The sequence below is a fragment of the Furipterus horrens genome, unplaced genomic scaffold, assembly GCF_987537825.1.
Source record: "Furipterus horrens unplaced genomic scaffold, mFurHor1.1.pri manual_scaffold_1, whole genome shotgun sequence".
Classification (NCBI taxonomy): Eukaryota; Metazoa; Chordata; class Mammalia; order Chiroptera; family Furipteridae; genus Furipterus; species Furipterus horrens.
Window position 1 is genome coordinate 106,111,854 of NW_028327171.1, and position 72,089 is coordinate 106,183,942.

The 72,089-nt window shown below is 40.6% G+C and overlaps 1 protein-coding gene and 2 non-coding genes across 3 annotated transcripts; 2 read left to right on the forward strand and 1 right to left on the reverse strand.

Moving 5' to 3' along the window:
- Positions 1-26,430: 26,430 nt before the first annotated feature.
- On the reverse strand, positions 26,431-26,537 carry LOC150021638 (U6 spliceosomal RNA). Its single transcript, XR_016513438.1, has one exon. It is a non-coding gene; the product is annotated as a U6 spliceosomal RNA (small nuclear RNA).
- A 5,323-nt stretch (positions 26,538-31,860) lies between these two features.
- CSTA (cystatin A) lies at positions 31,861-47,664 on the forward strand. The gene is made up of 3 exons (XM_090265937.1): positions 31,861-31,991; positions 43,230-43,331; positions 47,434-47,664. Exons 1-3 carry the CDS (start codon positions 31,926-31,928, stop codon positions 47,560-47,562), a joined length of 297 nt encoding a protein of 98 aa, XP_090122063.1. The 5' UTR covers positions 31,861-31,925; the 3' UTR covers positions 47,563-47,664.
- Positions 47,665-58,246: 10,582 nt separating this feature from the next.
- Positions 58,247-58,382, forward strand: LOC150021640 (small nucleolar RNA SNORA48). Its single transcript, XR_016513755.1, has one exon. It is a non-coding gene; the product is annotated as a small nucleolar RNA SNORA48 (small nucleolar RNA).
- The last annotated feature ends 13,707 nt before the right edge of the window (positions 58,383-72,089 follow it).

Genomic DNA, 72,089 nt, shown 5'->3' on the forward strand with positions numbered 1-72,089 from the left:
GTAAATATATATGCACCCAATATAGGAGCACCCAAATCTGTAACAAAAATTTTGAAAGACTTCGGGAAGGATATAGGCAGCAACACAATGGACAGATATTCAAAACAAAGAAACACCAAGGATATTGATGCATTGAACAACACTCTAGATCAAATGGACTTAGTTGATATATATAGAACATTTCATCCCAAAGAAGCAAAATATACATTCAAGTGCACATGAAACATTCTCAAAGATAGACCACATGGTAGGACACACAAAAAAAGCCTCAACAAATTCAAGAAAACTGAAATTATGTCAAGCATCTTCTCATATCACAATGGCTTGAAACTGGAAATCAACCTCAAGGAAAAAACTCAAAAACATTCAAACTCATGGAGAATGAATAACATGCTACTAAGTAATGAATGGGTTAACAATCACATCAAGAAAGAAATCAGAAGTTTCTGGAAACAAATGATAATGAACACACAACAACTTAAAACTTATGGGATACACGAAAGCAGTCCTGAGCGTAAAGTTCATAGAAATAAAACTCTACCTAAAAAGGTTAGAAGAATCTCTAATAAAAAATCTAACCCTACAGCTACAAGAACAAGAGGAACAACAACAAACAAAACCCAGAGCGAATAGGAGGAAGAAAATCATTAAGATCAGAGCAGAGTTAAATGACATAAAAACTAAACAAACAATTCAAAAGATCAATAAAACCAGGGGATGGTTCTTTGAAAAGATAAATGAAATTGACAAGCCTTTAACCAGGCTCATCAAGAAAAAAAGAGAAAGGACCCAAGTAAATAAAATCCAAAGCTAAAAAGGAGAAATCACAACCGATACCACAGAAATACAAAGAATTGTACAAAATTACTATGGACAACTGTACCACAAGAAATTTGAAAACCTAGATGAAATGGACAAATTACTGGAAACATATAATCTTCCTAAACTGAATCAAGAAGAAGCAGAAAGCTTGAACATATCAATAACAACTAGTGAAATTGAAGCAGTAATCAAAAAACTCCCAGCACACAAAAGCCCTGGACCGGATGGCTTCACATGTGAATTTTACAAAACATTTAGGAAAGAACTAACTCCTATCATTCTCAAACTATTCCATAAAATCCAAGAAGAGGGAAGACTCCCAAACTCTTTCTATGAAGACATTATTACTCTAATTTCAAAATCAGGTCAAAACACAAGAAAGAAAGAAAACTACAGGCCAATATCACCGATGAACATACATGCTAAAATCCTCAACAAAATATTGGCAAACTGGATCCAGCAACACATTTGAAAGATCATACAGCACAATCAAGTAGAATTCATCCCAGGGATGCAAGGATAGTTTAATTTTTGCAAATTAATAAACATAATACACCACATAAACAAATGAAAGACAAAAACCAAATGATCATATCTGTAAATGCTGAAAAGCATTTGATAAAGTACAACACCCAATTATGATGAAAACAATCAGCAAAATGGGAATATAGAGAGTATACCTCAACATAATAGAGGCCATATATGAGAAACCTGAAGCCAACATCATATTCAATGGGCAAAATTGAAAGCATTCCCACTGAGGTCAGGAACAAGACAAGGATATCCACTCTCTCCACTCCTATTCAACATGGTCTTGGAATTTATAGCCTGAGCCATCAGACAAGAAAAAAAAATAAAAGGCATCCAAATTGGAAAAGAGAAAGTAAAACTGTATTTATTTGCAGATGACATGATAGTGTACATAGAAAACCCTATAGACTCCATGAAAAAGCTACTTGACCTAATAAGTGAATTTGACAAAATAGGGTACAAAGTCAATAGTCAGAAATTTAAAACATTTCTGTATAATAACAATAAAATATCAGAGAGAAACTAGGGGGAAAATCCCATTTAGTGTAGCAACAAGAAAAATAAAGTACCTAGAATAAACTTAACCATGAGGTAAAAGACCTGTACTCAGAAAACTACATAACACTGGAGAAAGGAATTAAGGAAGATACAAATAAATGGAAGCATATACCATGTTCATGGATGGAAAGGATCAACGTACTACCCAAAGGAATTTATAGATTCAATGCAATCCAAATGACATATTTCACAGACCTAGAACAAATACTTCAAAAATTTATATGAAACCAAAAAAGAACGCAAATAACCACAGCAATGTTGAGAAAGAAGAACACAGTAGGAGAAATCACAATACTTCATATCAAACTAGACTACAAAGCCACTGTAATCAGAACAGTCTGGTACTGCCATAAGAACAGACACATAGATCAATAGAACAAAATAGAGAGCCCAGAAATAAACCCAGGTCTATATGGTGAACTAATATTTGACAAGGAGTGAAGGAACATAAAATGGAGTGAAAAGAGCCTCTTCAACAAATAGTGCTAGAAGAACTGGACAGGGACATGCAAAAGAATGAAACTATACCACCAACTTACACCATACACCAGAATAAACTCAAGATGGATCAAAGACTTAAATGTAAGCTGTGGCACCATAAAAGTCCTAGAGGAAAACATAGGCAGGAAATTTACAGATATCCCATGTAGCAATATTTTCACTCATATATCTCCAAGGCAAGGGAGATAAAAAAAAAAAAAGGAATAAACAAATGGGACTAAATCAAACTGAAGAGTTTCTGATCAGCAAAAGAAAACATCAGCAAGATGAAAAGGGAATCAATCCTATGGGAAAACATACTTGCCAATGATACATCAGACAAGGGATTGATCTCCAAAATAGATAAAGAACTTATACAACTCAACACCAAGAAGACAGACAACCCAATTAAAAAATGGGCAAAGGACCTGAACAGACACTTCTCTGAAAAGGACATACAGAGGGTCCATAGACATATGAGAGTATGCTTAACATCACTAGCCATCAGAGAGAAGCAAATGAAAACCAGAATAAGCTACCACCTCACACCGGTCAGAATGGCCATCATCAATAAATCAACAAACAATGGCTGGCGAGGATGTGGAGAAAAACGAACCTAGTGCACTGTTGGGGGTAATGCAGACTGGTGCAGCCACTATGGAAAACAGTATGGAATTTCCTCAAAAAACTAAATATGGAACTGCCTTTTAATCGAACTATTCCATTGCTAGGTTCATACCCGAAGAATCCTGAAACACCAATTCAAAAAAACCTATGCACTCCTATATTCATAGCGGTGCTATTTACAATACCCAAGTGCTGGAAACAACCTAAATGCCCATCTGTAAAGGAGTGGATTAAAAAACTTTGGTGCATTTACACAATGGAGTACTAGGTAGCAGAAAGAAAGAAGGAACTCCTATCATTGCAACAACATGGATGGAACTAGAGAGAATTGTGCTTAGCGAAATAAGCCAGGTAATGAAAGAAAAATACCATATGATATCACCTAATACAGGAAACTAATAAACACAAATAAATGAGCAAAACTGAACCAGAGATCGACTTCTGGCCAAGACGGAGGTGTAGACAGACACGCTGGGTCTCCCTCCATAACTAAGAAGGAATACAACTACCTCAAAACTAGAGACAACCAGTAGTTTCAGAAAATCAAGCTGCATGGAAGTCCAGCAAACAAAGATATAAAGAAGATATACTCATCCACACAGAAGTCATTCTAAAATTAAGCACTATTGACTTCTGGCCAAGATGGAGGCCTAAAGTGACATGCTCTGTCTCCCTCCACAACTAAGAAGGACTACAACTACCGCAAAACCAGAAATAACCAGACGTTCCAGAAAATAAGCTACATGGAAGTCCAATGTATGAAGTTATAAAGAAGTGGTACTCGTTTGGATGGGTAAGAGGGGCGAATCCAGGGCAGAGAGGTGAAGATGTGCTGGCGGCAGCAGCTGCAGCGACAGAGACAGGATGGCGGTAAGCACAAACATTCATTTTTAAGGGGAGGCGAGAAGCGCCTGGGGAGCACCCCCGGCTGCAGACCAAATCCGTCGGCTTGCAATTCCAATGCCAGGGAAGGGAGACTCAGACTGTGAGGGCCAGAGGGCGTAAGGATGAAGGATGAGGCTCCCAGTCTCCCCGCGGACAGTGAACAGCAGAAATCCATCTTGGACCCCTGCCCCCACACAAAATGCCACATCGTAATTAAAAGGGTCACCAGTAGTGATGAGTGCAAAGGGCTCTGCCCCTGATAGTGTAGAAGGTGTGACAGCCCTGCCTAGGAAAGAAAGGTAAACACAAAACTGTCAGAATGGCACAGATAACCATAGAGATCACTGTGACACAGCTGACCAGACAGCAAATATCTAATCTAACGGATCAGCAGATAGGAAATATTTCTGAGGCACAGTTCAGAACTTTGGTTATACAAATGCTTACAGACTTAACTGCAGATCTTAAACAAGATGGGGAAGAAATTAAGGCTAGTCCTGTTGAAATGAACAAACACATATGAAAGTAGTGGTGAAGGCAAGAAAACCAGGGATCAAATCAACAAATCAGAACATAAGGAAGGAGCAAACAGTCAACCAATGCAGGAAGAGGAAACAAAAAGTGAGGAAAATGAAGAGAGGCTCAGAAACCTATGGGGCAGCTGTAAGTGAGCCAACATCTGAATCATAGGGTTTGCAGAAGGTGAAGAAGAACTAGAAATTGAAAAATTATGTGAAAAAATAATAAAGCAGAATTTCCCTAACTTAGGGAAGAAAATAGACTTACAGGTCCAGGAAACACAGGAAGTTCCTAAAAAACTGGAGAGTTCCAAAATAACTGGACCCAGGGAGAACCTCAGCAAGACACATATAATCAAAATGTCAAAAATTAAGGAAAAAGAGAATCTTTTTTTTAATATGTTTTATCGACTGTGCTGTTACCTTTGTCTCAATTTCTCTTTCCTCTGCTCCCATCCACCCAGTGACCCCCCCATCCTCCAGTTGTCCCCCCCCTTAGTCCATGCCCATTGGTTGTGCATATAGTTTTTCTCAACATCTTTCTGTTTACTCCACTCCCTCCTACTATGCTTCTTAATTCCTGTACCATCTCCCTCCCTTTCCCCCCTTCCCCCTCCCCGCTGACCTCCCCCCTATATGTTCTCCATACCTATAACTATTTTTCCATTCTTGTTGCCTACCTAGTTTGCCTTTATTTCGATTCCCTAGGTTCTGCCGTTGTTTGTTGTGATACAGTTTTCATTTTAATGTTTATAGTTTTGATCCTCCTTTTTCTAAACAAGTCTCTTTAACATCTCATGTAACAGTGGTTCAGATCTGCTGAACTTCTTCAGTTTTACTTTGTTCTGGAAGCACTGTCTCTGCCCTTCTATTCTGAGTGACAGCTTTGCTGGGTAGAGTAATCCTGGCTGTAGGTTTTTGATTTTCATTGCTTTGAATATTTCTTGCCAGTCCCTTCTTGCTTGCAGAATCTCCTTTGAGAAATCATCTGATAGTCTAATTGGGACCCATTTGTACATAACTCTCTTCTCTCTTGCTGCTTTTAAGATTTTCTCTTTATCTTTAATTTTTGACATTTTGATTATAATGTGTCTTGGTGTGATTCTCCCTGGGTCTAGTTTACTTGGAACTCTCTGCTTCCTGGACCTGTAAGTCTATTTCGTTCCCCAAGTTAGGGAAGTTCTGCTTCATTATTTTTCCACATAATTTTTCAATTTCTAGTTCTTCTTCTTCACCTTCTGGAAACCCTATAATTTGGATATTCACTCTCTTATAGTTGTCCCAGAGGTTTCTGAGCTTCTCAATTTCCTCACTTTTTGTTTCATCTTTCTGCGCTGGTTGACTGTTTGTTTCTTCCCTATGTTCCAATTTGTTGATTTGATCCCTGATTTCCTTGCCCTCACCACTTCTTTCATATGTGTTTTCGTTCATTTCAGCAGGATTAGCCTTCATTCCTTCCCTGTCTTGATTAAGTCCTGCTGTTATTTTCTGTAAGGTGTCTTATAACTATAGCTCTGAACTGAGCCTCAGAAAGACTATCTCTTCATCCATTAATTCATCTATTTGCTTTCTGATCAGCTGCATGATTGGGATCTCTATCATTATCTCTGCCATCCTGGCAGTTTTTTGCTTCCTGGGCGGGGCTGTCACAACTTCTATGCTATCAGGGGCAGATCCCCGTGCACTCGTCACTACCAGCCAACCCTTCTCACCACACTGTGGCACTTTGCATGGGAGAGGGGGTTGAAGATGGATTCCTTCCATTCTCTCTCCACTGAGAGACCAGGAGCTGCCTCCTCTGTCCCCACGCCCTCTGTCCTCACAGTCCGAGGCAAATGGGGTCTGCTTTCCCCAGCATTGGAATCACAAGCTGACAGGTCTGATCTGCAGCTGGGGATTGCACCTCAGGCGCTTCTCGCCTCCCCTTAAATACGGGCATCTGTGCATACCGCAGTCCCTCCACCCATTGCTGCGGCTGTTGCCGCCAGCACAGCTTGATCTCTCCGCCCCAACTTCACCCCTCCTACCCATCCAGATGAGCACAATTTGTTTATAACTTCATATGTTGGACTTCCATGTAGCTTTATTTTCTGGAACTCATGGTTATTTCTGGTTTTGCGGTAGTTGTAGTCCTTCTTAGTTGTGGAGGGAGACGGAGCATGTCAGTCTCGGCCTCCATCTTGGCCAGAAGTTAAAGAGAGAATCTTAAAAGCAGCAAATGAGAAGAAGAAAATTACATACAAAGGGGTCCCAATAAGACTATCAGCTGATTTCTTAAAAAAAAAAAAACTCTGCAGGCAAGGATGGACTGGCAAGAAATATTCAAAGTAATGAAAAGCAAAAACCTACAACCACGATTACTCTATCCAGTGAAGCTATCATTCAGGATAGAAGGGCAGAGAAAGTGCTTACACGACAAAGTGAAACTGAAGGAGTTCAGCAGATCCAAACCACTATTACATGAAATGTTAAAGGGATTTTTTTTAGGAAAAAGAGGATCAAAACTATGAACATTAAAATAAAAACTGTATCACAACAACCAACAACAGAAGCTAGGGAATCGAAACATAGGCATACTAAGTAGGCAATGAGAGTAGGAAAATAATTATAGGTATGAGGAAGGTTTTGGGTGGAGGTCAGCAGAGAAGGGGAAGAGGGTAAAGAGAGGGAGATGGTACAGGAATTAAGAAGTATAGTAAGAGGGAGTGGAGTAGACAGGAAGATGTTGAGAAGAACTATATGCACAACCAATGGACATGGACTAAAAGCAGGGGACAACTGGAGGAAGGCGGGTCACTGGGTGGAGGGGAACAAAGGGAAAAGAAATTGGGACAACAGTAACAGCATAATCAATAAAGCATATTAAAAAAAAATTGAACCCAAGATATGTAAACAAGGAGCAGACTAACAGTGACAAGGGAGGAGGGGGAAGGGAGAGACGTAGGGTAAGCAGGGGAATGGTCTAGTCAAGGAATATGTATAAATGACCCATGGACATGGACGACAGGGTGGGAATTGACTGTAGGAGAGGTGGTGGGTGGCGTGGGAAGAAGCAATGGCGGAAAAAAGTGGGACAACTGTAATAGGGAAACAATTTTAAAAATTAGGGAGAACTCCCTCAACCTAAATATATATATATTCTATCGACAATGGAACACTATTAAAGGTTTACTTAAGATTACAATGTGATTATATTTAATTTTTAGAAGAAATGCTTGACTGTTGTGTGAAGAATTGATGAAGAAGAGAGTTTAAGGTGGGGGCTCTTTGCTTTAATTTATGGGAGAGGTAGTTGTGGCCTGAATGAGGGTGGTGTAGGCCAGGTGGACAGAAGGGGACAGAGTCCAGTGTAACTGACAAGGGCTGGTGATGCTGGAGGAGGGGCTGAGAGTGGGGGAACAAAGGAAGTCTTTCTGACTTGGGGAGTGGGAGGACCAAGCCATGGAACCCAGAATGAGGGGAACTGGAAGATGAGGGATTCAGTCAGAAGTAAACCCTGAGCCAAGAGACCATCCAACATTACCCTCTCCACAATGCCACTAAGCACCACACTTAAGAAAGGAAAAAATATTTCGATACCCAGCCCATTGTGGGTATAAGAATGAGACTTTTTCTCTTACCTATTTCAAATCTTAAAAACTAATACAAAAATAGAAATGTATTCTTCTATACTGTTTTACTTTCTTCATTTCTCTTTACGTTTCTAGATCCTTCAAGATGCAGCTGATGACACAAAGTGTAGGGTGGTTGATAGGATATCTGGAAATGAAACTACAACTAACTTCCACTTATGGCATATGAACTCTACATGTGCAGACACTGAGAAAAATGCTCTGCATATTTTATATTTAACCCTCACAGTCCTGTGAGATACTATTATCTACATTTTATAGACAAGTAAGTGATGCTCAAGAAGGCAAACTTCTGGCCCAGGCTATAGAGCTAAACAGGTTCTTGAACCCAGCCACCATCTCTGACTCCAGGGCCCATTGTATTAACCACTATGCTATTCTAGCTTTAGCAAGCCTCCTTTTAAGAACTCAGATGAATTTAAGTCCATCCCATAAAAAGCTTCTTGCCCTTTACATACATTTTTAATGAGAACTAAGAAAGTATCCTTAGTAAAAAGATCTCACAAACAGGAGCTCTATTTTAGAATACAGTGTGAATAGTGCCCCTGGAATTGTACAGGCTGGCACCCTTGAGACACACTCGCATGGATCAAACTACTGGGCCTTAAGCTTAAGTTCAGACCAGGCAAAGAGACTGTCAACAATGCATTTATAGAAACAGATTAGACGAGTGACTTGTCAAACTCTGAAAACATCTGGACCAGCCCTTGGTCAGCACTATGCAGAGTCAGAACCTCAGCTGATCATGAAGGGGTATAATCTTGAACTCCCGGCTGCCCACGTTTGGGAAGTAATATTTATGGGAGCCTGTCTAAAGGATATCCAATAAGTCCATTTTAAAAGACATTTTAGATTTTATCTTCGAATTAAACTAGCTTAAAGCATTTTCACACTGGTTATTTTGCTACACAAAATTGCTTTTTCTGAACTACCCTTCAGCCCTTATATAAGAAACAACTTCTAAGTCTCATGGAATTTGCATTTGCTGTAGGGCTATGTTGAAGACAGCCCTTACTACTTTACATATATTTTCTTTCTAGGACAAAGGGAGGCATGTTCATCATGCCTTGCTATCAGGAAATTTCTGTGCTTATCATAAAAAGCTAGTTTGTTCTTATTTTCTCCTGTCCATGAATTATATAACTGACCTTGTTTCTGTCTTTGCTTTGGCTCCAAGGACCTTAAAAGCCAAACTGGCAGGCTTGCCTCTGTCAGTTAACCCTACCTTAGAGAAGGCAGAATTGAGTCTAATAACCTCATCTTGGTTTTAATTTTTTTTCTTCTTACTCTAATTTTTCTTCCCTCCTTCGGTTCTAATCTTCTCCATTACATAAGGTACACATTAATCTTGTGGCTCTGTTTTAATAATCTAGGCATGGTGATTTAAATCCTTTTTAGACTATCTCAGGATACAAACAGATAATCAATTCTAGATGGAAAATCAAATGTCATGGCTAGGGCTATGTGGATTATTTTTAAATCCAGATAGGTAAGGAATGATAACCAGGTCCAAATAAAGGTTCTATGTGTAATTTTGAAACCTGCTTTAGTTGTTCCACAGGTTTATCAATTCTGTCCTGCTTCCTGACTCATCCTCGGTTGCTGCCCATGACAGAGATTGACAAGGCTCTAGCTACTCACAGTTGACAAGAGTGCCCTGTTTTCATAAGCTGTTTGTCTCTCTAGAACCCAGCCACTTTCTGTGTAAGAATACAGAAAATATTTTCCTCCTTATCTGGAAAATATAAGTAGAGCTTCTCTATATGAAGAAAAGAAGGTTACCCTTACCATTCTTGCATATGTGGAAGTAGGTGTTACCATTAGAGAGACACAAGTAGGCAGAGAGACAACAGACAGTGTTATAAACTGCTGGCAGAGTAATTGACTTGGATTTTTCTTTATTTTGAATACTTATGACCATTAAACTGGTGGTTAAATCTTATCCCAGTTCTATGATGCACAATGGATAACTGAACCAAGACATGTTCAGCCAATGACCTTCAAGGACTCCATAAGACTAAGCTGGAAGTTGTCTCTTCTCTCAATAAGAAAGTAATGAGACCTGTGAATTTGCTGGGCAGGTGCTAGTTTGATAATCTAGGAGTTACAGTGGGTAGAAGCCAAGACAACTGTCTCTGCCATGGAAGAGATTAGAACTAGATCATGGAGAAGATAAACAGATTGTAAGTTTAATAACTGAGATGATAAGGATACATAGTGCAAACCAAACACTAAGGGGAGCAACCAAAGGCTCTGAGTGCTGTGGTTTTTATAAGCAGTGCTAGATGTAAGTTGATGGAGAAGAGGAAGTGTAACATCCCTCTCAAGGGGCATCATATGAGCAAGAGCATGGGGAATAAATGAGAATGAGGAAACTTGGCTAGCATGGCCCTATGTTTATGCACAAGTACATTTTTCCCAGGGCATAAGCATGACAAAGTCATGCTGGGAGATGCGTATGCCCCCAGTGTGTGCTTCTGGCAAGGACAGAATTTTCTCTTTAGGGAGAGGCACAGTAACATTGATTGCACAACATTGCTCCACCCTGGCATTTATTGTTAGTCATAAAACTTGACTGATCCAGCTCCAGTATCACCAGGTCACTTGATAAATATCCAGGGTAGGTAACCCCCTACAATTTCCTTCCCTGTTTCCTCAAAGAGCAAAAGCACAACTCAACTCAGGGACCAAACTGAGCAAATGTTTGAATGACCCCTGAGGTTCTGCAAGCCTGTCTGCATTGTTCCCAGAGCACCTAAAAGCCTTGCGGTTGCTGAAATCACCAGTTCCTCTGTCCTATGGAGAAGGAGAAGATGAGGGCTGCTACATTCACTTTTGAAGTGGAAAAAACTGCAGGGTGCTGAAGGATTTATTCTTGAAGGATGTTTAACAACATCATTGTTTCTATAACTCTTCAAACTATGCTCGCACCATCATCCTTTGTGTCTTGGCACCCAGAGGTGTGTCCTGGGACAATTGCAGCACCCAGACTTTTTGACTTTAGCTACTTTAGTCCCACCCTCAGCCTCAACATATCAGCATAAGCTTCCCAGAAGTTAGCCATGTCAAGAACCATAGAAGCAGATATGGATTAAACAGCCACATTACATTCCAATCCCAGGCTACCCCTCCCCCTATTACATCTCCATTCCTAACCCACTGCAACTCATGCAGGCTCAGAACTCAGCTTTTGGGGAACTCTTTGGGCCTCACTCTCAGCCCCTTACTGGCAACCTCCTCCAACAGAAAGCCAGAGCCTTCTGTGGTCAGAAATTTTTTGGTAAAAAAATATATTTCTAGCAGTTTCAGGAATTTTCCAAAGCCAAAGAAGTTAGGGATATCTAGGAAACACCAGGTGACTAGAATGTCATGAGCCAAATAATTAGGATGAGATTGGTTAAGAGATTAATTAATTCATATGTACATTTATATGCAAGCTCATATGTACATTCTACTTTTTAAAGAATATTTTATTGATTATGCTGTTACAGTTGTCCCAACTTCTTTTTCTTTTGCTCCCCTCCATCGAATACCCCCTTCCCTCCAGCAATCCCACCTCCCTTAGTTCATGTCTATGGTCATGCATATAAGGTCTTTGGCTTCACCCTTTCCTATTTTGTACCTACAATTATGCTTCTTTATCCCTGCACCATTTCCCCATTTCTCCCCCTCCCCACTCCCAGCTGATAACCATCCAAATGATCCCTTTACCTATGATTCTGTTCCTGTTCTGGTTGTTTGCTTAGTTTGTTATTTATTTATTTTTTTTTTTTAGGTTCTGTTGTTGATAGTTCTGAGTTTGTTGTCATTTTAACATTCATAGTTTTGATCTTATTTTCTTAAATAAGTCCCTTTAACATTTCATATAATAATGGTTTGGTGATAATGAACTCCTTTAGCTTTACCTTGTCTGGGAAGCACTTGATCTGCCCTTCCATTCTAAATGATAGCTTTGCTGGATAGAGTAATCTTGGTTGTAGTCCCTTACTTTTAATCACTTTGAATACTTCATGCCAGTCCTTTCTTGCCTGCAAAGTTTCTTTTGAGAAATCAGCTGATAGTCTTATAGGAACCCCTTTGTAGTTAACTTTCTGCTTTCCTCTTGCTGCTTTTAAGATGCTCTCTTTATCTTTAATCTTTGGCATTTTCATTATGATGTGTCTTTGGGTCTAGCTTATTTGGGACTCTCTGGGCTGCCTAGACTTATATGTCTATTTCTTTTGCCGAATTTAGGACATTTTTCTTCATTATTTTTTCACATAAGTTTTTCATTTCTCCTTCTGGCACTCCTATGATTTGGATGTTGGCACTATTTAAGTTGTCCCAAAGGTTCCTAAGTCTCTGCTTATTTTTTTCAATTCTTATTTCTTCATTCTGTACTGGTTGACTGTTTATATCTTCCTTATGTTCCAAATCATTGATTTGAAACACAGTTTCCTTCCCTTCATCATTGGTTTCATATTGATTTTTATTCATTTCACTTAATGTAGCCTTCCCTTCTTCCCTTCTGTGTTTTCGACACTCAAACATATCTGTCAAATCTGTGAGCATATTTATCACCAGTGTTTTGAATTCTATGTCTGTTAGGTTGGCTATCTCCTTGTCTGTTAGGTTGACTATCTCCTCATCGCTTAGTTATCCCACTGGAACCTTGATCAGTTCCCTCTTTTCAACCATACTTCTCTGTCTTCTCTACTTGACAGGCTCCTGTGTTTGATTTTGTGTCTTAAGTAGAGCTGTCGCACCTGTTACATTGCAAGGGGTGGAGCCTTAGATATTCTTCAGTATGGGTGACCTGGTTCACCATATTGTGATGTTATTGGGGAGGGGGTCTGAGAAGGAACAATGCCACTTGCTCAACACTTGCCCTTTTCCAGGCACTTTTCCCACTTCCAATATGGGTCTGGTGCCAATATAGCTAGCTGTTGCCCTGGTGATGCTTCCCAGAGTGGGTGGGTCTGTGGTTGTTCTAGGACTATGGGGGCCCTCTAAACAAACAGATTCTGCTGAGAGATAGCAGTTTCTTCTGCCATCCCAAGCCCCACTGGTTTTCACAGTCAGAAGCAATGAGGCTTTACAGTAGTCCCTCTCTATTCTCAGTTCACTTATCACAGCCTCATTGTATCACGGGATTTTTAAAAATATTATATTTAATTATTTATCGCAGATTTTTCGCTATATTGTGGGATTTTCTGGTATTGTATACGTATGTTGTTAAAGTTACGTAGGTTTAAGAGTGTAGAATATGTTTAAGAACATAAGTAGTGTTTATAAAAGTGTGGGAAAGGTTAGTAAGGGAGTGGGAAAGGTTAATAAGGGACTGGGAACAGTTTATAAGTGTGTGGAAAGGGTTTATAAAGCCTTAAAATATATATAAATACTAAAATAAATGTAAGGTTCCTACTTCGCGGATTCTCACCTATTGCCACTCGCTTTTGTCCTGCAACGTTTTTATTGAGAAGTGAACTGACAACTTTGCAGGAGCTCTCTTGTAGGTCACTAACAGCTTTTCTCTTTGCTGCTTTTAAGATTCTCTCTTTGTACTTAACCTTTTGAATTTTAATTATATGTCTTGGTGTAGGCCTTTCTGGGTTCATCTTGTTTGGGTCTCTGCACTTCCCGGACTTGTATGTGTATTTCCTTAACCAAGTTAGGGAAGTTTTCTGTCATTATTATTTTTTAATAGGTTTTCAATTTCTTGCTCTCTCTTCTCCTTCCAGCACCTCCATGATGTGAATGTTGGTATGCTGGAAGTTGTCCCAGAGGCTGCTTACACTATCCTTGTCTTATTATTTTTTTTTTAATTCTTTCTCTTTTTTGCTGTTCTGATTGGATGTTTTTGCTTCCCTATATTACAAATTACTGATGTGATTCTCAGCTCCATCCACTCTACTGTGGATTCCCTATAAATTATTCTTCATTTCAGTTAGTGTATCCTTCATCTCTGGATGGTGCTTTTCTATGCTGTTGAGATTCTCATTAAGTTCTTCGAGCATCCTTATAACCGGTGTTCTGAACTCTGCATTTAGTAGACTGCTTGTCTCCATTTTGTTTAGTTGTTTTTCTGATGGGGTTTTTTGTGTGTGTGTGCCTTTATTTGGGGCATGTTTTTTGTCTCTTAATTTTGATACCCTCCCTGTGTTTGTTTCCATGTATTAGGTAGAGCTGTTAAGTCTCCCATGCTTTGTAGAGTGGTCTAATGTAGTAGTATTCTTTAGGGTCTAATGGCACGACCTCTCCAATCACCCAAGCTGGGCACTAGAGGTATGCCCCTTGTATAGGCTGTGTGCACCTTCTCTTGTAGTTGAGCCTTGATTGCTGTTGGTATACAATGGGAGGAATTTATCCCCAGGCCAATCTCCTGCAAGGACAGAGTTTGACCACTGACCACTGACTTCTTAACATGGTGAGGATCAGCTGCGTAGGGCCCTACTCCTCAAAGCAAGACTTACTTTAGGGGGGCTCTGGTGCCCACTGAGTCCACGCCCTGGGTGTGTTGCTTATAGAGGTGGTTGGGCAGTGATGCTGAAACTAGAAAAGTTAGTGTTCATGCTTCCTGCGACTACCAGAACCAATAAAGAGAAATAAGAACTGAAATTTTATGGACACTTTTTTCAGATAGCTGGTGATCTGAGTAGATGGCAGGTTATGTACCCTCAAAAACCATCTTAACATCTCATTTCAAGCTGAACTTTTTATAAGGAGAAGAAAGGGTAGGTAAAAGGTTTAGAAAAAGGTTAATTGAATAAGAGTTGCAGTTTGGTGGCAATTTTTCTGGTAATTCTTTATCTGTCGATCAACAGTTCTTTATCTGCATCACAGGGATTCCTTCCCTGACCGGTTTAAAGATGACCTTTCCTAAGTCTCATTGGTCAAAAACAGATACAGAGAATTCTACGACAGAACAGACCAAAATACACTTTTATAAAATCAGAATACAAGCAGCTGAGGTTTCCTTTTCCCAGATTTGAAACTTCCATAACTGTTTCCTTTTTATTATTACGACTTTCCACAGACCTGCAACATTAACAAACTTTCTAAATACCTTCTACTTCTTTAGATTTAACCATAACATGCTTCCAATCCTTGTTCTTTTCCACACTGTGAAGGACTATACTCAAACTCAGTATCTGGCAGATAAAAGTTTCTAGATTTGCAGAGATATCCTGCAGCTTTTTGAAATTCCTGCTTCTCATCCTCTCTTCTAATGTACATTTTCTGAGCTTTCCTGAGGAGTTTTTCAATTGTTCTATCTGGCCCATTCATCTACCTTCTGCAAGTTCTTACAAATATCTGTCCAGCTTCTGTTACAAAGGTGACTTTTAAGAGTCCCTGCCCTGCAGCGTTATCTGGATTTAGACCGGAATAATTGCTCGTCTGGTCCCTGAGCTTCTGTAGAAATGCTGATGAAGCTTCATGTCTTTCTTGCCTTGGAGGCATTCTGTGCTTAGGTAATGGACTCCTTGAAGCCCCTAATGATGAGGCTCCTAAGGTCTCTCATCTGAGCCCTATCATCCAGCCTGTGATGATCCCATCTAGGATCTATATTGGGAAACTTTTGTTCAGCCGGGACAATTCCCTGACCAGAAGGATGTTCCCTTTCCCATATCCTCATAGTAGCCCATCTGATCATTCCTCCTCTTTCCTACTGAAGAGAATGTCTAGTATACATGTTAATTCTGTACACATGTATGTGTTGGGTCCAAGGAACTGATCTAACTCTTCTGTCAATCCAAAGGGGTTCTCTACCAAGCACTTCATATCACGCTTGAAGTTTCTAACTTCAGTGCTTTTTTTTTTAAGTATATTTTATTGATTATGTTGTTACAGTAGTTCCGATTTGTTTCCTCCTTTGCTCCCCTCTGCCCATCACCCCCCTTCCCTCCAACAATCCCACCTCCCCTTAGTTCATGTCCATGGGTCATGCATATAAGTTCTTTGGCTTCACTCTTTCCTATATTATTCTTAACTTCCCCTTGTCTATTTTGTACCAACCGATTATGCATCTTATCCCTGCACCATTTCCTCATTTCTCCCCGTCCCCCTTCCCAGCTGATAACCTCCCAATGATTCCTATCCCTATGATTCTGTTCCTATTCTGGTTTGCTTAGTTTGTTTTTGTTTTTATTTTTTAGATTCAGTTGTTGATAGTTGTGAGTTTGTTGTCATTTTAGTGTTCATAGTTTTGATCTTTTTTTCTTAAGTCCCTTTGACATTTCATATAATAATGGCTTGGTGATAATGAACTCCTTTATCTTTACCTTGCCTGGAAAGCACTTCATCTGCCCTTCAATTCCAAATGATAGCTTTGCTGGATAAAGTAATCCTGGTTGCAGGTTGCCTTTCATCACATTGAATACTGCTTGCCAGTCCGTTCCTGCCTGCAAAATGTCCTCTGAGAAATCAGCTGATAGTCCTATAGGCACCCTCTTGTAGGCAACTCTCTACCTCTCTCTTGCTGCCCCCAGGACTCTCTTTTTATCTTTCACCTTTGGCATCTCAGTCATGATGCATCCTGGTGTGGTCCCCTCTGGGTCCAGCTCGCCCAGTACCCTCCGTGCTTCTTGGACCTGTATGTTCATCTCTTGCAAAATTTGGGAAGTTTTCCTCACTTTTTTCAATTCTTGCTTTCTCATTCTGCACTGGTTGATTGTTTTTTTTCTTCCTTATGTTCCAAATCACTAATCTGAACCCCGGTTTTCTTCCCTTCAGCATTGGTTTTGTGTGGATTTTCCTTCATTTCACTTAGCATAGCCTTCACTTCTTCTCTTATGCATTTGCCATACTCAAGCATATTTGTCAAGCCTGTGAGCATCTTTATCACCAGTGCGTTCTGAATTCTGCATCTGTTAGGTTGTCTATCTCCTCATCACTTAGTTCTCCCTTGATCTCTTCCTTCTTTTGGGCCATACTTCTCTGTCTCTTCATTATGACAGGCTCCTGTGTTTGTTTGTCTCCGTGTCCCAGGTAGAGCTGTGGCTCCTGTTACATTGTAAGGGACGAAGCCTTAGGGATTTGTCAGTACAGGGCGACCTGTTTCATCGTGTTGTGGCACTATATGTGGGGAAGGGGTCTGAGAGAAAACAATGCCACCTCTCCAGCACTCGCCCCTTTTCCAGGCACCTCTCCCACTTCCACACTGAACTGAAGCCCCTCTAGCTGCTGCCTTGACCATCATTCCCATAGTGGGTAGGTCTGTGGATGTTGTAGGACCATAGGGGCCCTTTAGACAAGCAGACTCTGCTGAGAAACTGGCAGTTTCTGCCTCCACCCCAACCCCCACTGGTCTGCACTGTCAGAAGCAATAAGGCTTGATTTTCCCTGGTGCTGGGACCATGAGCTGTGAGGTCTGGTGAGGAGCTGGGAATGCTTCCCAGGTGTCCCTCCTGACGTTTTAAAACATGTGAATGTGCTTTCCTCTGGCCTGCCATTGCTGCCATTGCTGCCACTGCTGCTGCTACCACTGCTACCACACTGCGTCCTCTCTGCCCCAGGCTCCGCCCCTCCTACGTGTCTGGATGAGTATTTCTTTTTTATTTCTTTGTTTGCTGGACTTTCATGTAGTTTGATTTTCTGTAACTTCTGGTTGTTTCTAGGGTTGAGGTAGTTGTATTCCTTCTTAGCTGTGGAGGGAGACGCAGCAGCGTATCTGTCTATGCCTCCATCTTGGCCAGAAGTCTTCAGTGCTTGTTAAAGGAGCATTTGACATATCTAATTTGTCCTGGGCCCATGAGGATCTCTCTAAAGGGAAACATCGGCTGCTCTGAGGGAATGAGAAAGTTTTTCAGGTCTTGCTTACATTGTCCTAGTTCTTTTCTTAATCTAGAGTAAGTTCCCACCAGTGTCGCTGATGTTGTGGGCACAGCTACTGGTTGGGCACTTGTTAGCTGTCCTGGTCTGTTTTGTCTGTAGTGTCTGTCTGTGGTACCTTTGCTCAGTTGGTCACCAGCTGGCCATGGCTGTAAGGCAGCAGGAGACAGGATAGAAGGTCCCAGCTTTTATCTTCTTTTTCTTTTACAGGGAAGAGCCCTGTAGACCTGCCGGTAGGTTGTAACCAACAGAGAGCATATCCCTTCTCTTCTTTAGAAGCTAATACCTGATCGCTCACATATAAGATCAGGGCTTGGGCCCTGGCTGGTGTGACTCAGTGGATTGAGTGCCAGCCTGTGAAGCAAAGGATCGCAGGTTCAATTCCCAGTCAGCGCACATGCGTGTGTTGTGGGTCATGTCTCCAGTTGGGGGTGCTAAAGAGGCAACCACACACTGATGATTCTCTCCCTCTCTTTCTCCCTCCTTTCCCCTCTCTCTAAAAATAAATAAATAAAATCTTAAAAAAAAAAAAAGATCAGGGCTTGACAAACCCAAGTTTCATTAGGCCCAAATTGGGACCAGCGAACAGATTGCCCCTTAATGGGTTCCTTTGGCCAAAGGAGACAGCAATATTTTAACATTTTCTGTTTTTTCTTATTCTGGGTCTGGGGATCTTCTGCCCAATGTGCTAACATTTTCCCTAATGGACTATTGGGTGGAATGCTCCATTTTCTTTAGTTTCCCTAGGTTTAGAATTTTTATTTCCCATCCTCAGTCAATTCCTGCGGCTGTGGCTGAATCTCGTTATGTCCTCAACCACTCTTACTGGAGGTTTCTTGAACATGAACCCATGACCTCAATCCCCCATATTGGAAGTTTCTTGTATACAGGCCCCGTATACCCAGTCCCTCTTACTGGAGATTTCTTATATATGGACATACCGTAAGCTCAACCCTCCATATTGGAGGTTTCCTGCCCACAGCCCAAGAACTCAACCCCCCTTATTGGAGGTTTCTTGTTCACGTCCCGTGTGCTCAACCCCCTGTACTGGAGATTTCTTGCATGCAGCCCAAGATTTGCTTCATCCGTCTCCTGCCATTTCCCTTCTGGGAGAACGGGACCATGGATTGGGACTCCACACTCACTTCATATCTTGAGATATGTCTCAGCCACACACACACACTCAATCTCTGAGGTTGCCCAACCACCAAGGAAGTACTTAAGTCTATTTTTTTTACCTTGGCTCATGCAAGAGGTTGCCTGGTTACTGCGGTGTTTGCTTTTGTTTCTCCCCTGCATCAGTTCTACTGCTGTCCCAACAAGAAGTCTCAGATCTATTTCCAGACACTGTGAAGTGGGTGGGTTTTGGGTTGAGCTGGCAGAGGGTCCTGGATGAGCCCCAAAATTGTGAGAAATGCTCACAGTAAAACGCCGGGACACAGGACTTCAACAGCAAAGCGAGGCATTTATTCACGAATCTGCAGAATTAGGCACACAACCAGCAAGGGGCATGTACGGGCAAAATAGACAAAAAAGCTAGTTTTATACTAACATGATTAGCTCCCCTTCCCCTTCCCTTCTCCTTCATTTTTCCATTACTAGTTAATCCAGGTTTACAATTTAATATAATTAACTATTTAACTAAGGGTGTGATTAACTATGGGTAATCTAGTTATAGGTCTACCTCCAACTTATTTACAAAGTCTTCTAGCTATATCTTCCCATTTCTCTGTGTTTGGTGATGACAATCTTCCTCCTTTTGTTCCCATAGATATGTGTGAGGAGCTGTGGAATGCCATTTCCTGGACCCTTTTCTATAATTCATCTGTTAATTATCTCCTACTGGTTTGAGAGTCACTGGCTTCTTTGTCCCTTACACCTCCAGCAATCCCCCCTCTCCCACTTAGTTCACATCCATGGGTTGTGCATATAAGTTCTTTGGCTTCTCCATTTCCTTTACTATTCTTAACATCCCCCTGTCTATTTTGTACCTATCAGTTATGCTTCTCGATTCCCGCATCTTTTCCCCATTCTCCCTTTCCCCCATCCCAGCTGATAACCACCCATATGATCTCCATATCTATGGTTCTGTTCTGTTCTAGTTGTTTGCTTGGTTTGTCTTTTAGATCCAGTTGTTGATAGTTGAGAGTTCGTTATTTTATTGTTCATAGTTTTGATCTTTTTCTTAAATAAGTCCCTTTAATATTTCATTTCATAATGGCTTTTCCGTGTCTGGGAAGAACTTTATCTGCCCTTCCATTCTATGATAGCTTTTCTGGAGAGAGTAATCTTGCTTATAGGTCCTTGCTTTTCATCACTTTGAATACTTCTTGCCAGTCCCTTCTTGCCTACAAGGTTTCTTTTGAGAAATCGGCTGACAGTCTTATTGGAACTCCTTTGTAGGTAACTCTCTTCCTTTCTTTTGCTGCTTTTAAGATTCTCTCTTTATATTTAACCTTCACCATTTTAATTGTGATGTATCTTGGTGTGGTCCTCTTTGGGTCCAACTTGTTTGGGACTTCTGTGCTTCCTGGACTTGTATGTTTATTTCCTTCACCAAATTAGGTAAATTTTCCTTCTTTCATTATTTTTTCAAATATGTTTTCAATGTCTTGCTCTTCCTCTTCTCCTTCTGGCACCCCTATAATTCAGATGTTTAAAGTTGTCCCAGAGGATCCTAAGCCTCTCCTCATTTTTTATTTCTTCTTTCTTCATTTTGTACTGGTTGACTACTTATTTCTATGTTCCAATACATTGATTTCAACCCCAGCTTTCTTCCCTTCACTATTGGTTCCATGTGAATTTTTCTTCATTACACTTAATTTAGCCTTCACTTCTTCCCTCATTCATGCATTTGCCATACTCAATCATTTCTCTGAGCATCATTATCACCAGTGTTTTGAGCTCTATGTTTGTTAGGTTGGCTATCTTCTTGTCACTTAGTTCTCCCTCTGAAGCCTTGATCTGCTCCCTATTTCAGGCCTTACTTCTCTGTCTCTTCAACTTGACAACCTTCTGTGTTTGCTTCTGTGTCTTAACTAGAGCTACTGCACCTGTTACATTGTAAGGAACAGAACCTTAGGTATTCGTCAGTGCTGGGCAACCCGTTTCACCAGTTTGTGAAGCTGTATATGAGGGAGGGGTCAGAGGTAACAATTCCACTTGCTCAGCAGTTGCCCCTTTTCCAGTCACTTCACCCACTTCCTGTATGTGACTTATGCTCTTCTAGCTGTTGCCCTCATTATGGTTCCCAGAGTTGGTGAGTTTGTGAATGGTCTAGGACCGTGGGAGCCCTCTAAATGGACTGTCCTGAGAGACCAGTAGTTTCTTCTCCCATCCCAACCCTCACTGGTTTTCACAGGTAGAATCAATAAGGATTTATTTTTCTGATGCTGGAACCATGAGCTGCGCAGTCTGGCCTAGGGCTGGGATCACTCCCCAGGTGTCCCTCCTGGCTTTAATAATGTGTGACTGCTTGTTCTGCCAGCCGGTCCCAGCCACTGCCACCACTGCTGCCACACTGCATTCTCTCCACCCTGGCTCCCTGGCTCCACCCCTCCTACCCATCTGGATGAGTATTACTTCTTTATATCTTTGTTTTTTTGGACTTCCATATAATTCAATTTTCTGGCAGTTCTGGTTGATTTTGTTCGTTTGTTTGTTTTGTTATGAGGTAGTTGTTACCTTTATGGCTGTGCAAAGAGGTAAAAGATGTCTACCTATGCCTCCATCTTGGCCAGAAGCTGTAAGGGTTTTATTTTTTTCCAATAAGTAGTATTAGAGCAAGTCGGTATCTGTAAATTTTAAAAATTTATTATTCCTCCCTCACACCATACAGAAAATAAATGCAAGATGAATTATACATTTAAATGTAAAAGCTAAAACCATAAAGTATCTAAAATAAAATATAGGAAGATATATTTCTGAACCTTAAGTTTGTAAAACATGTCATAGGCAATAACCATGAAAGAAAAGTAGGCTTATCATAATTAAAAACTACTGCTCATCAAAAAATACATATTGTGAAAGTAAAAAAGACAAGCTGTAGATTGGGAGGAAGTATGATAGATTATAGATGATAGATAGATAGATAGATAAGATAGATAGAACAAAGAACTCACATCCAGATATATAAAGAGCATTTCCAATACAGAACAAAGCAAGGCAGAAAAGTACAGGCAAGTCTTAAATAGGCATTTCATGAAAGTAAATATCCAAATGACCTATAAGGACATGAAAAGGTGTTAAAAATTATTACTCACTAGGAAAATGCAAATTAAAACAATGGTGAGATACACTACATACTCATAAAAATGGCTAAAATTTAAAAGATTGAAAAAAACCAAGTGTTGGAGTAGATGGAGCAACTAGGCCCTCAGGAATTGCTGATGGAGTTAAAACCTTCCCTTTAATCCATGATTTCCACTCCTAGGTATATATCCAAGAAAAATGACTTATTCTTAGCAGATTTATTCAAAATACCCAAAAACTAGAAACAAGTGAAATGCCTACCAGAAAGAGAACTGAATAAACACATGTGGCAATAGACATACAATGGAATACTACTACACAGCAATAAAAAAACAAACTATTAAAAATATATATTCGTAAAAGTAACAACATAGGTGAAACTCAAAAACATTACCCTGAGCAAAAGAAGCCAAGCACAAAGGACATCTACGGTATGATTTAGCTTATATGAAGTTTAAAAATTGGCTAAATTAGTGGTTGAGCAGATCATGGTGACTGGGAAGGGAAATGAGGGAACTTTCTGGAATGGTGGAAATAGTCTATAACTAATTATATAGGTGTATAAAACTGTAAGAATCTAGGCACATATTATTGAGCTATGCACCTAAAATATGTACATTTTGACATATGTAAACTATGCTTCACTTTTAAAAAAGGAAAAAAATCCCACCTGGAGCCCCAAAATACGTGTAACCAGATGGGAACTGTGAACTCCCAGCCAAGGATTACTGCAACATCCAGGTTGGAGACAAGGCAACCCTGTGCCTCTCCAAGAATTTGGCTGAGCCCTGAAGTCTCACCCTCCAGATTCACTTTTATTCACTGTTTTCCTCCATGACAATCTAGGCATGAACCTCAGAAAATACACTCCCTCTCAGAAAAAAAAACCTACTTATGTCACGCACTTTGTAATACAGTTTTGTCAGTTTTCTTCAGATCTGAAGTCACAGGGTGGGGGCTCACCATGGAACACAGGCTGGCCCTCCTGCCCCTTTGCTGCCTGAAGTGTCCCTCTGCCCTCTGAATGCAGAGAGCAAACACCGCTTTCCTCAAGTCAGGCAGCCAGCCAGCACCCAGACCACAAGGTCTCAGCTTTCTCCGGAAAGCGTCTTGACAAGGAAACTCTTTTGTAAGAATAGAACACTCCTTCTGAAGAGAACTCTGGGAAATACAGAATACCCCATCTGCTTTGTCTGGTTGAAGCAAAGAGCAGAGGCAAAGCCTGTAGGGGCCAGGTGGCTGATAGCTGTGTCTCCTTCCCCCATTTCCTCTTACCCTTCACCGTTAGGCCCTGGCTGAGCCCCGAGAATCCTGTAGTCCTTTGGGGGAAATTTGAAGACCACTGCACTAAGTTTTGGGGGAGGAAAGAACAGTGACAAAAATGGAGTTTTGAAAGGAAGCCAGCCGCCATGTATTTAAGGAGTTGAAGTAGAGAGTGGCTAGAATGGAGATTCCAGTTACACGAGTGCTGGTGACACTCAATGCTTTGGGGTCTGCTGTGGTCACAGGCAGCCACCCACCGAATGCCCCAACGGCTCCTGTGCACTTGAAACATACAAATCTTTACTGGAAAGGGGCTGCAGGCCCCTAACTTCACTTCTCACCTTCATCCCTCCTCTTCCTGTCACTATCACAGCCCTTCCTCCAGGCCTGACACTGCTTAGAAGTTAGTGGCAGGACTCATGTGGGGCCTCCCTCAGTCCCAGCATCTGCCCACCCCTCCTCAGAGGTTGGCTGTGCAGTTCTGCGCAGGACCCCTGTCCAACCTGAGGATGACAGGGAAATCTTGCACTTTGTGGTCCTCGGAAAGGTATGAGCAAGTTTATCACATATGTGCAAGAAGCACCCACCTGTCATTTTCTCTTACCAACATGGAGTCTGAATGGAAAAATGCAAGAGGGAGGTATAGGAAAGAAATTTTTGGAGTGGTGGGGGAAACTACTCATCTGTTTCTATCATTGTTAGCAAATTTTTTTAGAAACCTAAAATTATAAAAATTTCGAAAAATACAGGAAAAACATTTCTGACTTTGAGTTAGGCAAAGATTTCTTAGATATGATGCCAAAAGCATGGACACTAAGAAAAAAGCTGGTCATCTGAACTTCATCAAATTTAAAATGCTTGCCCTTCAAAGACACTGCTAAGAATGAAAAGATGCCCTGACCAATGTGGCTCAGTTGGTTGGAGTGTCATCCTGTGCACCAAAAGGTTGGGGATTTGATTCCCATTCAGGACACATACCTAGATTTGTGGGTTTGATCCCCAATTGGAGTGCATATGGAAGGCAACCAATCGATGTTTCTCTCACATTGATATTTCTCTCTTCCTCTCTCTCTAAAATCAGTAAAAATATACTTTTTATTTTTTAAAAAAGAGTGAAAAGATGAATCACAAAGAGAAAATATTTGAAAATCATATATTTAGTAAAAAAATTGTATCCAAAGTCTATAAAGATCTCTCAAAATTCACTTATAAGGAAACAAACAACTCCCCACCCCTGAAAAATTGGGCAAAATATTTGAATAGCCCTGTCACCAAAGATACAGGGATGACAAAGAAGCACACAATAAGGTACCAAACTAGTCATTAGGGAAATGCAAATTAAACCACATTGAGATACCACTATATAGCTATTAGAATCACTAAAGTTAAAAAGACTAACTATATCAAGTGTGCACAAAAATGTAGAGAAATTGGTTGGTGCCAGTTAGAGTTTTTATTGTGCTTTAATTACAGGCATTTTTCATGTGTTTATCTTCTCTGAACTACAAGATCCACCTGGAATATAGTATGAAAAGCAACCCATTTTACTCACTGATGAAATTACCCTGCACATGGCAGATGCACTGTGGGTTAAATGAGTTTGATGGGCTAGCCTGCAGGTCACCAGGTAGATGGCATTTCTGAGAGAATTGCCAAGTTCCACACAACTGACTTATAAGCAAATTTTTCACCCATTGAAAACAACCTGTTTTTGAATATGTGTAGTGGTCCCATAAGTAATCTAGAACCAGCAGAGCTCAGAATTCCTCAGCAGAAGCTTTACTTAAGGGGTAACAATCACCACACTTACTGATGCTGACAACCCGGTATGATCACCTTGGCTCATGTGTGTACGCTGGATCTTCCCGCTGAGCTCATATAAATTGGCTGGGGATGGCAGCAGCTCAGACCTGCCTCAGGAGGTGCCCAACCTGTGATCATGGCTGATTGACAAAGGGGTGATTTGAGTCCAGTCTATGCCCAAAAATCACTCCAGGAAGACAACCACCCTTCTGCCTTCACAGTGCACACACAAAACCAGAACTTTCTCTCAGTTCACATCTCAAGGTTACAGAACAGAAATCAGTTGACCTGGACTCCAATCCAGCTCTGTCATTGGTTGGTATGTGACCTTAAACAAGACATTTATTGAATGTCTGCTGTCTTCCAAGCATTGTTCTAGGCCTGTGCTCTGGGAATATAGCAGTTATTGCAGGCAACAGAGTATAAAACTAACCAAAATTAGCACAGATTTGAATAGTGTTATTAACAGAGAAGATGACTAGTGGGAGGTAGGAGAAGGCCTCTGTTAGAACATGATGTTTCTGCTAAGATGTGATGGAAAGGACTCAGTGAAAAAACATTCCTAGCTCAAGAACATCAGGTACCCAGAGGCTGAGGTGGGGAAAAGCTCAGCATGTTCTGAGAATCCATTGAGGCCAGTACATTCAGAAAGCATTAAGGGGGAAAATGTTATGAGATGAGGTTAGGGAGTTAGGCAAAGTCTGAATTATACAAGACCTAGTGATCCATGGTAAGGGGTTTAGTTGTTTTTTTTTTTTTTTTTTTTTTCTTAATTCAGTGGGAAAATATTAAAGGAATTTATCCAAGGGAGTGCCATTGTCTAATTTGTGTTTACAAAACATCTTTCTGATTGTTGTGTGGAGAACAAACAGCACATAGTATGTACTGGGCAAGGATGTTTTTGTGCAGAATTTTCTGATAGAAGGATTCAGAGAGGAGAAAATAAATCATGATTTTTTGGCTTCGGATTTGTGCAGCTGGGTGGGTGGCAGTGTCCTTTGCTGGAAAGCGGGAGACTCAGGGAGGAGGACACAACTACAATGCATGGCGATGTCTACACTATAGCTATGACCACAGATGGAAATATTCACTGCCAAAGCCAGTTGCTTCTGTCTGGGATCTTGATGACCTCACATGTAAATCATTCCAGCATCCTCCCAACTACAAAGGTTGCTAGCCTTGCCTCCTGTTTCTCCCAACCGTGTGTCTCCATGATTTTTACTTTTATCTGTCTATCTATCTACTTATTTTAAAATACAAAAAGCTTCATGAATTTACATGTTATCCTTGCAAAGGGACCATGCTAATATTCTCTGTATTGTTCCAGTTTTAATACATGTGCTGCCAAAACAAGCACTACTATTTTTTGCTACAATAAACATACACACAAATACACACACATAAAATGTATCAGTTTAACCACTTTTAGATATACAGTTCAGCAATATTAAGTACATTCACATTGTTATGCAACAGATTTTTATTTTTAATATTTTATTATTCTCATCCCCCATCTTCCCACTGCCAGTCTCAGAAAAACTATACCTTGGATCTTACTTCACTTATTAGTTCTCTTTCTTGTATCAAAAACTACATAAACAAAAGTTGATATTGCAAGTTTGCCAAAGAGGAATTTAAAACTTTAACCCATAGAAAAAGCCTCATAGACACAGAGAGCAGTCTGAGCTGTCGGAGGGGTGGGTATTGGAGGGCTGGGTAGTTACAGAATAGTCACAGAGATGTAGATTACAGCATAGGGAATATAGTTGATAATATGGTGATAAAGAAAGAAAAGAAAACACAGAAAAACAACAATAATAACAACATCATGATAACTATGCATGGGGCCAGGTGGACACTTGAAGCAGCAGGAGGACCCACTCTGTAACGTACATGATTTTCTAACCACATTGCTGTACATCTGAAACCATCACAGAATACTATTGAATATAAGCTGTAAATGAAAAATAAAAACATAAATTAAAAAGTAAAATTTTTACCAAACAGTGTAAAAGGAATAACCAAATCTTTATGATTTGTAAGGAAGAAGTTTACAAGAACAAATCATTGTTAAGATAGCAGATATTACAATTCAACTGAGTTGAACATATAATTTTACATTTTATAATTTTAAACATTTTATTGGAACAGTAATAATTTACTACATTCATACCCAGTGTAAGAAAGTTAAGTTCAAGTTAATTGGGCTTTTTATAATAAAGTAATTAGAATTCTTTTTTTTTTTTTTTTGAGAAAATAACTATGGTCTTAGAGCAAGTCTTAATTTCATTAAAGTTCATTAGAAAATTGCTTAAGTATTTTTATCAGGAAAGCTATTATAATTTCTTCTCAGAAAGAGATAATGAACTATGTCATACAAAAAGATTCTGTATTAGACCATCTTTGAAAAAAATTGTATTTTACAGTTGGTTGTATCTGACTATCATGGAAGAGACTTTTGTGCTTCTTAGTAAGTGACAAGACAGAAATTTAAATTATTGATGATGTACTGAGATGGAATCAATTCAAATTAAACATGGCCTTTATTTATCTACTCAGAATTGCTTTTTGTTTTGTGCCCCCCAAATCACTGCTATGTTAATGTCCTCCAGCCTTCTTTCCTTCCTCAACTGTACTGAAGTGGTATTGTCCAGTCTAGAATTTTTTATTTCACAAGACTTTTTATGAAATATGATCAAAAGTTAAATTTCTATAACTAAGTCTACTGAAATATCAAGGCCCATTATTTCTGATTTCCATTTTATGTTAGTAAGACCTTAATTAAATTGTTCTGCTATGGTCTTCATTTGCCCCAGGATTGCCTATAAAAAAAAAGTGGTTTTCTTTTCCCAGTTATATCTTTATATTTTCAGTATTCATCAACTTGTTTAAACATGCTCTTCCTCTTATAGTCCCAAATACTATTAATACCATAGTACAATTATCTTCCTGGCCATCCAAACAAAACCTCCATCAGCCACCTCACTCCCTTTTCCTTGTCCTACCCTCCCTCCTAATACTTTTTTTTTTTAAATCTTCACCCAAGGACATGTTTATTGATTTGAGAGAGAGAGAGGAAGGGAGAGGGAGAGAAACATTGACAGAAGAAAGAAACAGGTTGCCTCCTCTTTGTGCCCAACTAAGAATCAAACCCACAAAGCTAAGTATGTGCCCTAACCTGGTTTCAAACCTGTAACCTATTGGTGTATGGGTCAATGCTCCAACCACTGAGCCACCCAGCCAGGGTGCTCTTAATACTATTTTTATAAGTAGTCATACCCGCCTGTTCCTCTCCAGTCCATTTGACACAACATTGGATCAGAATTAACCTTTTATTATTCCATTGTAATAATTCCTAAACAATCTTTCTGTCTCCAGCATCTTTTGTGTAATCCAACCTACACATTGCTTCTAGTTTTATCTCCCTAAAGCACAAATGGTTTCTGTACAGCTCAAAATTTTTAGTGACCCCTATAACCTGGCAACAAAAGAATAAAATCTTTCACCACTTTTCATAACCTATTCTAAATGAACCTTACCATGAGAATGACCAGAAAGAACAACTTCCATTGAGCACATACTTCAGATGGGGCCTTTACAACCATCTTTAAGGCAATATGTTGGTGCAGTGGTGGTTAACACTGTAATGAAAAGCATTAGAGACAACAGTATAAAAGCAAGACCAAGGGACACATAGAGGTGTTTAAAAGGTGAGTGCTTTCTTATCCCATCATTTTTCGGGTGTAACATACAATAAAGTCTACTAAATTTAAGTGTAAAATTTGGTGTTATCCAGATGTAGAGCAGTTCTATTTCTCTAAAATGTTTCCTTGCGCCCCTTTCAGTTGATCCTTTCTCCCACCACCAGCCCCAGGCTATCTCTGATCTGTTGTTTGTCACTATAATTTTGCCTTTTCTATGGGTTCACATTAATGCGATAATAGAGTACATAGTCTGTGTGCTTGACTTATTTCACATGATGTTTTTTCACTTCAACTTGCTTTAAGTCAAAGTTATTATGCTATTGAATATATTAGTACTTGATTTTTTTTAATGTTGAGAAGTACTCTATCATACGATATGTAATTTTTTAAATCTATTTATCAGTTGATGGACATTTGGGTCATTTTTGTTTTAGGCTATTATGAGTTATGAAGCTATGAACATTTGTACACAGGCTTCGTGTGGACATGTTTTCACTTTTATTGGGTAAATACTGATGAGTGGAAATGATGTGCTGTATTCTGAGTGTATCTGGATATTCACTCCACCCATGGGTGGAAGCCCATTTAGCTGGCAAAGTCCAGAGCCCCAGGTCTGTACCAAAAGCTGGCGATAAGCCCCAGATCTCAGTATCTTCATGATTCAACAGCCCTCAGCCAACAGTAATATGAAACCTAGTTTGGGGTCTGTGCACACTGTATTGTCCAGTAGAGACTACCACCCATAGGGAAGCCCATAACCCAGTCCCCTACAAGGGAAGTCTCCCATAAAAGATAATTCCTGTAGAAGATGAGCTCACAGACAAGAAATGTAAAATGTATGAGAATGTTGTTCCATAAAAATAGCCTGGGTAACTAACTAATACAAATTAAACAATATCCAATAGAAAAATCTTACAGATACTTAAAAATAAATGTGCATTTAATTTATTGTGTGTTTTAATAAAGTAATTAACAAAGATATTAATTAATAAAGTAATTAACACAGATATTAATTACTATGCTTTTATTGTGTGCTCATCTTTGTATTAGACTATCCCTGAGAGCCAGAGGTATCCATACTACCTTGAGGAGAACCAGGATATCATAGTAGGAATGGGAAGACAAAAGCAATATTTGCTTTGGTGGAGTTTTTGCTTCTAAAAGAGATTATTGCAAATCAAGAGGGGATACCTGACAGTAACAGGGTGTAGACTCTGGAAAGGGAACAGAAGATACCCTGTTAACTCTACAAGTGACCACTGGGGAGATTCAGTAAGGATCACCTGGACTAGTTGGTGAACAGAGAAATGGGCTATGTCTTGGAAAAAAGCTGGAGGTCTAGATATGGAAGGACCTGACTTGGGAAGCTCACAGGAAGAAGTCAAGGATCATTGGGCCAGGGCTGAGCCAAAGTCTTAAGATTACTTGTGACCACCTGAGTGAGCACCATGTCATCCACACTTACTGTTCCTCTCAGTACATGGGTGAAGGCATTCCATGGACACCGATCTGCATAGCACTTCTTAGCTTATTCAGCAGGATACCTACATATCTCCAAGAATTTATCAAGCACCTGCCAAACATTACAATGAATGAAGCACCTTTTTTTGTAGAAATGTAAAACAATCTCCAAAATAAATAGATAGGGATACAGCAGAGTGTATAGGAGTGTATGTAGTAAGGTACAGTATGTACAATTTATAAAAGAAAAGTGTGTACACATGTGTGTATATATATATATATAAGTGTGTAGCTAAGTACTTCCATATTTGTATGTGTAAAATAACTCTGAAGTCCACAAGAAGCTGGTGACAGTAGGTGTCTCTGGAGAATAGAATGATGGCTGAGGAATAGAGTAGGTGAAGAACTCCTTATATTGAAAATGCTTTCATTCCTTTTGAACATTTTTATCATGTGTACATGTTACATATTCCAAAAGTTGAACAAAATAATACAAATAAATATTCACACAAGACAATTTTATTTGCAGATAAGTTGGCTGTAGAAGCCCTCATACATGTACAAAAAAGAGAAAGTGCAATATTGTTCATAAGGGTGAAAAACTAGAAACAAGCAGAACTTCCATCAATGGGGAATAGGTATGTAAAATATGGAGTAACATACAGCAGTTACATAGAGACTAGAGATGATGGCTAGATAGGTCTATTATAGAATAAAGTTAAAGCAAATGAATTAGATTGATCTATCTGTGTATCAGCGTGGAATGACGAAAACATGTAGGGGAAAAAAGCATAATATAGATTATATGTTTAGTATACAATTTAGCTAAATTTTTTTAAAACACACTAAGTCAAAGTATAAAAATAGGCCAGAAGAATACCAAATTCACAGTGCAGTTTCCCTCTGGAGGGGAAGGGGTTGCAATATTTTATTTTCTTAAAAACAAGTACAATAAAAAAATAAAAAGCAAATATAACAAAATGTTAAAAGTTTTGATTCTGGGTAATAAGAATAGAGGTGTTTTTTGTTTGATTATTTGTGTTTTTCTGTGTTTTAAATAGTTCTAGAAATGTAAATAAATGTAAAATACCATTATCCAGTGATGGTCCTCTAGATAAATCTTTTTACTTTCCTTATAAAGTCAAGTAAAATCTAAACAATCAGTCTTGACATTATTAATAAATATTTCTTTAAAAAATAAAATTTTGTGTAAGAGATTTTAAAACATTGGGAAACTCTGGCTGTGGCTTCAGATTTCATACTTCAGATGCAGCAGGAGGGAACCATTGTCACAGAATGCAGGAAGTATGGTTCTTGCTACAGTCCAACTCCTTGTGCAAACACATCTGTTCACCCTCAGCCACAGGTTCCTCCAAATTCCTATTAGCTATTCTGTTGGGGAAGCAGGAAGACTTGTCTCAACACATACTCATTTTCCTTGTGCCCTTTGTTCTTTAAGGAAAATAAAATATTCTATAGGCGGAGCTTCGGAACAACACCCTCTTTAAAGAGAGGAGTCTCCACACTTACCTGACACTTCAGTGCCAGTATCCTGCCCAGCAAAGAAGCAATTAGCCAAAATGATGCCTGGAGGTTTAACCGAAGCCAAGCCTGCCACTCCAGAAATCCAGACGATTGCTGATGAGGTGAGCTGATGCACCCCATGAAAAGCTCTAATCCAAAATCTTAGTTCCTAGGTTGGCCCTGTGTTAAGAATGTAGATGAACATGAAAACCAGAATACTGGGAAATGTGTAATTTTGTTCAGGCTTTCTTAAAACTAAGAGTCTTTTCAGATGAAACCTCTAATAATCCTTGTGAGAGTGAACTTGAACAAGTCACATCCCTTCTTTGAGCACCAGTTTCCCAGTTTGTAAAAGAAGAATTTCTATTGGATCATCTCTAAAGCTTTTACTATGTATAGGATTGTTAACTCAGTTTCCTACTAAACTTTTCTAATCCCACCAAATGGAGCCGACATGTCATTAAAGTCTGATGTTGTTGACAGTTTGACAAACTAGACTTCAAATGCACAGCACGGAAATTTTTAAAAATGGGTTGAATGAAGAACAACATTGTAGAGGCAATCCACTTACAAACTTCCTACAAATTTAACCCAATAGACAATGTTTTTATCATTTCGTATTTAGAAGATCATTAAACTAGTAGAGGATAGAAGTGGAATATTTCATGGTGATTCCAATTTTGATTATAGTGAAAACAGAGTATTAAATGTTTATTAACAAGTTGTTTTATTAGCTACTGCCCATATAATAAAAATTATGATATTGCATATTTTATAAAAAGAAAAATATATAAATTACTATTTTAGGTTTGTGTTATTTTCCATTTTCTTTTGTAAATATTTTATTTATTTTTAGGGAAAAGGGATGGGAGGGATAAAGAGAGGGAGAGAAACATCGATGTGTGTGAGACATCAATCAGTGACCTCTTGCAAGTGCCTCAACCAGGGACCTGGGACCTGACTGGGAATCAAACCAGCAACATTTTGGTTTGCGTGAAGACACTCAAACAAATGAGCCACATTGGTCAGGGCTCATTTTCTATTTTCTTATATCATTCTTTGTTGTTTTTTCTCTCTGAAACTTAATTCTATGACACTGTTTGGCAAACAAAATCAGCTTTTGTATAAGTAGAAGAGATGGGATGCTCTCTATGTTACAGCCCTAGCAAGCTCTCTAAGAGATCAGATACCTGGAATACTGCCATCCATTTTTTGGTGATAAATATGTCTCTTTGAAGAGTTCTTTTTAAGAAAAAAATGCCTTGGAGCTTTCTTTTTCTTGGAGAAGATAATTGATGCTTTGGTTGAATCCCTGTATGGGTCAGTGCTCTCAAACTTGAATATGCACATGAATCACCTCGGGGGCTTGTTAAAATGCAGATTCTGACTCAGTAAGTCAGGGATGGGCCTGATACTCTGCCAGCTCTCAGGTGAGCCCCATGCCACAGTCCACAACTTTACTTGCCTACAGGATCAGAGAAACATGGTGTCCTAAGACCTATGGGAGATAAACTTTCTAAAAACACAGTGCTGCCAAAAACATCTCAATTTCATTTGTGAAATGAAGATGATACCTCTTGCCCTGCCCATCTCAGAGCTGTAAGGACTACATGAGAACATGCATAGGTGAGGCGTCATAATTGCTTACTTCTAATTTTAGCCTGAAATCATCTCTGACCCTGGAAAATCCCCCAGAGACTTTCCAAGGACCAAAGCTATAAGGGAAATGAGGAATAACAGATTTAAAATATAGAAGGTACAGAAAATTTTAATTTTAATGATTTTTTAAAAAGTCTGTCTTGGTTAGCAAGAATTTTTTTTTTTTATAAGAAGCTGCCTGAAGATCTTACAATGTTAATAACACTCAGCTGTGGGCCACGTGATTTTGCTGTGTGTCGCAGGCTCCAATCCTGTCATAGAGGGAGAGTGAGAGACGGGTATTTTCAGCAGCCCCCTCACCCCAGAAAGGTGCTCTGCAGTTGCAAAAGCTTTACTCTCCTTTCAGTCTCTCATACTGATCTTTCTAACCCCTGGGACAGGGAGAAAAGGCATCATGCCCAGTTTTCAGATGAAGAAACTGAGATTCAAAGATGTTAATAACTACCTAATTAAGAAGCTAGCTTATCTGCAGATTTTTGACGGCCTGCCTTTTCTACCATACAATGGCAGGAATGTGGAGAGGTATGCGGGGTGAGGGAAACACAATGGGAGATACGGTGCGGCAAATCTGCCTTCTCTGAGCGAGCAGCAGACCTCAGTTTAAATCAACATGAGGAATGGATATCAATGAATCCTTTCTTGAATATCTCTGAGGTATCTAGCACTGTATTAAATATTATAGAAGATGCATGAGGATGTAAGACATGGCCCTGCCCTCAAGGAGTTTCCAGTCCATTTAGGGAAATTACCCATTAAAATGTAGGTGTTCTTGGAGGAGCTGAAGTTTACCAGATTTCCCTACTCTTGTCAGAGAGCTTCCTGGTGGAATGCCAATGGTGGAAGAACCCCATTAGGAAGCAGGGAGAGGAGGGATAAGGTCATCTCACAGAGAAGGGAAAGCATCAAGGAAAAAGGGTAACTGCATATTAAAGGAATTTGACATCAAAATGAAAGAGGGATGTTGGACAAGGTCAGATAAGAGCAAACAAAGTATGTGGGGTTCAGAAGATGAAACAGTTCTGAGAGTAGAATAACAGAGGGTCCCCATCCTGAAGATAACAAAGGTTGGATGGTAATTGCAGAACCATGTACTAAAGAATGTTAGTGGTACTTGGGACCAGAGTACACCTTTAAGAAACCTCCTCTTTTGAGATTTTTTTTGTATATCAGTTGAGCGTCTTGGCTACACCTCTCTTCCTACTTGGGGAGACAAGTTGTCACAAAAAAGAAGCCTAGTCTGTTCATTCAGAAAACATTAATGTGCACAGTATCATGTGAATTCCTATAGGGAGAGAAGGGATATAAAGGATATAAAGATAGTCCCTGCTCTGAGGGAAATTTACAAAATAGGTTGGAGATAAATACACACAAGGAAATAAAGAATAATACACACTGCATCCATAACAACCAATAGTACAGGGCAGGACAAAAGTAGGTTTATGCTTGTTCAGGTGAGTACAACTGTATACCTACTTTTGCCCCCATCATATATATGTAAGTAAGGATTAAATGAATGACTTTACTAGCAATAGCTTCTGGACCATTATTGCTATCCCTTATAGAATATGTAAAAACAAAACAAAACCAAAAAAGACATTGCATGAGATTTCTGACAATATTTATGGGCAGGAAAGAAACATCATTTCAATAATTGTTTTTACACATTAGAGCTATTATTACATATGCACAGGTACATACACATAAAGCCCACACACAAGTCAAACCCGATTACTGCATACAATTTCTGGCATACACACAGATCATGATTTTTGTCTGCCAGGACACCACACAAACACCCCACCTGCACACCTTTATGGACACACCTCAGGGCTCAGCATGCCATGGTGCTCACTCACCCCCAACTTTGCGTTCTACTCTCTGACTACAGCCTCCTCATCAGTCACCTCTCCCACAGCTCAAGCCCAGAGAACCTGTCATTCAACCACACCGGATTCCTTCAGGCACTCACCCTCCCATTGCCTTCACATACGTAGGCCCACTAGGTCACTCATGCAGCCTGGACCCACGATGGGTGGTTCCATACTCTCCTCCAGCCCTGGTTTCCATGTCCCCATGAGCTTCTGGCATTCCAGTCCTCAATTAGAGATTACTCCCACTGCCACCACTTCCTCCTCAGCTTCTGCCCCAGGTTCACAAAACTTTGCTCAAGGAAGATGCAAAACCACAGAAAACTCACCCATTATAGATCTAGGATTCATGACAGCAACAGAACCCCGGGGCTGCCAGAACATCCTTTTTGCGATATCCTGTTAGTCCTTTTCTAGAAACCCCACAGAGTTGGAGCTGGACCTTACGTCTCCTCAGTTCCTCAATTCCTCCCATCACCATGGCCCTTCCAGCCAGCATCTGTCTCAGTTCCTCTCTTAGAACATTGAGGTCATCCTGCGTAAGAACTCCACAATTTACGTATCACCTGATGATCTCACTTCCCCTCCAGTCTAAGACCTGTCCTTCTTTCTTAAGTCAGTCCTTCCTCTCTTATACCAGATGCCTCACCCCATGCTTCCCCCTTCCCTCAAAACATAGTCAGACAACAAATGTCCACAGGTCACCTCTCACCAGCCTTACTATACCTTAAAGCTGTTACCCAAACTCTCCTCCCTTACTCTGTAAAACTTCCCAAACTATGGCCTATCCATGTTGCCACCATTACCTTTTGATCCATTCTTTCCTAAATGATGCCTAGTCTAAATGATTCTGCAGAATGATTACAGGCAAGAAAAACCCCTGGGTGTTGCATGCAGCGTGCCTGGAATCCTCAGATCCCAGAGAATTAACAATTCACCAAGATTCATGCTCTGCAGCAATAAGAAATGCTTGAACAGCTCTGGAGTACATGTATGTCACCAGGTGCTCCTCCCCAGTAGCATCCTTTCCCCACTGGGGACCAAGCAATACAGCTGCACTGTTTCCTCCAGCACCTCAGCCACCACGATGCATGGTAGGCTGAGGAAGTGAACATGAGCTGTGTTCAGCCCAAGAGCTGATTGTTCTTCACCAGGCTCCTGAACACTACTCCCAGCTGGTCTTCACCCTCCTAACACCCATCCTGGGGGCCATTCAGCACCAAACAGCTTGGTGCTGTTTCAGAAAGTTTTCTTAACAGCTTCACTGACCAGCTTCTTCCTACTCTGCCCCTTTTCCTGCTCCTTAGCACCTTGGTTCATAGCATCCGACATTAGAACAATGCAAATCTGTTTTACTGAGAAGAGGGAGCAAGTCAACAGGTAGTAAGTAAGTAGGTTCTCCGTATCCACAGATTTCATATCTGCAAATTCAACCAACCATGGATCAAAATACTTGGGGGGAAAAAATCCCAGAGAGTTCCAAAAAGCAAAACTTGAATTTGCCATATGCCAAGCCCTATACCAAAAACATACAAATGAAGCATATTGTGGCCTATATGTAAATGCAGGCTATGTGCAAATACTGTACTATGCCATTTCATATAAGGGACTTGAGCATCTGCATATTCTGGTATCTGCAGGGGATCCTGCAACCAAACCCCCTCCAATTCCCAAGGAAGACTCTATAGTGAACCTGAAATCAGGGCACACACTCTTGTGGGTGCCAGTGCACTTACAGGAACAAACCAGGACAACTGAAATCAACTCTCTCATGGAAGACTCCGGACTTACAGGCTGCATAGATATGATGGAAAGTTACAGATTTAGATAAGACAAATAGAAATAAATACTTGTGATATATGGTGAAAACATAACCAAAAGGCTGGAAACCAGAAAGAGTACAGATAACTGCAACAGATAAATCAGATACTTAAGTCATCAGGCAAAGAATTCAAAACTTTAAATAACTATAATTAGCAATTTATTAGCCCTAAGCAACCATGTTTTTCTCACAGCCTCAGGTTCCTCGTTTGTAAGAGGTTTAAATAGATAATTTGAGGTCTGGGTATAGGTGAACCTTTTCCAACCCTTTCTAACATTACTGGTACCCAGTGTTGTCTATAATGGGTTAGGACGGAGGCAGCTGTAGGACAGTAACCCCATTTCTTACTCAACTTCTCTTTCCACCTTTATCCACTTTTCTCCCCTCTCTCCTATACCCTCCCCCTTTCATTTCTGGTTTTTTCTCACTATTTGTCTTCTTCCTTTCTCCATTTGGAGCTTCATGTTTCCATCTCAAGAAAGCAATCAAATTTTTCCCATCTGTTATGAAGTTTACAGAAAGAAACAGGTGTTAAGTAGTTCATGAAGTGTTTTCCCCTCAAAAGTGGTCTGAGAATGTCTAGTTTGCAAATGTCATCATCTGTCACTGACAGGGAGGCATGAGTAGAAAAGGACTGAAAATATTTGCCACTGATGGGAAGGACTGGATGGCCTCGAGAGAACCCTCGATGCACTGGAGGCCTCAGTGGGGCTATAGATGCTTCAGTGAAGGGCTGGGAGGCAAGTTCCCAATAAACAAAGTGTATCAAATGCACACATTTATTTTCCTTTTCTCTTTAAATAATAAAGGGGATTTGGGGAAAAGGACACAAACATAAAGATAGAAAGATAAAAGGAGCCCTGACAGGCATAGATCAGTTGGTTACCTGTCATCTGGCAAAGCAAAAGGTTGGTCAGTTCAATTCCTGGGTTCTGTGGTTCAGTCCCTGGTTGGAGAGCCTACAATAGGCAACCGATCAATGTTTCTCTCTCACATCATTATTTCCTTTGCTTTTTTTCTCCCTTGCTTTCCTCTCTCTAAAATAAAAAAATAAAAACTTAAAAAAAAAAAAAAAAAAAGACAGCAGGAGATAGGCAAAGACCACCCTAGAGATATCTACAAAATTGTGGAAAATGGAAAATAGATGAACAATGAAAAGTGACTGAGCCATCCAGATAGAGCCTAAGCCACAGAGGAGAATGTCTGATCCAGAAGCAAGTAGGTGCATGCTGCAGAACTCCAAATTACCTCAAGCATGAGCAATTCCAGAAGCTGATGGAGAGGAGACTGAGGCATGGGCTAAAGCCAGGAGGATCAATGGGCAATCTCTCTGAGGAACATTTAGACTACCCCCTGATCCTTCCCTCTCACTGTCGCCTAAAAGACAAGCTACTATCTGTCCTCTCCAAGCAGAGGCTTGAGCTGTACTTTAAGCAGCAATTCAGTGAGAGAGACACTGGTGGATGCTAGCACACAACACCCAGCTAAGAGCAAGAATGAAGAACCTGCACTGAAAACTTGAATTCAGTCAGAGTTCACATATTGGATTTGAGACTTTCTTGCTCCTTGGTTCAGGAATTCTGGCACCTAAGCTTATTCCTCTGTGATTGACAGAATGATGGCCATCCAAACTCCTGAATTCTGTAAAAATGTCACCTTGCACAGCAAAGGGAACTGCAGATGGGTTTAAATTAAGGATCTTGAGATATATGATACTATTTTTGCAATTCTGAGTCAGGTATTATTTCCAAAAAATAATTTTTTAATGAAGGAGTAATTATTGCTCTCCCCCATCTTTTTTTATACTTATATTATTGTAAAAGTTTTATTATTTTTAATACATATTATTTTATTTTATTGTTGTTCATTTACAGTTGTCCCAATTTTCCCCCATTGTTCTCCCCTACCTCGCCCACCCCCTGCTCCCACAGTCAATCTCCACCGTGTTGTCTATGTCCATGGGTCCTTTATACTTGTTCCTTGACCAGACCAGGAAGACAAACAATCCAATTAAAAAATGGAAAAAAGGACCTGAACAGACACTACACCAAGGAGGACATACAGAGGGCCCATAGACATATGAAAGGGTGCTCAACAGCACTAGCGATCAGAGAGATGAATAGTGAGCTATCACCTCACACCAGTCAAAATGGCCATCATTAGACTTCTGGCCAAGATGGAGGCATAGGTAGACATGCTATGTCTCTCTCCACAACTAGGAAGGAATACAACTGCAGTAGTCCCTCTCTATATCATGGTTCACTTATCGTGGCCTCACTGTATCACGGGATTTTTAAAAATATTATATTTAATTATTTATTGCGGATTTTTTGTTATGTCGCGGGATTTTGCGGTACTGTATACGTATGTTGCTAAAGTTACGTAGGTTTAAGAGTGTAGAATACATGTAAGTTTCTACTTCGTGGAGGGGTCTAGAATGTAATACCCATGATAAGTGAGTGAATACTATACCTCAAAACTGAAGACAACCAGAAGTTCCAGAAAATCAAGTTGCATGGAAGTCCAACAAGCAAAGATAAAAAGAGGAAATACTCACCCAAAGAGGTAGGAGAGGCAGAGCTAGGGCAGAGAGGAAGCGGTGTGACAGTGGGGGCAGCAGAAGCAGTGGCAGCGGCTGACAGCAGCTATGGCCAGCCAGCAGAAAGTGCAGTCACACACTAAAAAAAGTAGAGAGGGACATCTGGGGAGTGCTCCAGCACTAGACCACACCACACAGCTCATGGTTCCAGCGCTGGGGAAAATAAGCCCTCATTGCTTCTGACTGTGAAACACAGTGGGGGTTGGGGTGGAGGAAGAAACTGCCAGTCTCTCATCAGAGGTCATTTATTTAGAGGTCCCCACATTCCTATATTTTCCACAGACCCCCTCACTCTGGGAACCATGGCCAGGGCAACAGCTAGAGAGGAACCAGTCCCATATAGGAAGCAAGAGAAGTGCCTGAAAAAGGGACGAGTACTAAGCAAATGGCATTGTCTCCTCTTTGACCCTTCCCCCACATACAGTGCCACAATGTGCTGAAACCAGTCATCCTGCACTGACAAAAACTAAGGCTTTGCCCCTTACAATGTAACAGGCGAGACAGCTCTACTTAAGACACAGAGGCAAACAGGAGCCTGCCATGTTGAGGAGACAGAGAAGTGTGGCCCAAAAGAGGGAACGGATCAAGGTCCCAGTGAGAGAATTAAGCAATGAGGAGATAGCCAACCTAACAGATGCAGAGTTCAAAACACTGGTGATAAAGATGCTCACAGACTTGATAGGTATGCTAGAGTACAGCAAATGCAGAAGGGAAGAAGTGAAGGCTATGCTAAGTGAAATGAAGGAAAATTCATGCAAAACCAATGGTGAAGAGAAGGAAACTGGGGTTCAAATCAATGATTTGGAACATAAAGAAGAATTAAACAGTCAACCAGTACAGAATGAAAAAACAAGAATTGAAAAAAATGAGGAGAGGCTTAGGAACCTCTGGGACAACTTGAAACATGTCAATATCTGAATCATAGGAGTGCCAGAGGAGAAGAGGAAGAGCAAGAAATTGAAAACTTATGTGAAAAAATAATGAAGGAAAACTTCCCTAATTTGGCAAAGGAAATAGACATACAAGTCCACAGCTAGTCCCAAACAAACTAGACCCAAAGAAGAGCACACCAAGACACAACACAAATAGAACATCAAAGGTTAAAGATAAAGAGAGAATCTTAAAAGCAGCAAGAGAAAGGAAGAGAGTTACCTACAAAGGGGTTCCTATAAGACTTTCAGCTGATTTCTCAAGAGAAACTTTGCAGGCAAGAAGGGACTGGCAAGAAGTATTCAAAGTGATGAAAAGCAAGGACCTACAAGCAAGATTATTCTACCCAACAAAGCTATCATTTAGAATGGAAGGGCAGATAAAGTGCTTCCCAAACAAGGTAAAGCCAAAGGAATTCATCATCACCAAGCCATTATTATATGAAATGTTAAAGGGGCTTATTTAATAAAAAGAGGATTAAAACTATGAACATTAAAATGGCAACAAACTCACAACTATCAACAACAGAATCTAAAAAAATTAAAATAAAATAAAATAATAAGCCAACAACCAGAATAGGAACAGAATATGGGGGTCATTTGGAAGGTTATCAGCTGAGAGGGGGAAGGGGGAGAAATAGGGAAATGGTGCAGGGACTAAGAAGCATAATTGGTAGGTACAAAATAAACAGGGGAAATTAGGAATAACATAGAAAAGGATGAACTAAGAGAGGTGGAATTGCTGGAGGGAAGGGGTTACTGGGCAGAGGGAAGCAAAGGGTAAAGAAATTGGGACAATCATATCAACATATTCAATAAACTATACTTAAAAAGAAAACTAAAAAAAAAGAAGAAGAAAAAGAATAGCCATCATTAACAAATCAACAAACAAGTGCTAAAAAGATGTGGAGAAAAGGGAACCCTAGTGCACTGCTGGTGGGAATGCAGACTGGTGCAGCCACTGTGAAAAACAGTATGGAATTTCCTTTTCAAAAAACTAAAAATGGAACTGCCTTTTGATTCAGTGACTCCGCTGCTGAGATTATACTCAGAAATCCTGAAACACCAATTCAAAAGAACCTCTGCACCCCAGTGTTCATAGCAGCATTATTCACAATAGGCAAGTGCTGGAAACAGCCTAAGTTCCCATCAGTAAATGAATGGATCAAAAAACTGTGGTACATTTACACAATGGAATACTATGCAATAGAAAGAAAGAAGGAACTCCTATCCTTTGCTGCAGCATGGATGGAAATGGAGAGTATTATGCTAAGAGAAATAACTCCCCCCCCCTTTTTTTTATTAGTCAAAGACATATATAACTATTGGAGTTTTGCCAGTCAAAATATTACCATATAGCCCTGACCAAGGGGCACAGTTGGTTGGAGCATGGTCCCATACCAAAAAGGTTGCGGGTTCAATTCCCTGTCAGGGCACATATCTAGGTTACAGGATCCACTCCCTGTCAGGGCAAGTTTGAAAAATAACCAATTGATGTTTCTCTCTCACATCAATGTCTGTCTGTCTGTCTGTCCATCTGTCTCTCTCTCTCTCTCTTTCTTTCTCTCTACCTCTCTCTCTAAAATCAATAAACATATCCTTGGGTGAGAATTTTTAAAAAACAACATATTACCTCATTACCATATCACCACATTGAGTTAAAGAGCCTAAAGCAACAAAATTTGACCTTTTAGTTAGCCCACGTGATCTTATTAAAGATAGGTATTTTTCACCCACCCGTTCCTCTCCAGTCATCACACCATTTTTCACGTCTGTAAGTTCTCTTTTTTTTCTCCTTTTTGCTCTTTCCTTCCACCCCCCACCCCCAGTCCTCACGCACTGCCCCTCCCCTCCAGACATGTCTACCTGCTCTCTATGAGTCTGGCTCTATTTTGCTTGTTAGTTCAGTTTGTTCATTAGATTTCACATATGAGTGATATTACATGGAAGAAGGTATAGGTGGAAGAAATGGTGATTGAAAGTAAACAAACAAAAAAAATACTACAGCCATTTTAGAAGACTATAGCACCAAAATACTTTATAAAAATTTACCTAATAAAAGCTATAGTATACTAAAACAAATGTGATCAAGTCATATTTAACACAGACTTAATTTTTTTATTTATTAAAAAGTTAACTAATGTCATTTCACTAGATATTCACCAGAGGAAATAAAAGCATATAAAAAAAATAAGTGTTTCTCTTTCTTTGAAATATGAAAATACACCCTGGTGGGTGTGGCTCAGTGGATTGAGCTCCAGCCTATGAACTAAGAGGTCCTCAGTTTCATTCCCTGTGAGGGCATATGTCTGGGTTGCAGTCCATGTCCTGGTTGGGGGCAAACGAGAGGTAACCAAAAAGAAACATGAAAATAGCTCATAGGTCTCATTATCATCATTTTTGAAGGTGAGGTTCTACATGTGCAAATTACATAAATGGAATCCAGTATAGTTTTGATAATTTTTTTCTTCTTTTTTCTTAAGGTTAAACCACAGCTTGAAGAAAAAACAAATGAGACTTATGAAGAATTTGAAGCTGTAGAATACAAAACTCAAGTGGTTGCTGGAATAAATTACTACATTAAGGTTAGAGTTCAACATTCATTTTGACACTAAGAGATTATATTTCTCACTTTATGTGATGCTCCCTGTCACCTCTACCATATAATTTCTTCCTTCACCTTGTCCTAAGTCAGGATGCCCACCTTGCATACTTCCCAAGTGGTAAACTCTCAAATTCGATAATGACAGTGTATATATATCATCTTTCTCTTATTAATTTAGAAAGCCTTCTTATATAGATTCTTAACTTAATTTCCAGAAATTATATAGAAAAAGATTCCATAAAAGTTCAGGTCATGTTTAGCTTGTGGCTATGGTGGTTCACATGTGTAGTGGGAGCCTGAAAGCCTCGTCTGGACCAGGTGTTCTCTTGAAGCTTACTCTACCACAAAGCATTGTGCTTCTGCATGTCTAAATTACTAGATGTAAGGGATGATTCTCCATGTCTAAATTATTGAATGTAAGGAATGATTCTACATGTCTAAATTACTGTATGTAAGGAATAACTTAAATCATTGGCTGGGGAAATAATTTAAACCACTTTTACCTGTTTTTCATTTGTTAATATAATTTTAAAAATTATTAAAACTCAAACATATTCAACTTGCAGCACTGGAGGTATATTATAAAGCAATGAAACATTTAAAATACTTTAAAATTTAAAATTAATTTTATAGCTATATCAAAAAATTGAATGATGTATTGTTCTAGTTCCAACTGAAGAAGAAACTGTAGATATTTGGGAGTCAGTTTTGTCCTTTTGTATTAAGAAGATAATTCTGATTTAGTAAATATAACAACAGACATTCAAATACATTTACTTCCTGTTTACTAAATGATTTAACTGAGGCACAGTCTGGCTTATTTCTCTTTAACAAACAGTTAATTACTTAAGATATTTTTTAAAATTTTAATATTTTTAGTAAAGAAAATAAAATAAGTGGCAATAACCAGCTCAGTATGAGAAAATCACAACACTGGGTCAACCCCATTCTACCAAATTTGAGCTCATGATATACGCTAGGCCCCTAGAGTGTGCACATGAATGATTGCCTTTGTGCTCAGAAAGCAATCTGCTTTCTTCATAGCTCAAAAAGAACACTTTCCAAATTTTAAAAAAAAATGGTTTTATTAAATAACAAACATTCCATCAAACTGGGGTCATTACTTTAATAACTTAGCATTAATATTAGCTTATATATTTCTTTAAAAACTCACCAGAAATCTATCTTGAAAATGTCTTCCCTTAAGATCACCTGCCCAATCTTAATCACAGTCTCTCCCCTTCCCTTCGCTTTTCTCCCCCCAACTTCTTTCCTTCCCACATTTTTCTTCCTTCTGCTATTAAATTTCTCCTGCTGTATTACAACTACTGACCCCAGTTCCCTCAGACTTCCTATCAGTCTAGCTGTTAATCCCTTTGCTCTGAGCCACTCTCTAGATTTAAGGTCTTGTTCATGATGTAACCTTCTCTGTTCTTTCTCAAGTGCCTATCAAGAGGCAGGTGGTAAAAAGGATTGTAAGCTTTGGTCCTGGGTTAGAACCTTTGTTTGACTTGTTCTACTTGTTCTCAAAACCTGTGTGATTGCAGCTCCTCATCTTTACTGAGCCATCATTTTTTTTATCTGCACAAAGCAGGTAATAACCTACTTTGCAGGTATTGTGTGGAATAAAGGAACCAAAAATTTCCTGAGCACTGAGAATGTACCAGGCACTGTTCTAAGAGCTGGATGTGTGTTATCTCATTTAATCATCTCAACAAATCTATTGGATGAGTATGATTATTTTTCTTGTGTTACTCATGAGACAACTGAGGCCTGGGAAGGTGAAGTAACAGAGATCAGACAGCTATAAAAAGATCAGACAACTATAAAAGCATACGCCAAGGAGTCAGGTGCTTAACTACTGGTTCTAATAATATATGCAAAGGCTGGTGCCCTGTTCCAAGCACAGAATAAATGCTTTTAAAAGGTTATACTGAGGCCATGGCTGCTGTGGTTCAGTGTATTGAATGTTGGCCTGCGAGCCAAGTGTCGCTGGTTCGATTCCCAGTCAGGGCACATTACTAGGTTGCACACCAGGTCCCCAGTTGGGGGCGCCAGTGAGAGGCAACCACACAGTGAAAAAATAAAAAATAAAAAAAGGTTATACTGTAACAGAACCCCTGGGCTGCTCCAATTGAAACAGAACCCACGGGCTGTTTAGTTTGGGGCCCGATTGCCACCGCCAGAATTATAACTCTCAATACCAGAGTTTGGTGAAAAGAAAAAGAATTGTTTATTTGCACATAGTTCTGCCTCCCCCTCCCAGACCTGGCCAGTCTTAGGAAAGTCAGAAACACCGTTTCCCTACTTCCTAGGCACAGTTCAGCTTTACCAGTAACTGTCAATCACTCAATTCTGATTGGGGAGGTCCTTTCTGTGCTGTGGTGCCCTCCAGCTCTCAGTGCAGAACCACCTGTATTCTCAGCCTCCTTGTAAACTGCCTTCTTCCTGCAAACTGCGTGGATCTCCTCTCCTCAAAGCAGCCTGGAGGGACCTGCTCCTCCAAGCCACATGGAGGGAGCACAGGAGAGCGAGAGACCTAAAATATCCGCAGCTGCTTATATATCCCTGACTGCGTCCCCTGATGCAGTGGGTGTTGCAAACAGTTCTGGCCATTCACAGAACCTTACGTAGGCTCTGTCTGCTTCTTCCGTACCATCCCACAGTCCAAGAACCCTCCCATCTTCCTGAGCTTTGGAAGTAAAGCAGATCTTTGTTCAACAAAGTTTCCAGTCACTAGCCCCAGGCATGCAAAGACATCCTGAAAGCTGCTTCCTTTTCCCTATCTCCCAGCCGCAAACTCTGGGGTTTGTTTTTGGACTCTCCTGTTTCTGTAACAATACCACAGAGTGAAAAGAACATAAGTGTTGGAGTCTGGGGAATTTTGGCTCTGTCCCTTAGTAACTGAGAGATTTATGAAAAATTATTGTACTTAATCTCTCTGAATCTGCTTCAACATCTATAAAATCATCACTGTTCCACATTTTTTCAAGCCCATAATAAGAAGTAAATATAATCATCTATATAGAATGCTCATCATAGTGTCGAGACATCAGAACACAATAAAGATTATTCTAAGGCAAAACTTTTATTGTCTCAACCAAAATCCAGAGTAGAAATTCTTACCCAAACTACCATTACAATCTTCATACCAATAACTTCCCAGCAAGATCACTTTACTTTAGAAGGGAGACCAGACTGTCCACCCCCTGGGTCCTGCTCAGTCTTATCAGTGGGCATTTATAATGTAGGTTATAATATACATATGAGAACCACAAATCTCAAATTTTCTAGGACAATTTTGTGTTTCTTCTCCTTTCTTAAATCATGTGGCAAATAAATTGTCCTCAATTTGGGAGTCAGTCACCAAAAAATGTGTCACTGGTTTTCTTGCTCTGTGCATCTTCGAAAATGAAATGCAACTCATTTATGCTCAGATTATAGTAAAATATAAAATAAAATACACCTGGGACCTATATCTCTTGCCATACCTTTAGCCTGCCCTTTCTCTCATAAAATAAGGTGGTAAATTTATGAAAACCAAGTGTCTAAGAATGCTTCTCTAGGTATGCTGTTTTAGAAAAGCTTATTGCAACGAAGTCTTTCATTTTTTTATACATAATTGTTTTGTTTTTATTTTTATTGTTTACATTGATATCCCCATTCCCCACCCCTTTGTTCACCTTCCGCATCGCTTGATGCCCCCCTCATCACCACACTGTTGTTTCTATGAGTCATGTATATACATCCTTTGGCTAATCCCTTCACCTTCTTTCATCTAGTCCTTCCTTCCTGCCTCTCCTCTGATAGCTACAGTCTATTCCACGTATTTATGCCTCTATTTTTATTTTGTTCATCAGTTTATTTCATTCATTAGATTGCACATGTAAGTGAGATCATATGGTGTCTGTCTATCAGCGACTTGCTTATTCACTTAGCATAATAATCTCCAGGTCCATCCATGCCATCACAAAAAATAAGAGTTTCTTTTCTTTTTTATGGCCACATAAAGGTCTATGGATTCTCATTTGTCACAGATCCATGCAAATGAACCTCCTTTTTCTTTCTTTTTTATCTTTCAGGTTCGAGTAGGTCATGATAGTTATATTCACATAAAAATATTCAAACCACTTCCTCAACAACAGCAGTCTTTGACTCTTACTGGTTATCAGACTGACAAATGCAAGGATGATGAACTGACTGGCTTTTAGCGGCGTGTTGAAAAATGGTCTGATTCCTTCCTCTGGCTACTGATTAATGATTCCTGATAATAAATGCAACTATCAATAAAGAAATATTTCTTTTTCAATAAACTAACCTCTTCAACTATTTATTTATTATATTAAATAGTAATTACTTTTTCTTTCTCAAAATCAATGTTATTGATTTCAGTTCTGTACAATTGATGTCAATTGGAAATCTTTTAAAAATTAGTTGGGCCTAAGCAACTGTTCTTTATCAATTGCATTATAATCAGATCTATAACCATGTCATTTTAAGTTCTTGTCATCTAGAGGCAGTCATTATTTGACTCTGATGCATTTGCAAATAGGTTTCATCTTAAAAAGCCATGGAAAGAGACATTCCAAAAATGGGTGGATGGATTTGTCAGTTCTTTGCCAACTTTTGGGTGGTGGCAACCCAATGGTTGTGGTATTAAATATGGCTGTCCTTGCTTCACAAATGAAGTCTGTACAGGGCCATAGGTGTGGTTCAAAAAAAAAAATTAAAGTCCATCAAATCCTTTTATCTTCCCAAAGCCTCCCCTCTTCATCTCAAAAGGCTTATAGATAACTGGCATTATGAAACCAAATCCTTCTAGGAGGAGTTTGCTTTTCTTTCCCCTATATCTTTGAAATGCAAATAAATGGTGTTCTTCAAGAACTTCTCTGGGCTATCTTTTAAAATGCAAGTTTCTGGAAAGCAACTCTTAGCAAAGGAAGAAAAAACCTTAGAGTATTGAATTCTCTCCCTGCCTGATCTAAGGGAGACAAGGGAATGAGACTGGAACAGAGAGGCTGTGAGCTGATTCTTCCAAAGTAGAGATAGGCTGGAATCTCCAAAGCATCATCATCTTGATATGGAATACTTGTATCCAATTCAAACGTCTAGTCCTGACAACAAGTCCATTCAGCCAAACTACTGAGTTTCATTTCAGTAGGTGACGATGCAAATGGGCTTCTAAAGTGAGGCCTATACAGTGTAAAGAAGCAACCAGGTAGACAAGATCATAGTATAGACTCTATGAAAACATTAATAGCGAAAAAGGGTTCTTTCATGTGGTGCCTTGGTGTAAAACCCAACAACTAGTGTTGAGGAAAACAGGTCTTTACTTACACTATTCCAACCTGGGTGGGAGTGAGCACTTCAGCTCAGAGCTTTGTTTTCTCGCAGTGTTACAGAGCAAAATGGAGTTCTTTTCCGTGGTGCCTTGGCGTAAAACCCAACAACTAGTGTTGAGGAAAACAGGCCTTTATTTACAATATTCCAACCTGGGGAGGGCAGTGAGTACTTCAGCTCAGAGCCTTGTTCTCCCATGGGACCCAGCAATTCCCTTGCTCCCCAAAAGGCTATAAGCCAAAAACATGCCCAGAAGTTCCCCATCCCTTATCTGTCAGCTGTCTCCTTCAAGATCTGGGATACGATGTAATCAGCCTTCGTATAACAGTCCAGGAAAACATGTGCCATGTTGCACTGGATCACACATGTCTCTCTCTGCCCTTTCAGAGCCGCATGGATCTCTTCCTTCTTCTAAAACTTCATGGTGCTCTTTCTACCTCCTAGCAAACCACATGGAACTCTCCAAAAATGACTGCCGCCTTATTTTTAAACCCTTGACCATGGCCTGTGACACAGTGGGCAGGGTAACCGGTTCTGACCATTCACAGAACCTTGCACAGGCCCTGTATGCTCTTTCCTCACCATTCCATGGTCAAAACCCCTCCCATCTCCTTGGGACCTTAGAATAACCAAAGTCATTTGCATAACTAAGACACTAGCTACCAGCCATAGATATGCAAAGGCAAATTTCTTTTTTTTTTTTTTTTAATTATTTATTTTTAGAGAGAGGGGAAGGGAGAAAGAGAGGGAGAGAAACATCACTGTGTAGTTGCCTCTCACTTGCACCCCCAACTGGGGACCTGACATGCAAGCTAGTAATGTGCCCTGACTGGGAATCGAACCAGCGACACTTGGCTCACAGGCCGACGCTCAATCCACTGAGCCACAGCAGCCAGGGCAGTGCAAAGGCATCTTGAAAGCTGCTCTCTTCTTCCATCCCCCAACTGCAGGCTCTGGGGATTTAGGGGACCCCTGCTCTGTAACAACAGGACCCTGCACTTCTCTTGCTCCCCAAAAGGCTATAAGCCAAAAACGTGCCCAGAAGTTCCCCATCCCTTGTCTGTCAGCTATCTCCTTCAGGATCTGGGAACAATGTCAACAGCCTCCATATAACAGTCCAGGAAGACATGTGCTGTGTTGCACTGAAGCACGCATGGTTCTCTCTGCCCTTTCAAAGCCGCATGGACCTCTCTCCTTCTGAAACTGCATGGTGCTCTCTTTCTACCTCCTTTCAAACCATGTGGATCTCTCTACTCCCCCAAATGGCTGCTGCCTTATTTTTAAATCCCTGACTGTGGCCTGTGATGCAGTGGGCAGGGTAACCGGTTCTGACCATTCGCAGAACCCTCTGCAAACCCCGTATGCTTTTTCTTCACCATTCCTTGGTCAAAACCCCTCCCATCTTCTTGGAGCCTCAGAAGAACCAAAGTCATTTACATAACTAAGACAATAGCTACCAGCCATAGCTATGCAAAGGCATCTTGAAAGATGTTCCCTTCCCCCATTCCCCAACCGCAGGCTCTGGGGAATTTTGGGGACCCCACTCTGTAACAATAACACAAAGGTTAATGAACACTATAAATCATAAACCAGTTTCTGAATCTGCAAGAGTACCAGATGAGAAGACTTCTGTGAGAAACACTCACAAATAAAACACCAGGACACAGGACTTCAGCAGCAAAGCAAGATGTTTATTCATGAGTCTGCAGAGTCGGGCACACAGACAGCCAGGAACATGTGCGCAGGAAGTAGACAAAGAAAACTTGTTTTATACTAATGCGATTAGCTCCCCATCCCTAACTCAATTAGCTCTCCCTCCCCTCTCCTTCTCGCCTGTTTCTCCATTACTGGTTAATCCGGGTTCACAATCTAAACGATTAACTACTTAACTAAGGGTATGATCAGCTAAAGATAATCTAGTTATAGGTCTATCCTCAATTTATTCGTAAAGTTATCTAGCTACATCTTCCCATTTCTCTGTTTGGTGATAACAATCTTCCTCCTTTTGATCCCAGATATATGTGTGAGGACCTGCAGAATGTAATTTCCTCACCCCTTTTCCATGATTCATCTGTTAATCATCTCCAACTGGTTTGAGAGTCACTGGTTTGCTTCTTTATCCCTAACAAACCCTTGGAATGTAAGAACATAAAGCTTTCATATAGCGATCTTATTCTATTAAACAGAACTTTGACAGAACTAATCAATCACTGACTTACGGCTGAAGTTGAGTCAGCTAAAATTCAACCTAATGGACTTGATGGGATTGAGACCATGCTGCTCCTTTTCAAAACAGAAACAAACAAACAAATAAATCTAAAACAAAAAACAAAGTTCAAACTGGGACTAGCCTTAGAATCTTATCCTCTATCACCTTTCATTTCAGACAGTCAAAGGAACACAGGAGAGCTCTCAAGCAGAAACTGGCTTCCTCCCATGCAGCAGCAAAGAAACAAAACCAACATAAAAGAACAAGGAAAGCGGACAACACACAAAGTCCATAAACCACAGCTAGAAGAGCATGCCAACCAAAGCCCACACTGCGCAAGTGGGAGTTTTCACTGAGCCGTACTGATCGCCGAGAGTGGCAGGGCAGGGGCTCTTGGTCGCGCACACCATGAGCTTACCCAGTTTGGATGTGGAGTCTGTCAGACCACCAGAAAAACTGGATTACCATATATTTGTTACAGAAAAGCCCATATTTGGTTCATAGACCACCAGATAGACAAAGGCCATAAACTAGATGAGCTTTCTGAGGGCAAATCCAATCTCATAGTGAAAAGTGAGGTGACAGGGGTACTGAGAGTTGGAGAAGAAGACTGCTCAAGTGAAATCACTTGGCAGCTGTGAGACAGTCTCCAAAACCACACCCTTGGGGCCCCAAGTCCAGGCAGCCAAATACCCAGACTTACCAGAGAGTCCTGATGTTTATTTCACCAGAGTCACCAGAACTGAAACTGGAGGGCAACTGAGTTCTGAGTCCCAAGTCCCAGGCTTATTCTGCCTGTCATCACTCAACCAGAAAGCAGAGACAGGGATTGGATTACAATTGCACTTTTATTAACACATTGTTGACCGGCAATTTTATACAAAACTATGCCGTATCACTGGCTGTTTTTTCATGATTGAATATGAAAATGAAACAATCTAATTAACTTCAATATACTTTATTTATATATAATGTATTGAAATGAAACTTTGTACATATCTTCTATATAACTTTTAAAACATTTTTGGTATGATAAACTGTATAGCATTTACCTACATGCAATGGTACACAACAGGTTTTGTAACTATATCTAGTTTTGCTGTGCTTTCCTTTTGCAGAGCATACTCTACATGTTCTAGTGGGATTCTTCTTTATGCCAAAGACTATTTTTTCTAAAACGTGGTCTTTTAGTTTTCCTGAAAGCCTGAAAGGTGAACCTTTGTTTTTGTTTGTTTGTTTAAAGACTTTATTTTCAGAGAGAGGAGAAGGAATAGAGAAGGAGAGGGAGAGAAAAACCAATATGAGAGAGAAACATAAATCAGTTGCCTCTTGCACACCCCCAACTGGGGACCTTGCTCGCAACTCATGTGCCATGACAGGGGAAATCAAACCAGCAACCTTCCAGTTCACAGGTGCATGCTCAATCCACTGAGGCACACCAGCCAGGGCTGAAAGGTGAACCTTTGTAAGGAGATCTTTTAGAAGTACCATAAGAAGTGCCAAGTTCTGTGCTGCATTCATTTGAATCATTGGTTATCCATTCCTTAATAACTTTGAGGAGAAATTGTTTGTATCTCATGTTATTTTGTAAGTTGTAATTAGAGATTTTAGACATAAGACTTGGGTTCTGGGAACCTGGGCCCGGTTTTTAGCAAGCCCCCACAGTAACTGCTGGTGTCAGGAACTGCCTAACCCCCAATAAATCTGCTATCCCTGGGACCAGTGACTGCCTATGCCCTTCAAAGGTATCCTTATCTGCAGACAGGAATTCAGCAAATTCTCTGTTCTCAGAATCAACTCCCATTCTGCCACCTGAGCTATCTGCAGGAAGCTCCTTCAACACCCCCTGCCCCTAGCTGCCCTAAACTCAGGCCACCATCAGAAGATGACAACTGTCCAACCATCAACCTGCTGGTTGTACAAAGGGACAACTTAGCCTATCCTGTACTGAGTACATATTCTGAGTCTCAGAACTCCTTAAAAATGTACTCCCCCCTGACCATAGCTGCTGGTGTCTGCCCCGAACTGGCCTGCCGTGTCACATACTCAATAAACCATCTTGTTCAACATTTGGCTGCTGGCCTTCTCTACCTCCACTTTGCCCCCAAAACCTGACAAGAGTAAATTTTGAATGCACTAAATAAAGCATAATTGATCAAAAAGAATTCTACATTTTTATACCATTTTAAACTTTTTTAAAGATACTGCTGTTCGCCAAATACTGGTCTGCTTGAGTGACCCCTTTCATGAATTTGTTGTAATCTAGTATGCATGTGGGTTTAACTATGTCATCTGTAGAATTCCTCTTCTACTTTCCAGTGGATTTCATAGAAGCATCATGAATAGTTGAGATCATATGCAGTAGCCTTTTGTTTTTCCTCATGATAAGAAGAATGTGTCCTTTCTGTGAAAACATCATTTTCCCTCTCCGAAGATTCTTTGATTTTTCTTTTATTTCTTTTGGCAAGCCACAGTTCTCCCTTATAGTGCCACAGACCAGTGTTTTCTTTTCCAATAATATTTCAGCAGTAGACACACTGTTATAGTAATTATCCTGGTAAACATGATGCCAAGAATAAAGACACAGCTATAAGATGGAGAATATGGTTTCTTGTAGTTTTTTGCCTTCACCCAAATAGATTTCAAAATTGCAAATGTAGTTAGTCTCACTTTCACAAAGCATTCTCACTAATATTCCATATTTTGTTATCTTTGCCGGATTATGTGTTCTGAAGCTGATATGCTCTCTATATGGTACCCTTGCTTCATCTAGAGATAACTTCTGTTTAGATCTATACAAAGACTGACGTTTTGGAATACAGTAATCCAAAACAGGCCTAATTTTGAAAGTCTGTCTTCATTAAATGTAGTCTATGAATTATCACTAAGATGAAAAAAGTAAGGATTTGCTCAAACTTCAATCTGGTCATGGTTTTGGGAACTATGGGGGCTTCAAGCAAAGGGTCCATTGACCAGTAATCTCTTCAATGTGATTTTTTGTTTGTCTCATCAATATCATAAAACCAAGAAACTCATATTACTGTCAGAACATGGAGACAGCTAGAATGCACACCTGGACTTTGGACAGAACCAAAACAAGATATGCTAATCAATCTGGTCAGACTGACAACAACAAGATGTGAACAGTCTACTGTATATGCTAATACAACAAACAGCCTCACTAAAATGTGTGGTTGGCAGAAGCTCAGGCAGGCGATTCCTACAGGCCCACGAGGAGGACCGGGAGTCTCCATTCTCTCCATTCCCTTGCTCCTACAAGCCCTTGAGTCAGTCCAGCAGTTGCCTCTCCCCTCCCCCACCTCCCCCTTTGTCCCCTCAATAAACCCGTTGCCTGATCCCACAGTGGTCTCTGCGTTGTTGCTCAGAGCAAGGCTGCCCTGACAATTACTACTGGTAACTTCCATTCATGGTAAACTTTTAGCAGATGTTTTATAGTTTTTCCATTTGGCAGTGGTATGAATTGGTTTGAGAAGCAATTGAAGCAAAAAAAATATTATCAAAAAATAAATCTGGCCCTGGCTGCTGTGGCTCAGTGGTTTGAGTGTCGGCCTGAGAACCAAGTGTCGCTGGTTTGATTCCCAGTCAGGGCACATAACTAGGTTCCACGACGGGTCCCCGGTTGGGGGCGCGAGTGAGAGGCAACCACACAGTGATGTTTCTCTCCCTCTCTTTCTCCTTTCCCCTCTATCTAAAAATAAAATTAATTAATTAATTGATTATTTAAATAAATAAATACCTCACTTCACTGATATTCCGTGGGTCGCTAAGTTCAGCAGCTACACCAGAAATGTTTGTATAATCCTCCAAGGTTGGTGTAATGTCATTTTCTGTCCACTCTTCAAAATCACTTTCACTATCAGATTCTACCACATTTCTTTTTTGCCGTTTTGGTGATCTAATCTAATATCAGATTTATAACTATCTTCTGACAGACTATCATCTTCCACATCACTGCTATATACTTCAAAGTCACTCAATCAGAAAAAGCATCTGCACATAATTCATTGAAAAATTCTTCATCATCGCAATGTGCCATATTTGAAATTTTTGCAATACTAAAAATATGATAAAACCTGGAATATCTAGAAAAATAAGTTTTTTACACCAAAGTAAACATGATTGAACACAATTAAGAAAACTTTTACAAAATCTTATATTACTCTCAGTTTTAAGAATTGTATAAGCTAATTCAAGTGCAAATATGAGTTAACTCGTTATCAGTCAACAACGTTTGGGCTTGAAAATACGAGGGTTTTTTGTGACCGGTCAATAATGTGTAATATTAGAAGCCAGCAGACTGAGAAAGTACGAGGTTAAAACTCTAACATCCACCTTACCTTGAGCTTTCAGAAGTAAGCTTATATAGGGAAAATGGAGGAATTTGGGAGGGTGAAATTCCTAGGGGGAGTAAAAATATGCTGTTTCTCTTAGGAGAGGAAGCTGAAAGGGAGGGAAAGCTGAAGGGGAGTGTCACACAGCTTCTTCCCAAGTCTGCTCCCTTGTTCTGGTTTTATCTCTCCATTTGCATTGTAATTCCTCTTCCTTTCTTTTGAAGAGGCCTGTGTTATATGGCCCCAGAGGCTATGTGTTCTCTGGTTAGGAAGGGGATGTATAAATCATTTACTTTCAAGTGTTCTTGATCAGGGGAGATAAGATCTTGCAATTCATTAGCTAGCTGTAAATCACTCAAGATTGTTTGGCCTTAATTTTTTTGTCTCAGTTTCCCCATCCCACTTGCCCAGGAAATTTATAGCCCACCTGCCTCACAGTGTCCGGAAACAGACTAGAGACTTCTTATTGGAACAGCTGTAGATCAACACAGGGGAGAAACAAAAGCAAACACCATGGTAACCAGGCAAACTTGTGAACAGGCGATGGTAAGAAAATTGGGTTAATTACTGCCTTGGTGGTTGGGCATCCTCCGAGATTGAATGTGTGTGTGTGGCTGAGGGCTGTGAGCAATAAATTTCCAATATGGGGGGTTGAGCTCACAGGTTTGTGTGCAAGAAATCTCCAGTATGGGGGGTTGAGCACAAAAGACATGGACAAGAAACCTCCAATACGGGAGGTTGAGCTAAGGGCGTTTCCATATACAAGAAGTCTCCAGTAAAGGGGTGTGAGTATTCAGGGTCTGTATACAAGAAACTTCCAGTATGGGGAGTTGAATATACAGGGTGTGAGCAAGAAACTTCCAATACTGGGGGTTGAGCTCACAGGTTTGTGTTCAAGAAATCTCCAGAAACGGGGTTGAGGACACAACCAGATTCAGCCACAGCCACAGGAATTGACTGAGAATGGGAAATAAAAATTCTAAGCCTAGAGAAACAAAAGAATTAGGAAAAATGTTAGAGCATTGGGCAGAAGATCCCTGGGCCCAGAATAAGAAAAAACAGAAAATGGTAAAATATTGCTGTCTCCTTTGGCCAGAGGAACCCAGTAAGGGACAGTCTGTTTTCTGGCCCCAATTTGAGTCTGATGAAACTTGGGTTTGTCAAGCTCTGATCTCATATGTAAGTGATGAGGCATCGGCTTCTAAAGAAGAGAAGGAATATGCTCTCTGCTGGTTACAACCTACCGGCAGGTCTACAGGGCTCTTCCCTGTAAAAGAAAAAGAAGATAAAGCCTGGGACCCTTTGTCCTGTCTCACACCATCTTATGGCCCTGGCCAGCTGGCGGCCACCTAGGCACAGGCATCATGGACAGGTAGTGCAGATGAATCAGGCCAGGGACACCCAACAGGTGCCCAACTGGTAGCTGTACCCACGAAACGACACCCACCGCACTGGCAGGAACTTACTCAAGATTAAGAAAAGAATTAGAAAAATCTAAGCAAGACCTGAGGAACTTTCCCATTCCCTCAGAGCAGCCAAGGTTTCCCCTTAGGGAGATCTCCATGGGCCCAGGACAAATTGGATATGTCAAATGATCCTTTAACAAGCACTGAAGTTAGAAACTTCAAGCCTGATGTGAAGCGCTTGGTAGAGGACCCCTTTGGATTAACAGAACAGTTAGATCAGTTCCTTGGACCAAACATATACACGTGAATGAAATTAATGTTTATACTAGATATCTTCAGTGGGGAAGAGAGGAGAATGATCAGATGGGCTGTTATGAGGATATGGGAAAGGGAACATCCTCCTGGTCAGGGAATTGTCCCGGCTGAACAAAAGTTTCCCAATATAGATCCTAGATGGGATCATCACAGGCCTGATGATAGGACTCAGATGAGAGACATTAGGAGCCTCATCATCAGGGGCCTCAAGGAGTCCATTACCTGAGTACAGAATGTCTCCAAGGCAAGAAAGAGATGAAACTCCATCAGCATTTCTACAGAAGCTCAGGGACCAGATGAGCAATTATTCTGGTCTAAACCCAGATAACTCTGCAGGGCAGGGACTCTTAAAAGTCACCTTTGTAACAGAAGCTGGACAGATATTTGTAAGAACTTGCAGAAGGTAGATGAATGGGCCAGATAGAACAATTGAAAAACTCCTCAGGAAAGCTCAGAAAGTGTACATTTGAAGAGAAGATGAGAAGCAGGAATTTCAAAAAGCTGCAGGATATCTCTGCAAATCTAGAAACTTTTATCTGCCAGATACTGAGTTTGAGTATAGTCCTTCACAGTGTGGAAAAGAACAAGGATTGGAAGCATGTTATGGTTAAATCTAAAGAAGTAGAAGGTATTTAGAAAGTTTGTTAATGTTGCAGGTCTGTGGAAGGTCATAATAATAAAAAGGAAACAGTTATGGAAGTTTTAAATCTGGGGAAAGGAAACCTCAGCTTCTTGTATTCTGATTTTATAAAAGTGTATTTTGGTCTATTCTGTCGTAGAATTCTCTATATCTGTTTTTGACCCATGAGACCTAGAAAGGTCATCTGTAAACCGGTTGGCAAAAATTCCTTTTGAAACCCAGGACCCAGGAAGTGTCATTCAGGGCTGATGAGCATTCCAGCCTGGGCAAGTGAACATGTGTCTCTGCCAAGGGCATGTCTCTCTCTAGGAGTGGATGTATTGGAGAGAGAGGGCCTATTGCTCTGTTTATGCTCTGAAAGGAAAAATTGAGGTTTCCCAGGGAAAGTTAAAACTTCACATGAAAAAAAAGGGAACCAGGGAAAGTGTAAGGCATGAAAAAGAAGTTTATAACAGTTTTAAAAAGAAATTGTATGGTTTTAGTAATGGAAGGTATAATGGAAATACAATTTTGAAGGACAAGGATTTTTCTTCATGCCTTTATATTTTTCTCCCTACCTGAACCCTCCAGTATTTGGCATTCTAAAGAAGTAAGAAATGACATAAGTTTCCTTTGCATAAAACTAATAAGGCCAGTCCCTGACCTGGGTAGAGTTGCACCTGGTTTGGTGGTGCTAATCTCATATCAGCCAGGGACAAAGTAACTCCTTGTTTATCCCAGGTTGGCTTTTGGTTTGTGCCCATGCCTGGTTCATGCCTTGGAGACATGGAAAACAAAACAAAACAAACAAACAAACAAAAAACTAATAAGGCCAGTTGCCAATGGTGGTTTAGTCAGTCAAGGCTTTGACTGTGATGTCATGCCTGAAGGAGGCATGCCTAGGCTCTAGTTGTTACCAGAAATCCCTGAGGAATGGGAGTTGACTTTCAAGGCTAATGAAAGCCAAGGAGTAAAAAGCCTGATACCCTGGTGGTTGTGTGGTTCGTGGTAATATTTCTAGGGAAGGAACGAAGGTTGCTTTCCTGAAAGATGGCTAGGAGAAACCTTAAGCCACAATGCAAAACCTGAAGGACTTGTAAAAAGCATGGGTTTTACAGGCAAGGCCATATGGCAGGTGTGTGACTCAGCTTCTGTGCCCAGAGGGCAGACTGAAGGTCAACATGGAGGTCCCTAATGTGAGTTCCAGCAAAGCAGACTTAAAAGATATGTGATCAATTGCTGCTCTTGTTGTGTTTATGCAAATGAACAGGCTAAATTAAAACTGAATTTAGTGCAGTCCCTTTAATGACAAGGAGGGTAATCTTAAGGAGAAAAATCATGACTTGAGGAAAATCACAATGCTCAGTGGTAGACTATAAACTAGTGCAGCTGTCTTTAAAACTTTATTTCCATTTAGAAGTTAAAACTAAGTTTGTAACATCATCAAAAATGTTCAGTCTACAGGCAAGGAGGACTTGTCAAATTGTCACTGTTAAATATCATTCCAGTAAAGGCCCTGTGACTGGTTGTCTCCATAGTCTTATTGTTTCAGAGGCTGGTTTGTGGGTTATGTTGTGTGAATTAACATGTGTATCCTTTCTTCTGTTTGCATAGCACATAAGCCAATAATCTTATTACCTGAGTAATTGTCTGTATGTATAGGCCTCACTTAAGAAGCCCATCTGCATTGCTGCCTCCTGAGACTCAACGGTTTGGCTGAATTAAGTGGTTGGGTTGATAGAGTGTGGGGCAGTCTGTGGGCTTCACTTTGAAACTGGTTTCTCCTTTTCTGTCCTATAGCATGGACAGAAAGGGCCCAGAGGTCTGAGAATGGGGGGGTGGGGGGGATCCTAAAACATTCCCCTCAGCCCAAACTAAGTTTAGTGGACAAAAGGGCTTTGAACAGGTATGACATGTCTTTCACACCTTCTGCCAAAGAAGCCAATTTTTTTCCTAATGTGGAACATTAAACATTAATCCCTGACTGTTGTCATCTGGTGGTTATAGTTTTAATTATGCTTTTTAAGCCTGTTGCCAAATCTGTTGTCCCAGAATACGACAAGGATGCCAGTTTGTTCAGCAGTGCCAATCCTTGGAAACTGAGCATGCTGCTGCCTGGGGACAGCCAACTGACCTGGACTTTACAAAATCCCTCCCCATGTGGGAAAACCACCCTCCCTTTCTCACTCCTACTCTATTAGGGATTTCTGGACCCAAGAAAATAGGACGATGCCCATGTCCAAATTGAAGCAGCTAGAGGAGCACAATACCTTCACCCATTGTCCTTTATAAGATTATAAAGGGTCTTAAGTCTGAGAGAAGAAATTGTTACAAAGTAAGGTCCCCAAAAAATTCCCCAGAGGCTGCAGTTGGAGGGTGGGGGAAGAAGACAGCTTTCAAGATGCCTTTGTATAGCTATGGCTGGTAGCTAGTATCTTAGTTATACAAATGGTTTTTATGGCCCCAAGGAGGTGGAAGGGATTTTGACTATATAATGGTGATGAAAAAGAGGTCAACAGTCCCTGGTGGATCATTCGATCCTCACATCTATATCGATGCCACTGGGGTCCCTAAAGGAGTTCCAGATGAGTTTAAGGCTAGGAATCACATAGCAGCAGGGTTTGAGTCAGTCCTCTTATGATGGTCAACAATTAATAAGAATGTTGATTGTGTAAACTATATTTATTATAATCAGCAGAGATTTATTAATTATATCAGGGATGTTATAGGAGAAATAGCTCAACAGTTAGACGCCACCAGTTGAATGACCTGGGAGAATAGGATGGCACTGGATATGATGCAAGCAGAAAAAGGAGATGTATGTATAATGCTTGGGGACAGTGCTGCACTTTTATTTCCAAAAATACAGCTTCTGATGGGACTATCACTAAGGGTCTACAGTGACTGAACACCCTAGAAAATAAACTAGCAGAAAACTGTTGGGTTGTTGTGGTTTCGGACGCTGAAATAAATCCGGCAGGCAGGATGATTGGCCAGTAACGAACGGAGGGCTGTGGCTCGCTCAGACCATCAGCGGAGAGCGGGAAGCCTCATCCTCCTTTTATTAGGGTTTCAAAAGTTACTAAAAATAGAACAGGGGGTATGAGCTTTACAGCCAACAACAGGAGAATTTTACAAGTGATAGTATCATTGATATGTCTAGCACCTATCAGGGAAGCAAGGCAGACACTCTAATCTTCAAAGCCAGTTCCATATCAAGACTTCATTAACAAGGAAGCAAGGAAGATCCACTAATCTTCAAAGCCAGCTCCATATCAAGACTTCATTAATAAGGAAGCAGATGGAGTACACAACAGAACCTGTTTTACCCAGGATTCCACGACTCAGTGGCCTCGACAGCCTAAAGCCGAAGGCGGAGACGAGAGTTGCTCATCGTCTCCTGAGTCATGGGATGTCACCTGGGTGGTGGGGCATGAGAATGCCCCTACCCAGAGATCTGTCTTCCTGCAACATCTCTCCCTTTTTGTTTTACAGACGTCTTATGGAGCATGACTGAGGAGATAGCAGACTTAACCTTCTGTCTTTTCTTATAGCGCAAAAACACGATAACAATTACTAAAATGAAAATAAGGAATAAAGAAATTGTTCCAACATGAGTTCCAATGAACCCATTAATATAGGGAACAGGATCCATTTTATCAATTCCACTCATAACATCTTCAAAAATACTTTGACCAGATAATTGTTTTAAATGTTTCTCAAAAGTAGTATGAATTTTAGTTTGTAAGGTAATAATATGCTGGGTTAGATTATCATGATTTAACAAATGCTTACGAACCCGTTCCCAAGGGAATTCAGTTTCATTATAAGGAACAGGAGTAATACAATAAGAAGATTGGTTCCAATCACATTTTAACAATAACTGTCTTTTAACACTTTGTAGTTGATCACCTACTAAAACAACTGCTTGGTTTAAATCAGCTAACTCAGTCTGCATTTCAGCATCAATTTGGCGTTGAGCAGTCCATAATTGTTCAGAATTCTGATGCCAAGTCCTTACAAAATCCGCAGTCTGCACAGACTGATGAAGAGCAACACCAGCAGTCGCAGCGGTAGCGGTGACAGCAATTAGTCCCATGATGACTGCAATAAGGAGGCCAATAAAGCGCTTGCTCCGGCGAAGCAGTCGTTCAGCCACCTTATGAAGGAGTCCAGAGGCAGGGCTGTCTTGCCATGCACGGCCAAGCTGAACAGGCATCCAGACTCCAGTTCGGGCTCTCAGGAGGTAGAGACTTTCCTTGGGAGACAAACTCATAGTATGATTAACACAGGTATGCAAAGTACAATTAAAACAAGAGATTTCGCCGGTCTCAGGAACCCAGGTAACTTTCCCTTTGAGTAGTAAATAGGGAAGTTTAACACAAGCCTGAAAATATCTGGTAACATTTTGCACAAAAGTAAGGTTATGAAAACCATTGGCCTGATATAGCCGTCCTGTCCAGACATTAAGAGGTTCAAAAGCTGCACTTAATTTCCACAAATGAGGTTGAGAATAAAAGCCTTTCATATAGGGTAATGGTGGTGAAAAACCACTTTCTTGCCAAACAATGGAATCTCTGGCAATACCGGTCATCCAAGTAATGTTATTGGTCCATTGTATATTTTGCTTAGGATCTGCCGTACGAGCGGAGCCATACGGACTCCAAGTAATGACGCTTCCATAGGAAGTATTAACAATAACTCGTACTTGTTCTCCCCTGCACCGAGTCCAATGGACCCAATCAGTTACTGAGAGAAACGTTGGCATTTTACAGAGTGGCTCATTCGATGGAGAACAAAATTCACAATGATTTGGAATATAACCAGTAGGAGTATAAGCAGAGAGCATTATTAACAGCTTATTATATAACTCGGTGGTATTTCCTTCTACCGTGAGCCACTTTTGGAGACCAATATTAAAGCAGTGATAACCGGCACCAAAACAAATAGGTGGACCAGAAACTCCTGTAACATAATATGGAACCATTGTTCCTTCCTCATCAGGCTTTAAAGGACCACGTATATCAAAAGGACCGGGAAGCCAACCCGTTTCATTATGATATATAGGAACAGTAGGGTCCCACCATGAGACCCCTCTCATTAAAGGTGGATTAGCAATATAAGCCCAGTAAGTATAATTTTCAGCATTAGCTCCAGGGGCCTGAATAGATAAAATGGCAAGCATTGCCAAAAACAAGGCCTCAGCTCTAAGTGGGCTATGATTAGCTCGGACTAAGGCTTTTCCTTCATTTACTAAATGTTTAATTTGATTCCAAGTTGGTGGATCTGTTCCTTGATTTCGTCTCTGGGCTGTGCGGAGGTGTCTCCTTCTCCGTTTTAGAGTCATTTTCTGCACCCCGTCTGGCAGGTTCCTCCAGTCCTCCTCGCCGCTGTCCTCTCGTCCCCTCTTCTGGGAGGACATGACGCAGCTTAAGGCGTTTGTCAGGAATCCAAATATTCTGAGTGCCTGTGGAAATATAAGCATAACCTCGGCCCCATCGAATAACAGTTGCTGGGAGCCAATTGGAGGTTAAAACATCATAATAATAAACAGGTTGATTTATTGGTGAAACGGTTTTCATTGCCCAATGCCTTTGAGCTGGAACGAGAGAATCATCATCAATTTGCAAAAAATTTAGAGTAAATACTGCATTCATTAATCTTTTCTTAGGTGAGTCCATACTATATCCCCCTTTTTGTTTTTCAAGAAGCTCTTTTAATGTTCGATTATGACGTTCAATGAGAGCTTGTCCAGTGCTGTTATATGGAATACCAGTAACATGTTTAACATCATGTTGAGAAAAAAATTCCTGACATTTTTTAGAGAGATAAGCTGGAGCATTATCTGTTTTAATAGTTTCTGGCTTTCCAAGAACAGCGAAAGCTTCGAGGAGGTGTGTAATAACACATCCTGCACGTTCAGAAGACATTGCTGTAGCCCATGAAAATTTAGAGCAAGTATCAATAGAATGATGAACAAATTTAAGCTTTCCAAAACTAGGTACAATAGTAACATCCATTTGCCAGATTTGATTAGGTAGCAAACCTTTAGGATTAACACCTATTGGTAAGGAAGGTTGGTTAATAAGTTGACATGTAGAACAGTCCCTAATAATTTGACGTGCTTGACGCCAGGTAATGTTATGCCGGTGTCTAAGTGACCGAGCATTATCATGATGGAGCTGATGTTCAGCTTGAGCTTTGATAACAGAGCCAACTAGAGTGTCTATATAATTGTTGCCTTTAGTTAAGGGTCCTGGCAAACCTGTATGGGATCGAATATGGGTTATGTAGATTAAATGACGGCGAGTTCGAAGGAGGAACTGCAACTGTAAGAAAAGAGTATTAAGTTCAGAACCATTCTGAGGTATGGTTACAGTCTCCAGGGCTTGAACAGTATGGGCAGCATACTGTGAATCTGTAATGATGTTTAAAGGAACTGAAAGGACATCAGTTAGAAGCATAACAATAGCAAATAACTCTGCCTTTTGTACAGAAGTATAAGGGCTTTGAATAGTCTTGTTATTTTTCAGGTTACTATAACCAGCAACACCAAATTTATTAGCATCAGTAAAATATGTCTCTGCCTCAGATAAAGGTTGTGAGACAACACATTTAGGAAGTATCCACTGAGTCCGCTTTAAAAACTGAAACCTTTTGGAGGAAGGATATAAATTATGAATTTTACCTAGAAAGTCAGAAAAGGCATTTTGCCATTCTTCACATAATATCCAATGATTAGCAATTTCTTTATTGGTAAAAGGAACAATGATTTCATCAGGATCTTGACCACAAAGTTGTCTAAAACGTAATCTGCCACGAATTATAATTTGAACAATTTTACTGAGATAAGTCTCTAGTCTTTTGGTTGATTTGTGCGGTAAGAATAGCCATTCAATAATGTTTTCTTCTTGACATAACACCCCAGTAGGAGAATGAGCACTGTGGATAATGATTAACTTAAGATTACTTAGTTGCTGAATACGATTTAACTGGCAATTTTGGAAATATTGTTCAATTAATTCAAGCTCCTTTTCAGCCTCTTTAGTTAGTGATCGGGGGCTGTTTAAATTGGAATCACCTTCGAGAGTGCGAAAAAGATTTTCAAGAGCATAGGTAGGAATTCCCATAGAAGGTCGGAGCCAATTAATATCTCCTAATAATTTTTGAAAATCATTTAAGGTTTGAAGAGAATCCTTACGAATTTTAACCTTCTGAGGTATTATATGACTTCTAGTTACTTGGTATCCTAAATAATTCCACGGCTCCTTCTTTTGTATTTTTTCTGGAGCAATTTGAAGACCATACTTAGCACACAAATCAGAAGTTAATTTAAACATTTGTAATAATTGTGCCTCAGAGGGATGTGCTAGTAGAATATCATCCATGTAATGTAGGCACATTCCCTCTGGAAATTGACCTCGGAGTTCTTCCAGAGGTTGATTAACAAAATGCTGGCACATTGTAGGACTGTTCAACATTCCTTGAGGAAGTACTTTCCACTGATATCTTTGACTAGGCTTTTGATTATTAAGAGCAGGTACAGTAAAAGCAAATTTTTCACAGTCCTGTGGCTGTAAGGGAATATTAAAGAAACAATCTTTTAAATCAATTATAATAATATGCCAATGCTTTGGAATTAATGCAGGGTTAGGTAGCCCTGACTGTAAAGGTCCCATAGGCTGAATTACCTCATTAATTTTCCTTAAATCAGTTAACATTCTCCACTTTCCAGATTTTTTCTTTAATATGAAAATAGGAGAATTCCATGGGGATGTACTTGGTTCAATGTGATCCTGATTTATTTGTTCCTGTATTAATTGATGAAGCGCTTCTAATTTAATATTTGTTAGAGGCCACTGTTCCACCCACACCGGTTTATTTGTTAACCATTTCAGAGGAAGGGCGAAGCGCTCAACAGTGGCCTTTAAAATAAATTTGCATCAGAGGAAGGATGCCCCAGGCCTCGACGATCCTGTCCTGTCCTGGTATCAAATTCTGGCAGCTTAGGTTGTGAAAAAGCAGGATTATAACCCATATTAAACATAATATTCTTTGATACGGGGGAAATTGTGGGTATTGATAACGTAGCACCCCATTGCTGTAATAAATCTCTTCCCCATAAAGTAACAGATATTGGGGCCATGTAAGGCTGCAAAACTGCAGTTTGTCCCTCAGGCCCATAGCAAGAATAAGGCTTAGTACTTTGATGTATTTTGTCAAGGGTGCCCAAGCCTACAAAGCTAGCTTTAATAATATTAGTGTCCCAATGCTTGGGCCAATGTTCCAAAGATATAATGGATACATCAGCTCCGGTATCTGCTAATCCAGTAATAGAAGTTCCATCCTCAAATTGTACAGTTAATTCGGGCCTCTGATCATTAATCAGAGTGTGCCAAAAAACTTGTTTATCAGTACTTCCAAATCCCCCAGTGCGTGTAGCAGGCACAGATTTTCCGGGGATGTACGGAAGAATTAACAATTGGGCAATGCGCTGCCCTTGCTCAAAAGAGCAAGGCTTTTCTGCTGTCATCATAACCTCAATTTCTCCCGTAAAATCAGTATCAATTACTCCTAAATGTACTATAATTCCTTTACTAGTCAGGCTGCTTCTTCCTATTAGCAAGCCAACACTGCCAGCCGGCAGTGGGCCATAAACACCTGTAGGAATTCTCTGGATTCCTTTGTCGGGAGACAAAGAAAATGCGGCAGGAGCTGGTATATCTAAGGCCGCGCTCGACCTGGTCGAGTGGTATAATTCTGAGATAAATAATTTAGATTTAGGTTTTAATTCATCAGCTGATGGGTTTGCCCCGAGCTGACAGGAAACTGAGTAGTTAGGCTCGTACTGTTTGATGGGCCCCGAGCTGGGCCCTGCTGCCAGTTTCCCGACCCTGCTGAAGGGAGGGGCGGCAAAGGATTGCCCTGTTTATCTTTTTTGGAATGGCATTCATTGGTCCAGTGCCTTCCTTTGTAACACCTTCGGCACAGTCTCGGAGGCTGGGAGGATTTTTCTACCCCCTTTTCTCCTTTTCCTTTCCTGCAATCTTTTCTAGTATGCCCAATTTTACCACAATTAAAACACCTAATTTTAGAATTCTGAGAGTTTTCTTTCATAACCGAGGCTAACAAATTAATACCATAAGTCTGAGATCCAATTTCTCTACATGCTCTTATATAATCTTCAACCGTTCCACCCTTTTGTTTCACAGGAGCCAACACCCTTTTACAATCCGCATTAGCATTTTCATAGGCAAGGATTAAGAATAACGTATCTTGTGCTTCAGTGCCAGTAGTGGCCTTTTTGATAGCACTTTGGAGTCTGGCAAGAAATTCAGTATAGGGCTCATTGGCCTCTTGGAGGATTTTTACAAAAGATTTTGCCACCTCCCCAGGATTTTGTAATTGTTGCCAAGCAAAGAGGCAAATATCCTTCACTTGCGCAAGAGTCTGATTAGATAATTGAATTTGATTGTTAACCGCAGAAAAGGTCCCGGTACCCGTAAGTTGCTCAAATGTCGCCCCAGGCGGCTGAAGGGCGGCGTTCTCACGGCTGACCGCCTGGCCTCCTCGCTATACCAAGATTTAAATTGTAAAAATTGCGCGGGCTCCAGGGAGGACCGAGAAAGAACATCCCAATCCGCTGGGATTAAAAGATTATCATTAGCAAATGAGGAAATGAGACCGTACACGTAAGGAGAGTTCGGTCCATAACTAGAAACAGAGGATTTAAGAATTTTTAAAAACTGAAATTCAACATTGCGATGGGCAACAACAACCTGGCCCTGCGGATGTTGGTTATTTGGAGGTTGTTGAATTCTTAATACTGGGAATATTGAAGAGGTATTAGTCCACATTTCCGAGGGAGGTGTTTCCTCCTCTATCTTAAGCATAACCCTTGTTAAATTTGGAGGCTTAGCGAAACAAAAGGTTGAATCGGTATAATCAGAAGGATTTTTTGGAACAAAAGATGTTGTAGTGGCAGCCGGAGGCAACGTCGGAACAAAGGGCGGAGCCTCCTGAGCCAGAAATGCAGCAGGAGGAGCAGTAGGCTCCTTAGAATCCAAATGATTAACAAGTTTTTCAAACTTAGTATCTAGATTAACAGCAAACTTCTCAAACAACTTAGACATGTTGTTAAAGGCAGCCAACAGCTGGGCATTCTCACCAGGAAATGTTGGAAGTGGCGACAAAGGAGGATACCGGGGTGGAGCCTCATCTGATTCAAAATCTGAAAGCGGGACTGAAGCCGCCGCCAGCGGGGGGCTGGGCGCAGCGGCTGCAGTCAGCGCGGGAGCAGGGCTATTGTTCCCGGTATCCTCTGCCAGAACAGACGGGGCCGCAACGGCACCCTGCATATCTCTCGGAGTTTCATTGTTAATTATCTCCGACTGGTCATAAATTGGAGGCGAGGGCTGATTACTACAAGCTTTTACTGAATCTGCCTCAGAGTCCGATTGAAATGGCTGCAAGGCCACAGCCACCTGGTTAAAGGCCGCCCATGTTTCGCCTGCTATAGGATGACCAGTCTGGTGCGCTCTTCTAAGAGCTTTACCAACTTGTTTCCACACCCTTAAATTTAACTGATTTCTTCTCTCTGGAGTAAACCAATAACAGTGTTTCTTGACCTGCAAGAATAAATCTGTTAAGGCACTCTCTTTTATCTGTACACCTGAACTTCTAAGTAAAGACTTTAAAAGCCTAATATATTCTTCCTTAACTGAAGGACTGTTCCCCATTACTCCGAAGCGTTTTTCCGAAAAGTTTGCTTAGACCCGTGCGATTTCCTTTTCGGTCCTACCCGTCCCGGTTTTTACCTTCTGGTCCGTGCTCGAGCGCCAGATGTTGGGTTGTTGTGGTTTCGGACGCTGAAATAAATCCGGCAGGCAGGATGATTGGCCAGTAACGAACGGAGGGCTGTGGCTCGCTCAGACCATCAGCGGAGAGCGGGAAGCCTCATCCTCCTTTTATTAGGGTTTCAAAAGTTACTAAAAATAGAACAGGGGGTATGAGCTTTACAGCCAACAACAGGAGAATTTTACAAGTGATAGTATCATTGATATGTCTAGCACCTATCAGGGAAGCAAGGCAGACACTCTAATCTTCAAAGCCAGTTCCATATCAAGACTTCATTAACAAGGAAGCAAGGAAGATCCACTAATCTTCAAAGCCAGCTCCATATCAAGACTTCATTAATAAGGAAGCAGATGGAGTACACAACAGAACCTGTTTTACCCAGGATTCCACGACTCAGTGGCCTCGACAGCCTAAAGCCGAAGGCGGAGACGAGAGTTGCTCATCGTCTCCTGAGTCATGGGATGTCACCTGGGTGGTGGGGCATGAGAATGCCCCTACCCAGAGATCTGTCTTCCTGCAACAGAAAACTCAGGCATCAACAACCCTATAACAGGATGGTTAGAAAACTGACTTGGCAATTGGAAAGGAATGATCACGTCAGCTCTTGTCTCCCCTCCCTCATTGTAGTAGCAGGTGTCCTTACTGCTTTAGGCTGCTGTATTATTCCCTGCATCAGAGGTTTAGTTCAGAGATTAATTGAGACTGCAGTAACTAAACAGATGCCAGTAATTTACCAACAGAATAATCTCCTCCTCCTGGAAGCTGAAGAAAATGCTTGCTATGAGGCAGAGAATCGAGAAATCCATGTGAGTTTTGAAGGGACAAATTAGAGGTTTGAGTAGTCAATTTTCCAAAAGAGACAGGAGGAATTGCTAGGGATAAAGAAGCAAGCCAGTGACTTTGAAACCAGTAGGAGATAATTAACAGATGAATCATGGAAAAGGGGTGAGGAAATGACATTCCGCAGCTCCTCACACATATCTCTGGGATCAAAAGGAAGAAGATTTTCGTCACCAAACACAGAGAAATGGGAAGACGTAGCTAGAAAACTTTGCAAATAAATTAGAGACAGACCTATAACTAGATTACCCTTAGTTAATCACACCCAGAGTTAAGTAGTTAATCATGTTAGATTGTGAACATGGATTAACCAGTAAAGGAGAAATGGGGAAGAAGGAGAGGGGAGGGGGAGAAAATTGTATTAGTATAAAACCAGTTTTCTTTGTCTGCTTCATGTGCATATGCTCCTGGCTGGTGGTGTGCCCGACTCTGCAGACCCGTGAATAAACGCCTCACTTTGCTACTGAAGTCCTGTGTCCCGGTGTTTTATTGTGAGTGTTTCCCACAGTCTCAAGGATGCCAAAAGGGAGCTCCAGTTTCTGAGATCTTTTTACTAAGGATGCTTTCTTACTTCTCAGTAAAAATGTTTGTAAAGAGCAAGAAGCCTTTTATGGGATGGACTTAAATTCATCTGAATTCTCAAAAAGAGGCTTGCTGGAACTAGAATAGCATAGTGGTTAATACAATGGGCCCTGGAGTCAGAGATGGCTGGGTTCAAGAACCTGTTTAGCTCTATAGCCTGGGCCAGAAGTTTGCCTTCCTGAGCATCACTTCCTTGTTTGTAAAATGTAGATAATAGTAAGTATCTCACAGGACTGTGAGAGTTAAATATAAAATATGCAGAGTATTTTGCTCAGTGTCTGGCACATGTAGAGTTCATATGCCGTAAGTGGAAGCTAGTTGTAGTTTCATTTCCAGATATCCTATCAACCACCCTACACTTTGTGTCATCAGCTGCATCTTGAAGGATCTAGAAATGTAAAGAGAAATGAAGAAAGTAAAACACTATAGAAGAATACATTTGTATTTTTGTATTAGTTTTTAATATTTGAAATAAGTAAGAGAAAAAGTCTCATTCTTATACCCACAATGGGCTGGGTACCAAAATACCTTTTCCTTTTTTGATGTAAGTGTGGTGCTTAGTGGCATTATTGGGAGGGTAATGTTGGATGGTCTCTTGGCTCAGGGCTTACTTCTGACTGAATCCCTCATCTTCCGGTTTCCCTCTTCCTGGGTTCCATGGCTTGGTCCTCCCACTTCCCAAGTCAGAATGACCTCCACTGTTCCCTCACTCTCAGCTCCCTCCTCCAGCATCACCAGCCCTTGTCAGTTACACTGGGTTCTGTCCCCTCCTGTCCATCTGGCCTGCACCACCCTCATTCAGGCCACGACTACTTATCCCATGAATCACAACAATGAGCCCTCCTTCAAACACTCTCCTCTTCATCCATTCTTCACACAACAGCCAAGCATTTCTTCTATAAAGTAAATATAATTACTTTGTAATCTTAAGTAAACATTTAATAGTGTTCCACTGTCCTTAGAATACAGTTCTCACTCTTTAACATGGTCCACAACTTCTTTCTGATTTGGTTCCTGCCAACTTCTCCTAGGATGCCCTTCTCTCTGCCTCTGCTCCTGCTGGAAACACTTCCCTGTGCTTCCACTTGGCTGGTTGATTCCTCTTTATGTTTCAGGCTTGTTCTGGACTGAAGTGTGTCTCCTCCCAAAATTTACGTGGTGAAGTGCTAAAGACTGGACTTTTACCACAGTGGGGCAGTGCTTTGTATTTTCTCCAGCCTCAATAAACCTAACACAACACCTCAACCTCCCATGCATGCTCCCAAAATTCTTTTCTGAAACACAGCAAGAACTCTGTTTCCAATGGCAACAAAGGGATTCAACTCCACACATGCAAAATGAGGGGAGAAACAAGGGGTCCCTTTGGATATCAAGGGTGAGCAGGTCTTGACTCACTGGACCCAGTTTTCAAGGTGATACCTGAGTATAATCATGTGGGCGGGTTACTCCATGTTGAAAAGGAAGGCTTACTTTGCATCTCAGCCTTGACAAGGCGCGTTTTGACAAAGGGTTTACTCCACAGCCTACAGGAAGGTGTTTCCCACACCTGTGGCTGTCCTGCCTCCAACGCCCTGGCTCAGTCAGAAACTCCCTGTCCCACAGAGGTTTCATGACCATGGCAGAACAGATTTATCCAGGACACTGTATTTTGTCTGGAGGGATGCAAGGCGGCTAATCTCTCTAGAGAAGAGCCCAGAACTTCCATCTCCCATGCCTTTTATTGAGGAGGGGATTCAGGAAATACAAGATCCGTGAATCACCAATAAGTTTTCAGATGCTTGGGTTACAGTTGACAGTTACTGATTACAGATATCAGTATAGAGAACACAGTGGCCAGTCTGTGTCAGGGTCTATTAAACATCTTGATGCCATGCTGACGTCAGGTGCAAGGCTTCATACATTTTTAGCTACACACTGTTTACAGTTAACTAAGAGATAAGAAAAACGGAGCAAGCTCTAAAGCATAATATGCATTGTTTAAATCCAGTTCCCATGGGAACCCTCTGAATGGCCTTAAGTCCTGTCTGCCTCACAGCCTTCCAGTTTTCCGTTCAGACTTAAGGGCCTCCATTTGGTGGGGGGCCTGGCTCATGGCTTGGGCTACAATTCCAGAAACCACAAGTAGCAGTCCCCCAGACACTCCAACAATGAGAAGGGACAGGAAAGATAACTTAGAGAGAGGGTAAAGAAGGAAAAACAACACCAGGTCCCATCTGGG

What these genes read in the sequence shown, in the direction of transcription:
- CSTA (XM_090265937.1), top strand. Translation starts at nt 31,926, where the DNA reads ATGATGCCTGGAGGTTTAACCGAAGCCAAGCCTGCCACTCCAGAAATC. An exon ending in TCCAGACGATTGCTGATGAG is followed by an intron (nt 31,992 to 43,229) that starts GTGAGCTGATGC and finishes TTTTTTCTTAAG; the next exon opens with GTTAAACCACAGCTTGAAGA. An exon ending in GAATAAATTACTACATTAAG is followed by an intron (nt 43,332 to 47,433) that starts GTTAGAGTTCAA and finishes TTTATCTTTCAG; the next exon opens with GTTCGAGTAGGTCATGATAG.